Genomic DNA, 72,089 nt, shown 5'->3' on the forward strand with positions numbered 1-72,089 from the left:
GCCTTGCTATTGATGTCCATTCTCTTTCATTTGACGGAAACTGAAATAAAAAAAAATTGGTATCATATTTTCATCATATAATAAAATGTTTGTAATATTTAAAAAAAATATATTCAGTGTTTATTTATTTATTTATTTATTATTACAGGATCATGGTAGCGATGAGTCCCCACTTCTATCGCCTGTATCATTAGAGACACAAGCCACCGATGATTCGCTTGATGAAAGCAGAGATAGTTCATCTAAAACATATACCCCTAATACAAGGACTTTTAAAAAACCTAAACAAATAAATCTTTGCGATAGCGTTTTGCTTCGAGTGCAGCAGGAGTTGGACTCAAAGAAAGAAAAAGATGAATACGATATTGTTGAGAAAAATGTCGCAAACAAGCTTAGAGGCTTGTCTAAAGAAGTTAGCCTAGTAGCAGAAAAATTAATTACCGACATTCTGTTTGAGGCACAACTTGGTAATATAAATCGCAATACTCGTCTAAATTTGAATAATGCATCTTCTGTAGATCCATCAACATCTACAAACGTTCCTACGAGTAACTATTTCGAAATGTTGCCAGTTACGTCATTCAATTCTCAACAACAATCACAGCTACAAAATACTAGCGCCAGCACGTATTATAGTCAGTTCAACGAATTCTAATGTGTTTTTATTATACCTATTATGTTTGATAAAAAATTTTATATTTTATTTTAATGAAGAATTATCCGGAATAATTTGTCCCAGTGATTGAGGCGAAATTATAACTGAGAACTTTAGATCTTCATAACTTCTACCAGTAGCGATAAATCGCAAAGTAGCTGTAAGCCTTTCGTGAGGACTTATTGCTTCCCTTAAATGTGTATTTTGTTTGGCTATTAAAGGCGTTACAAGTTGCAACAGTTCCAAATAGGTTGCCTCGTCCATACGCAAATAGTTATGCCAATCTCCAGGTTCTAATAATAACTCGTTTAATAGATTGATATGAGAATAGGTCTTCCTTTTTAAAAGCCAATTCTTGCACCACTTTGTACGATTTTTCTTTTTTTTTTTACTGCCAGTACTGCCGCCACTGCTAGGACACACTTTCAAGATATCATTATTCGCGCGTTTTAATTCCACTGACTGAACCGTGCTAATTGTTCGTAGTGTGTGTGAGCTTTAAACTGTTCCACCCTAGTTTGCGCGATTTTGTACGTACGGGCCGATTCGCGCGAATTGAACGAAGTCTATGGGGCCCTTTAGCTTTGTTTTGGTTCCGATTTTGGGATTATTCTAGAACTGCGCGGAACTCGTTGCGCCGTAAAGTAAAATCTGGAATCGCTCCCGTTTCAATTCTGCATGGTATGGAACCCGAATGCTTGACGCACTGGCAGTAAACAGCTGATTCTGATTGTTTATTTACTAAACACAACTTTTTGAAATTTTGAATATTGCTAATTGCTTTGGTTTTGGACCTTTATATTTATTTTAAACATTAGGACTGGAATAAAAATAAATGTAACTGCATTAATAGTAGGTAATTAATTTTTTAAAGATTTTTTTTACACAATGTATTTTGGCTTATTAGGAGGAGCTTTTAACATCTAGCGATACATCAGCTTCTTCTGACGATTTAGAGGGTGTTTTGGAAGTTGTTATACCAGAAGTGTTGCAACATAGGCAGAAAAATGAAAACTATGCCGAGAGCATAATGCCCATGTATACAGAACAAGAATTCTTAGAGCATTTTAAAGTTCCGAGACTTGTGGTCATAGAGCTAGCTAGAGACTTCCAGGAGTCTGAATATTATCCTAAAAAAGACACCGGATTTTTAAGAATTGGTGCTGAAAAGTCAATATGTATTTTTATTTGGTACGCAAGTCATGAAGCTGCCTCATTTAGAGATGTTAGTGACAGATTTAATATTGCTATAAGTACGTTACATGTTTTAATACACAATGTAATTTACTTCTTAAGTAATAAGTCGAGAGAGGTAATATGCTGGCCAACAGAGAACGAAAAAGTTGTAATTGAACAACAATTTTTGGAAATGGGTTTTCCTGGTGTGCTTGGGGCTATGGATGGGTCACATGTTACTCTCACGAGATGTGTAAATGATCCAGAGAGCTATTTGAATAGAAAGAAGTTTTATTCCATTCAGGTAAGTTTTATGGTTGAATTTATACAAGGCATTAGATAGTTAAAATTATTTTTCATCCACTCGACCATCATTTCAACCTAAAATGACAGTCAAAAATGTGTGCATGTATTTTTTGACTTTGAGAATGTCATTTTGGGTTAAAATGATGATTGAGTAAACCCAAAATAATTTTGACTGTCCCATTCCTTTTTGGCGACAACAAGGTTTTATTTGACAATTAACTTAAATGTTTCCTTTTTTCAGTTTCAAGTAGTCTGTGATTCAAGCCGTAAAATTAGAGATGTGTTCATTGGCTTTCCTGGGTCGGTGCACGATGCAAGGGTGTTTAATAATTCTCCACTATTTCATAGTTTACCCGAAAGATGTGGAGAAAAAGTTATCCTAGCAGATAGTGCCTATCCTTGTCTACGCAATGTTTTGACACCATATAAGGACAATGGTAATTTGAGTGAAATTGAAAAAAATTTTAATATCAAATTAAGCCATTGTCGCATTGTCATCGAACATGTCTTTGGAATTCTAAAACAAAAATTTAGGCAGCTATACCATCTAAAACTTAGAGATGAGACATTGATATGTCATTTTATAAGAGCCTGTTGTGTTTTGCACAACTTAACTTTAAATCTAGAGCAGGAGTTGATTGAAGAGCCTCAAGGAGCTGATAATATTCCACATCCATATGTTGGAGAAAATATTGAGGAAAACATGGCTGGCAACGCTTATAGGAATTACGTAGCTGCCCTATTATTTAATCAGTAAAATAAATAAAAAACTGTTTATACTTTATTATGCCTTTTATTTTTGTCAATAAGTGTATTTTTGAGTTGTCTCACAAACAAATGGGTCACACTATTATATATACATACATATAAGTATTATGAAATAAGCAAAAGGAATAATTAACAAAAATTTACATTTCCTAAGTAATATTTTTAACAAAAAAGGAAACACACTTTGCTAATCTTAAGTCTATGGAAAATACAAATGTGTACTTAAAACTAATAAATTTCTCACAAAAAAAAAAGATTCTTATAAGTATAACTGCCGCATTGATATGGTCAACTGTATAAAAACTAGCTTCCCACCTGCATAAAAATTTAAATTCCATGTGCATAGTATTTTCTAAGGCATTGTTTGACATGTGGAATGCTGATGGTTTTTGACAGGTGACCAAATTATTGATTGAGGCAATTATAGCTACCTTAGAATTAAAAAAAAAACTTAAACTCATTCTGGAAAATAATCTTAAGAATTTTAAACAGCCTTTTTGCCTTACATAAGAATCACAGTTTTTTAAATTAAATCACAAAGCGTTCCGCCTTAAGATTATAGAGGTAATAACATAAATCTATATTATTAGGTTCAAAACAAATGCAGGTCTCATATAATGGGGTTACTAAGCACCTAGGGTTCAGAGAATACATTTCATGACTGCTTTATTTACACTATATTGATATTATTCTTGATGACAACACTTACTGTAGGTATTTTAAGATTGTTATTGTTTGAAAAGGGTGTTATGATGGAAATTATGCTTTTTACCCTATATGCAAAGGAACCCTATTTTATGGCACCTATTACTGGGTATCTTCAGTGTCTTGCCTTGCTTCCCAGGCCAGGGTATTAGTTGATTGTACCAATAACTGCAGAATATTTGTTCTACGAACCCTGTCTTCATGTTTTGCTGCTTCCAACTGTAACCTTCGTTCATCTCTAGCCGACTTCTCATTGTAAAATTTTTTTAGGTCATTCTTCATTTCTAATAAAATTTCATTTCTTTTTTTGTAGCTAGAGGTACTGCGTCTTACCGATTGTTTTCGCACTTGTTTTACAGATGGAGTAGATACAGTCGCTGAAATATTTTCCGTGATCTGCAATACTGGTATTTCAACAGGTTGTTCCATGTTAGGGGTATTCGATGGTGTACTACGAGGTGTATTACTTGGATTTATAATACTAAGCTGCTTTCTCTGACTGCTGAAAGAATCACCTCCTTGATTTTCTTTATTTACATGAATTTCCGAGTGAATTTCAGAACTACTAGAAAGTAAAATAGTAGGAGTAATGTTCTTCTTTTTTCCATAGATCTGGTCAAACTCTTCTTCATATTCAAAAATTTTGCGTGACCTGCTAGTTTTGTTATTGTTATCAATAACTTTTTTATAATTTCTTTCAAGTGTCTTCCATCGGTTCTCACATTTTGAAGCACTTATGGTCACTTTAAATGTGTTGAAAAGTTCCCTTGCAACAATTTCCCAAAGGCGTTTCATAGACTTTACTTCAAAGGAACCTAGTCTTGCCTTATATTTTCTATATATTTCAATTAATGCCAGTGTTTTCGGCCGTGAATTTAAAAATTGATCTGCTTCAGTACATTCACTTCCTTGCATTGAAGAATATTCAATTATTTCTTGATGGATCACTAAAATTGAAAAAAAAAGCAATCCGTTAAAGAGTTACACTTTATAATCTTGTGAAATTAAAATTACTTACTATCTTGATCCATTTGAGAATACATATTTCAACGTTTTATTTTAAAAAACTAAAACTTAAAAAAAATCAATTAGGTTAAGTGAAATCTATCTACAAGAAAAACAATAAACATTAACAAAGCATAAAAAATAACTTATTTACTTCTTCTTCTTCTCAAATTTGGTGAAGTCGGGTAAAATTGTAAGGATATATTTTTTGCGCATGTGCGAACTGCCTGATTCTGAATTAATCCCTACTCTCGAGCAGGGATTTTTGGACGATTCTAGGACAATTCTGAACCGGTCCAAAAAAAAAACCAAACTTTCAATTCTAATTTAACCAAAACGCATAAAACAATCTGCGCATGTGCAAAACAATTCTAGGACGATTCTAACAGGAACCAAAACAAAGCTATTAGCTTTGTTCGCGGGTCCGATTCCGAACCAGTTCAGGGACTATTCGCATGCGCATTGGGTAAAACTGCGTTCGCGGTGAAAAATTCTGAACTTTCGGTAACAGTTCTGCGTTCGCGAATAATCTTGAACGGGTTTGTTATTGATTCGGAATCGGTTCTAGCAGTCCCCAGATTTTGGCTGGTATTATTAGTTCGGTTCTCTCTATTCGAAATTAGTCAGATGTTTGTATGACATTTGAGTTTTTATACTGTTTATTTTTGTTGTATTGTAGTTGTGTTTATTATTGTTTTTGTATAAGACTTTGGTTTTAACTCGAGTTTTAAGCATTCTTTGAAAACTTTTTAGGGTTATAACACCTATTACCAGCATCTAAACAGCTTGTATAGCTTAAATAGTAAGTAGGTATAATATTTTTTTATATTTATAATTTCTTGAACTTTTAATGTTTTAGTTGGCTTTTCTATTACTTTCCTCATAATGTCTGACCATTTGTCCTCCAGCGATGAAGATATGGAGGAATTATTGGAACTTGTTCAGGTTCCTAAGAGCAAGGCTTATTTTGAAGAAATTGTGCCCCAGTTTAGTGAAGAACAATATGTTGAACATTTTCGCCCAACCCGAGAAATGTCTAATGAACTAACAAACTGTTTTGCTAACTCTCAGTACTACCACTGGCAAGAAGACGATTCTGATAAATTAACTCCTCTTAAAATCATAACTATTTTTTTGTGGTATGCTTCAAATGAGTCAGCTTCGTTTCGAGATGTTTCTGACAGATTTAACATAACTAAAAGCACATTATTTAAAATTATAAGGAGAGTTACTGTTTACGCGCTACGTACTTTAAAATCAATTATACATTGATACTTTCTGTTAAAAATAAACAATGGTTAGTTCAGCGCGCCCTAAAGGCACCTATTCACTACCAGGCCGCCCGCAGGCCGATGCCTGAAGGCATCTAGCCCTGAGGCGTGTTCTCTCCACATACACGCAAGTCGACTGCAAGTCGAGACCTGCCGCCGTTAGAAACCCTACTGTGAATGGTGATTTCTTGTCAGTTTATGTCCGAAGGCCAGAACTTTCATCAATTTTAAAAATTCGACTGAAGGTCAGCAATTTTTTTTGAAATTTTGTCGTTTTAAACAGGATAAATATGAGCGACAGGTGCAACCAACCTGAATTTATAGGGTTAGTTGGGGTAAATGTAAACAGGGGTAAATGTAAACGCCCCAAAAAATATAGAAATAAATATATTATGATTTGAAAAACTGCGCGAAATAGACGACGCCATTTCCCCACTCTTCATATCCGGTCGGCTCGTGATGATAGGTTAACGTGTTTCTGCATTTTCAGGCCAATATCGTCACGGTGTATTTATCGATGCTTGTAAGTTTGATAGTGTGGTGAAGTTTTTTCTTGTAAATGCTTATGTTTTGAGGTAAGTACTTTGCAAGGAGCAATAAGCATGGGCGTCGTTTGGGGGGGGGGGGCGAGGGGGGGGCACTTGCCCCCCCTGTATTTACATAAAATCGTTTTTAATAGGTTTATTTTCGAAACCGGTCATGGTTTTAAAGTTACATTTTCTAAAATCTGAAGTCAAATCCTTATTTTTTGTTAAGTCTGACAACAATGTGGTAAATTTTGCCCGATCACGAAGCGCAAGGCGCAGCCGTCGTTTGCGTCAGACCGATCCGATACGGCATGGTTCGTGGCGTGTGGCGGTGCCGGCGACGCGATAATTCTGGTATTCGTGTTCGTAAAGCATCAGTAAAATTGTATCTGTCGTAACTATAACAATTTTGAGAGCTAGCTGTTTTTTGTCGCCAATCCATCCCTTTTTGTGATAATGTTGGAATCTACATCTAGGCAAAATAATAGCACTAGTAGTCAATAGTGGAGAGTAAAATGTAAAAATATTTCTACCTAATTTCTAAGTTTGTGGCGGGAGGATGGTGCTTTAAAATTTAACGTAAGTAGCAAATTTTTAATATTATCTTATGTACGATGTAGGTATCTATTGTATTTTTAGTGCATATCCGTGGAACCGTTATTTGGTCTTTATTTTTATTTAATTAATTTTTAAGGTCTTATATAACACCGATATGAGTTTTTCCATGTATATAATTGCTCGTTTTTGCACTCTTTAATGTTGTTTAACGGTACTATTTTATACGAATTTTTGATGGATTATATCCGGGGTGTTTTGAGGTAAGGGACAAAATTTACCTACTTTTTCTTTAAATGGTAAATTGTCTTTCATAATGTCTCATGAACATAAGTCCGCAAATTATAGTTTCTTTACCAAGATATGATTTAAAAAATATATAATTTTATTGTGATAAATATAGTAGGAATATGGCAGCTACATTATAATAATGATTAACTAATTTAAATTTAAAAAAGATAAACCCGTTTTTTTGTTAAATTATTTATTAGGTGTACCTACTAAATTACTATCTATAGTTATTTTTAATTTATAGCTAACTTTTGTTCTTTAAATTTTATTGTTTTTTTTTCAGTTTTTTAGATTAATGATTAAATTAAATATTAAAAACATTTTTAAAAATATTTTATTATTTGCCAATGTGGATTTTCTAAACGCTAATTCGTCTTTAGATAATGGATATCAGAAACTTTTTTGCTAAAAAAGTTGACTCGGAACCTGAACCAGATCGTGACAATTCGACTTCCCCATCACGAAAAAAAAGGGAACAAGCAGACTTAGGCACTGAACCTGAACCATTACTTGGAAGTAGTGGGGCTTCCCGTCAAACACCTTCCAATAATGAATTTGATTTGGGCTTATATGTAAAAAGTTCATCGTTGACTGACGACCTAAAATACAAACTTTTAAAACACCCCTACGTTCCGGCTACTCAATATAATTTTAAAAATGATTCTGGCCCAAATTCTAATAGATTTTTTAAAATTTCATGGCTTAATGAATATGAGTGGATGGTGTACTCTTCATATTTAAAAGGAGCTTTGTGTAAGTTCTGTGTGCTCTTTAAACCTATTGTTAAAAGGGGAACTTTGGGATCGTTTATAATTAAAGAATTTTCCAACTATAAAAAACTCCATGAAAGCGCCAGATCGCCTCAAAATTGTACATGGCATAAGCAGGCAGTAAATCGTGCTACTGATTTTACTAAAATCGTTTCTGGAACAACGGCCAGTGTCTATGAACAGCTTAACACTCAAGAACGTGAGCAAATTGCAGAAAATAGAAAAAAACTGTATCCAATTCTTTCGACAATTTTTTTTTGTGGAACTCACGACATTGCATTAAGGGGTAAACAAAGTCAGGGGGGAAATTTTAATGGTTTGCTGAAGTTTAGGGTTGAAAGTGGTGATACAGTTCTGGACAATCACCTTAAAACTTGCCATGTTAAACAAAAGTATACCTCGGCACAAATTCAGAATAATTTAATTGAAATATCTGGAGATATTATTCGGCAAAGAATTATTTCAGAGGCAAATAACTCCGAAGCAATTTCTATATTAGCTGATGAAACTGCAGATATTTCCGGGCATGAACAGCTATCACTAGGAGTAAGATTTGTCGATGTCGAAAACAATATTCGGGAGGAATTTCTCGGTTTTGAAAAATTGACCACTATGGATGCCAAAACCATAGCTAGTAGTATAATAAATTTTCTAATAAAACATGGTGTTAATTTAAATAAGCTTGTAGGTCTTGGGTTTGACGGATGCTCCACGATGGCCGGTAAGGACAACGGGGTACAAAAACTTATAAAGGATGAATACCCTAGGGCGACATATTACCATTGTAGTGCCCATAAACTTAACCTTGTGGTTAATGATCTTAACAGCGTTCAACAGATACAAAATACAATTGGCACTATTAAAGAGATAATTAATTTTTTTCGCGAGAGTCCAAAAAGAAGAAGTAGAGTAACAAATATTCCTCTTTTGTCGGAAACTCGTTGGACCTCAAAATATAAGTCAATACGTATTTTTTCAGAAAATGTTGTTGCCATTAAATCTACTTTGGAAAGTATGTCGACAGATGCTGGATTCAATTTACAGACAAAAACAAAAGCAAATATTTTGCTTACTTCGGTTACCAATTGCACTTTTCTCGTTTGCCTTAAAATTATTTCTAAATATTCATCTCAACTCGAGCCGGTAACTAATAAATTTCAAGGTGTGTCTATAAATCTTTTATCTGCAAAACAGCATATTGACCAGCTGGTAAAAATTTTTAAAAATGACAGGGAAAATTCTGAAGACACATTTTCTCAAATTTTTAGTGAAATTGAAGAAATGGCGCAAATACTAGATTTTGATGTAAAAATGCCTAGAGTGGCAAAACGACAAACGCATCGACCAAATATTCCTTCTACTTCAGCAGAGCAGTATTTCAGACTAAGTATATTTAATCCATATTTAGATTCATTAATTACGTCCCTTAACTCGCGATTCTCTGAAGATTCTAGTATTGGTTTTTCTTTAAGCTTACTCCATCCAAAAAACATCAAAAATAATATTATTTTATCGTCGGATCCAATCATAAATGTTACTCGGCAGTTTGAATTGGAAAACTTTGTAGCTGAGTACAACACATGGGTAGCATCCTGGAAAACCAAGGCGGTTTACGAAAACTTGGATTTTGTTGAATTGCTTGTTAATGAATGCGAATTTTTTCCAAGTATTCAAAAAGCGCTAAAAATATTTTTGACACTTCCGCCAACTACTTGTACTATCGAACGTTCATTCAGTACACTTAGGCGTGTAAAAACATGGTTGCGGTCAACAATGACCGAAAATAGATTATCAGGTCTTTGCATGATAAGCGTACACCGGAAGATGGTAGAAAATGAAAAAGATGAAATTATTTCTTCAGTTATTGATGTTTTTGGTGCTGAAAAAAGGAATTTAAAATTTTTATTTTCCTAAAAACCGAAGGAATATTAAAAAATATTACTGTTATTCGCTAGAGTCATTTTTTGTTTATTATTACTCTCACGAGATGTGTGTTTAATTATTATCACCGTTAGAATATTTTTGTTTTTATGTTTCTAGAATGATGTTTTTATTTTGTTGCAAATGTTTAACTGGTAAAATGTTTTGTCGGTTTTCCTATTAGAAATCAAATAATGTGGTTTTGTTCCTATATTTGTACTGTGTTTTTGGTAGATTAATTTTTTATTTATTATTTATATATGGTAAATGTTTTATTATTATAACCTTAAAAATATATTTGTTTTTATGTTCCTAAAATAATGTTTTTAATTTGTTGCAAATGTTTAACTGTAAAATGTTCTTTAATAACTAATAAATTTTTTTATATACTTTTTATTCTAATACTTTTGCCCGAGACGTTTTGTTTTTTTCTTAACGATTTTAACGACTTTTGAAACAAAAATGGGCGTGGTACCTCAAACAATTTTCGTCTGCGGCGCCAATTTAGGAAAGGTGCCCCCCTCTGCATAAACACGTAACGACGCCCATGGCAATAAGGGTTAGGCTTAGTTTAAAGTTATGTTTTAAAAATAAATGAGTGAACAATAATGTTTGTTTACATTTTAATGTAGGTGTTTATATTTATCCCAAGGTTTTGTGCTCATGGGGGAAATGAAAACAAGCTTTTGGCGTAAATGTAAACAATATTTGGAAATTAATTTCACTATTAAAATAAGTTTAAACATTCATTAATAACCTATTTTTAAGAAGGAAGAAACCAATAGCAACAGTCGTTCTTTTAATTATTGACTTTGGTTAGTTTTGTTTGTTTTTGTTGATAAAATGAAAATAATTTCTCATTTTTACTAGTCAAGTAGTGTTATTGCGAATTTCGGATATTTATGGTAACATAATTTAATATATGTTTTTTTTTGCAGCACTTACCATGCCACGGAATTATGTTAAAAAAACAGGTGGACGGTCATATTCCTCAGAAGACCTTGCACACGCTGTTGATGATGTTATCAACAAAAATAAGAGCTACCGTCAAGCCGAAATATATTACAGAGTGCCAAAAGCTGTTATTTATAATCGAATATCAGGAAGAAAAACTTCGATGAACGTTACTGGACCAGGTCGTACACAAGTTTTATCACCAGAAATCGAAAATGAAATTGCAAAATGTTTATTGACAAGGGCAAAAATGGGTCTACCCTGTGATAAGGCCGAAATGCGGAAATTGGTTGGAGAATATGTAAATGCTAAAGCGTTGAAAACTCCTTTCAAAGACGGTATCCCTGGCGAAGATTGGTACTACTCTTTCATGAAAAGAAATCCAAACCTTTCTTTAAAAAAGCCAGAACACCTCCAAAAGTTAAGAAAGGACGCAAGGAAACCAGAAGTTATTTACAAGTTTTATAAAGATCTCAAAAATGTTATGGATGGAAATAATTTGACGGATAACAAAAGCAGTTTTATATTTAATGCTGACGAGTCAGGATTCAATTGTGATCCAAGTAGAATCAGAGCCATTGGTAGTAAAGGTAAAGCGCTCTGTCGTGTATCTGGTGGATCTGGCAGGGAATCCATTACAGTTCTGGCATGTGTTTCTGCAGATGGTAGGGCCATCCCCCCACTGATCGTTTTCAAAGGTGCTGGTGTCCAAGCACGGTGGACGTCACAAAATGCTTACCCCGGAACACTGTACGCTGCTTCTACGAATGGTTGGATGGAGGAACCTCAGTTTTACAACTGGTTTACTACTTCATTTATACCTTATGTTAAGAACCTGAGAATTTCTACAAATTTGCCAGAACAAGCTGCCCTATTATTATTTGATGGCCATTGCAGCCACATGAGTGTGAGGCTATGAAATACAATATCGAACTTATGAAGTTTACAAGTCATCTAACAGATAAGCTGAGCCCCTCGACAAATGTGTGTTTGGCCCAGTAAAGCTCAGTTGGAATAGGCAATTAATCAAGTACGGTAAGTAGCAGATGGGTCGTGGTTCAGGGCGATTATCTAAAACCGTGTTTTCTGAACTTCTCGGCTCAACATGGACAGAATCTATGCTGGCTAAGAATATAATATCAAGTTTTAAAAGTACCGGCATATACCCTGTTGACTCAACCATGTTTCCTGAAGAGGAGTTTTCCATAGAAGATTTGAAAAAATTCAGAGAGTCTTCACAAAATTCACAGAAAATACAACATGAAAATAAACCTGCAACTGTTAATATTTCATCCAACACAACAATCTCTAGAAGCGAGGGAGACCGGTGTGTTTCATGTCAAGATGCTCAAACAAGTTCAAGTGGAACTATACATTCTCCTCAGCCATCAACTTCGTTTGAAGCTTCCGAGAACTCCCAACCATTAACCTCATCTCACGCTTCCGAGAACCCCCAGCTATCAACTTCATTTCCACTTTCCAAGAACCCCCAGCCATCAACTTCATTTCAAGTTTCCGAGAACCCCCAGCCATCAACTTCATTTCAAGATTCCGAGAACCCCCAACCATCAATATCTGCTGCAACTAATATTACCCTTTCCCGTATTTTTATCCCTGATGAAGTCGTGCCCTTAAGAGATACAAGATAAGTTGGTAATTCCTAGATTAAAACAACAAACTTATGGAGAAGTTTTGACCTCAAGTGAAGTGCTCAAAAGACTAAGAGAAGCAGAAGAGAAAAAAAAACCCAAACCTAAGAAGGGTAAAAAACGAGAAACAACCACAGAAATAACAGCACCAAAAATAGGGACCCAAACCAAAAAGACAAAAAAACAGAAAATAGAAACAACGGATGATGAAAGTGAGATAAGTTTCCATAAGAGCGATGAAGATTCGTGCGATGAAACATTTAATATAGATATAGACATTGAAAAAGTAGAAAATATTTCTCAACTATCTAAAGGCCAATTTGTATTGGTTTCTTTCAAAGGAGGAAAAAGGAATAGCACCATATTCAATTATGTGTGTGTGATTGAAGAAAATGATTCAACAGAAATAAAAATCACAGGTCTAAAGTCCTGGTATTCTTCTAAAATGCTGTTTGCTGTTAACGAAAGCGATGTCAGCTACATTTCTATAGATCAGATTGTAGGAATACTTCCAGATCCCCGGATTCAGATGAAAGGGGAAAGAATTTTGTATAAATTTTTGGGACCTGTGCCAGTACAGGAGAGCAATTAGTTAAATATCTCGGCAATAAGTTGCGTTTGTATTAGTTATTTAGTGTACATTTTACTAATTTTTAGTTCATTTGTATAAGTTTATATGTATAAGTAAAAGTTTGAAAATAATGGTTGTCTGTAGCCACAGATTTTGAAATAAAATAATCAAAATACAGGTTTGTTTTTGTTAGTATGGGATAATATGGGGTAAATGTAAATATGCCTTTAAATTGTATATGTGTGTCACAAAAGATATGAAAACTACTTTGTTCACATTTGCCCCATGATTTTATGTGATGTAATGCTCAACTAAGCAGGAACGTGTTTACATTTACCCCGTCAGGTCTGGGGTAATTGTAAACACGACATATGTTAACAAATTATTTTTTTCCTAAAACACGTGTATATTAATATAAAAACACTTATAGCCCCCTTCAAGAGGAGGGTTTAGCTTATTTATATTCTAATTTTTGAGTTAAAAAGACGTCATTTAAACTCAAAAACTTACCTCAAATTTTAAAAGTGAGAAAACCGTTTCCAATTACCCCAATTGACCCTAACTGGATTGATAGATATTTATAGAAATCAACCGTGTTTATGGAAAATAAAATCAAAACATTATTCCAACCGACAAATGCGGGAACAAGCATATTCTGCATTATTGCAGTATTATAAAACTGTCGATGAAAAAGCTACAGTGGATACAGTAAAAAATAAAATAAATAATCTAAGAAGTTCATTTAGAAAAGAACTGAAAAAAGTAAATAAAAATAAAAAATCAGGTAGCGGTTCAGAACAAGTATATGTACCCAAACTTTGGTATTTCAAGTTACTTATCTTTACATCTGATCAGGAAACTCCGCTGAAACCAATTTCAAACGACAGTGATTACGAACATGACACAGAAGAAGAGATTTCTGATAACGAGGTAAGTGAAAAAACGTTTTTTTTCTTAGTTGATGTTGCAATCTTTGGCGTGTAGTGCATAACACTGTGTTGTGTGTTTTTTTGCACAAGGTGTTTTGTAATTTTATACATAATAATATATGTTATGGCTAATATAGATACTTGGGTAGTTTGCATCTGGCTAGTTTGCAATGTAGCTGGCTATATTGCAAACTACCCAAGTATCCATATTAGCCGTAACATTAATAATATAAAAACAAGACCATACCATACAGTATGGTATTTTATAAATATCTACAAAAATAAATACATAAAAAAAAATAGTTACATTACAAAAAATTATCTTGCCAGGACACTTTTCCTCTCTGCATAAAATACTGTTTGTAAGCATCGCGATTTTTTTTGCCATGTGTGATGGATTCCTACCATAACCTAGTTGTTATTTAAGGTGTTTTCGCTTCTCCAATCTCCCGGTATTATGTCCCCAGTATCAAGGAGTACACTATCAACGATGTTTTTAGATAAGTAGGCGTTTGTTGCATGGCGCCGTAAAAAGTTATGTAGGACACAAGATGCGAGGACAATGTAATTTATTTTTTCAGGCTTCATATTAATTGCAGTATGAAAAACGCGAAATCTGTTAACTAAAATGCCAAACGCGTTTTCTACAGTACGCCTGGCTCGACTACATCTATAGTTAAAGATTCGTTCATCCGCGTAACGTAATCGGCGTTAACCATTGCCATTAAAACGACACTGTCATAACATTTATAGTTATAAAAGTATGATCCACTATTACATGGCTTGACAATTCTAATATGCTTCCCATCAATGGCACCTCCACAGTTGGGAAAATTCCATCTACTCTCAAAGTTTCTTGCTATATCTTGCCATTCCTCACGGGTTTTGGGAAACTAAAAAAAAAATCTGCCATGAAAATACCTAAATTTCGCCTATTTTTATTTTAGAAGTTTAACATTATTCTAGATAATAATATACTCGTATTTTACAAATCTTGCTTTATTTTTTTAGGCCAAACATATTAACGAAGAATTTTCGAGTCCTGGTATTGGTTTACTGATGGATTAGTACTGGTATTGACGAATCTGAAGATACGAATACCGTACCAACGCCACTAACTTCCCCTCAACCGGCTGTTTTGGCAAGTAATAGCAGATGTTCCTCAAAACAGAGTATATTACTCAATACAGAGTATATTACTTATTAAGTCAATAATTAACATAATGGTCTTTCAAGTCGAATAATAATCAGTATTAAGTGCAAAAACAAGTATTTTTATCCGGATTTCTGGCAATTACGTGGTGTAATTTGCATACAATAACAGAGGCTGTCCTGTTTGGCGCGTGGTTTTGCTGGTTTAATGGCGGGATTGTTACACTGAAAACGTCGTTGTTACGTTTACGAGGAAAATGGTACAAAAAGGAAAGTGATGCAGTTAAGTAAAGTCCGCTAAGAGTGAGTATGTATCCTTTTGATTCCTAATTGTTTATTTCTTGATGCTGATTGCTGTTTCGATCTGTACTAAAGTGTTTTAAGCTTGATATGCTTAATTGTTACATTACTTAAATAGCTGCAGGCTTCAATTTCTTTTTATAAATAATAAATTTGCTAAAAAATTTTAAAAAAATTGCTACAGAAGAGCTTAAACGTAAAAGAGGTGCATTAAAAAGTAAGATTACAAATTTTTCTAAATTTATTACGCCGTTTTTGACAAAAAATATTGAGGATATTACAGAAGTTGAAGTTATAAATATTGAAAAACGATTGGAAATGTATGAAACGGTTATTCATGAATTTGACGGCTTGCAAATGGAAATCGAATGTTGTATTACAGGTGAGGATGTAGACGCACTGTTGGAAGTTGAATATAATGAAAGGGCAAATTTTGAGGGTAAATTTTATGAACTTTTAAGTTTAGTAAAAAGTTTAGTATTAAAATTAAATGTAAACAACAGTTCGTCTGCATCCCACAAAAGCGAAAGTGTTGCCAGTAAGCAAAGTGAACAAAATAACTTGACTAACTTGGTAAAATTGCCCAAAATTTCAATGCCTACATTTCGGGGAAAGAATCTAGAATGGTTAGAATATCGTGATACATATGAATCCTTGATCCATAACAATGAAAGTCTTTTAATTTTCACTTAAATTTCATTATTTACGCGCGTCCTTGGAAGGTGCTCCTGCCGAAATTCTCAAAACTATGGAATTTAGTGCTCAGAACTACGGTACGGCATGGAAATGCATAATAGAACGTGATAACTGTCCTAGATTATTAATCGATTACCATGTTAAGGCATTACTTAATATCGTACCGGTAACAAGGGATTGTTCTGCTGAATTGAGAGCTTTGAGTGATACCCTAATGAAAAACTTAAGAGCCTTAAAGCAGTTGGAACAGCCTACGGAAAATTGGGATGTATTAATAGTGGCCCTACCATCGGAAAAATTAGACAAATCAGCTAAATTTGAGTGGGAAAAACTTAAAACTCGTAAAAATACTGTTCCAACGTTTGAGGATTTTAAAGTTTTTCTAAGATCGAGAGCGTAATTACTAGAGTCACTTGAGCACAATATTTCTACAGGTGCAACTTATAAAGATAAACAATTAGAAAAGCGTAAGCCAAATATAACTCGCGGTTTTTTGGCCACTGATGGCAACGATAAAAATATTTCTAAGGTTCAGTCTTATACCCCTGTTTGTCAGTTGTGCAAAGGCGCACATTTTATTAAAAATTGCTCAGATTTTTTAAAGTTATCAAATGAGGAAAGGTGTAAAAAAGTTATATCTCTTAAAATGTGTTTAAATTGCTTACGTTTTGGACATCTTTCTAAAAATTGCAGAAATTCTACATGCAGAAAGTGCCACAGAAAACATCACACCTTACTGCATTTTGAGAATAGCTCCGCATTTAATCAAAATTTCTTGAATACTGAAAATATTACTCACGGTGATGACGAGGCAAGAAATATATGAGTAAACATTAATACAAATGAAAATACAGCTAGCACTAATGCTCTTTCAGCAAGTGGTTTGATTGATACTGTAATTTTGTCCACAGCATTTGTAGATTTATTAAATAAAAACGGAAAGTTGCATACTGTTAGAATTCTACTCGACAGCGGTTCTCAGTCGAGCTTCATTTTACGATCGTTATGTGATAAGTTGGGTTTAAGTTTGGAAAAAACTAATATATCGGTAAAAGGTCTAAATGGTACTCTATCAAGCATCGAGTTTAAATGCAATGTTTCACTAAAATCACAATATTACAATTTCTCAGAAAATATTTCTTGTTTTTTGTTAGATCAAATAACAGAAAATTTACCTAATATAAAAATTGATGTAAGTAAGTTAGATATTCTTGCCAATATAAAGCTGGCGGATCCGACATTTTAAGTACCTTCTAAAATTGATATGCTTATAGGTGCGGATCTATTTTGGAGTTTGATAAGTAACGGTCAACATATACTGGGAAAAAATAAACCTATATTGCAAAAATGATATGCTTATAGGTGCGGATCTATTTTGGAGTTTGATAAGTAACGGTCAACATATACTAGGAAAAAATAAACCTATATTGCAAAAAACTAGACTTGGGTGGATTCTCTCCGGCCCTGTGACCAATCTTCAAGGTCCATCTTATTCCTCTAGATCCATTTCATGCAACTTTTCGCAAAGCTTTGAAACAAGCATTCAAAATCAATTGTCACGGTTCTGGGAAATTGAGGAGTTGCCCAACGTAAAACCTTTATCTCAGGAAGAGGCTTTCTGTGAAAAAAATTTCGAAGATCATGTTAAGCGTTTACCTAATGGTCGCTTTGTGGTTTCACTACCCTTGAAGGATTCTGTTTCAAAACTTGGTGACTCATACACTCAAGCTAAAAATCGTTTTTTTAAATCTAGAAAAGAATAAATTACAAAAGGACCCTATTTTTAAAAAATTATATTGCGATTTTATGGAAGAATATATTACACTAGGGCACATGAAAAAGGTGACAGATAATGAACAAAATAATAAAATTACATATTATATGCCCCACCATGGTGTCCTTCGGTAAAATAGTCTAACGACGAAATTACGTACGGTTTTTGATGCATCTGCACCTTCTTCATCCGGTTATTCGTTGAATCATTTACAACCTACTGGCCCTACATTACAAGATACTTTGTTTTCAATTTTAGTACGCTTTCGAAAGCATAAGATTGTGATATCTGCGGATATTGAAAAGATGTACAGAAACGTGAATATTTCTAGTGAGTGCTTGCCTCTACAACGAATTTTGTGGAGATTTAATCCTAATGATAAACTTGAAGTTTATGAACTTCAAACAGTTACTTACGGTACAACTACTGGGTCTTTTTTGTCAATTCATTGTCTTTTTCAAATTGCATTGAAGAATGAAAATTCAGAAGCCGAGCTTTCAGAAATTATAAGGTCGGATTTTTACGTGGATGATTTGCTGACTGGCGGTGAGTCAGTTAAAAACGTAGTTCGCATATGCGTTGGAGTCTCTAATATTTTGAGTCAAGGTTGCTTTAACCTTCGAAAATTCATGTCAAATAGTTCGGAAGTTTTGAAACAGATTCCTGGTAACAATGAAAATATAAAAATAGTTGATTTAAGTGAAAATGAAAATGCAAAAACATTAGGTTTAATTTGGAACCCATCTTCGGATAAGTTAATGTATAAAATAAGTAAATAAGAAAGTAATTCCCCTGTAACAAAACAAGAAATCTTGTCGCGAATATCTCAAGTCTTTGATCCTTTGGGATTATTGAGACCCTGCATAATCATTGGGAAAATTCTAATGCAAAAGTTATGGTTAGAAAAACTCTCTTGGGATGAGGGTATTCCATTACATCTGCATACAGCTTGGATGGTTTTCAGAGAGGAACTTCCTTTACTTAACAGTCTAAAGATTGATAGACATGTTATTTGTGATAATCCTAATTGGATAGAATTACACGGTTTTGCAGATTCTAGCGAGCGTGCTTATGGCGGCTGTTTATATATCCGATCAATCGATAAACTTGACAGTGTAACCGTAAAATTACTTTGTGCAAAAACAAAAGTTGCACCTCTGAAAACAATCACAATGCCTAAATTGGAGTTGTGTGGGTGTTTGGTGGCCTCAAGATTAGCGGAGCAGGTGGTTAAGTCTTTTAAGTTATCATTTGATGCTAAATTCCTATGGACCGACTCAACGGTTGTGTTGGGTTGGTTAAAAACCGAGGCTGGTAGGCTAAAATCTTTTGTAAGCAATCGTATAGCTGAAATTCAAAATATTACTTCCACGTATTATTGGAATCATATTTCTGGAGATGTTAATCCGGCAGATATTTTGACGCGCGGGGTCAAACCAAGTGAAATAAGAAATATGAATCTTTGGTGGTTTGGTCCAAAATTTTTAATTCTTGAAAAATCGTCTTGGCCCATCAATACTGTTAAGCCTGACGATCTTCCAGACATGCGTAAGCCTGATTCTTTTTCTTTTCGACAAACAGTTGCATGTAATTTCATAAATGATTTCTCTTCATTAAATAAATTAAAAAGAGTCGTTGCATATATATGAAGATGGAAAAATAACCATAAAATATTAAAGGAAAATCGGGAAACAGGCTTTCTTAGTGTTTCAGAATTAAATAGAGCATTTATTGTCATTTTAAAAATTTCTCAAAATGAAACGTTTTTTGAAAAATAAAAAACTTAAGGATAATAAATCAATTCCTTATGATAGTAAGATTCTTTCTTTAAATCCTTTTTTGGATAAAGATGGCATATTGAGGGTTGGGGGTCGTCTAGGATCCTCCAATTTTAAGTATGAGAAAAAGCACCCTATTATGTTGTCGGAAAAGCATCATTTAACAAAACTGATTTTAAAAAATGAACATATATGTTTATTACACTGAATATATAATAGCAAGCGTTCGTAATAAGTTTTGGCCAATCAATGGCAGATCATTATGTAGAAAGATTGTGCACAAGTGTATTCGATGCTTTAGATATAACGCAAAGCCTTTTGCACCTGTAATGGGTGATTTACCTCGTGAGCGTTTAGAATCAAGACAACCATTTGAGGTCGTTGGCGTAGATTACGCGGGTCCAGTTTTAATCAAAAATAAAATTGGTCGTTCTTCTCGATCCTCAAAAGCATATTGCATTTGTTCGTCTGCTTTATCACCAAAGCGATCCATTTAGAGTTAGTGTTAGACCTCTCCAAAGAATCCTTTTTAATGTCATTCCGTAGGTTTTGTGGACGACGCGGAAGGCCTTCCATGGTATTCTCCGACAATGGAAAAAATTTTGTAGCAGCTTGTTCCGAGCTGCGCGAATTGGGTAATTTTTTCAAGTTAAATCAAGAATGTATTGAAAAGGAAATGACGAATGATAATATAACATGGAAATTTATTCCACCGTACTCCCCTCATTTTGGTGGGTTGTGGGAGTCGGGCGTACGTTGCACCAAACATCACTTGAAAAGAGTAATCGGTGAAACTTCTTTAACATTTGAATGCTTGTATACGCTTTTGATCAGACGACTACTTACCTTTGACACCAGCTCACGGCTTAGTCGGCAAACCACTAAATTCTGTACCCGAATATGATACTAGTAATATTCCCGTTAATCGCCTCTCCGTATTCCAACACATACAACAAATGAAATGTCACTTTTGGAAGAGATGAAGCAAAGAGTTCGTCTCGGAGCTTCAAACACGAGTGAAATGGAAACTTAATCAAAGTTCATTAAAAGAAAACACTCTCGTCTTGGTCAAGGAAGACAATTTGCCTCCTGGTCAATGGAAGAGTCCTAGAAGCCCACCGTGGAAGGGATGGAATATCGCGAATGGCAACCATCAAGACTTCTAGTGGAGTAATAAAGCGCGGATTTCAAAAACTGTGGCCGTTACCTTTAGAATAGACTGTTGAACTCATTACTTAGTGTTAGTTTGTGTTGAAGCTGAGAGACTTCAAGTCGGGGGGTATGTTTACGCGCTACGTACTTTAAAATCAATTATACATTGATACTTTCTGTTAAAAATAAACAATGGTTAGTTCAGCACGCCCTAAGCAGGCGAATGCCGTCCCCACCTAATGTTTATTCTCGATTCCCTTTTGTGCGGCTGTTCGTCGCCTGCCTTTTGCCGCGAGAGATGGAGAGAAGAGACGGACCAATAACACCTCTACAAAAGGACAAAGCGCTCCAAAAAATTTTGCTCGTGACGTCACACGTTTGGGCCATGCACTTACCGGGTTGATTTTCGCGTGAATTCAGCTGTTGACGCTGCCGGTGTTCGTCCACGGAAGGCTGCCTGCAACGCTGCCAGACGTTGCAGATTGCCGTGAATGTTAGGATGATCTATTACTATCTTAAAATAATTAAATCTATATCTTTAACTGCTTTTACTTTACAATTTAGTTAAAAAAAAGAGTGCATCCTTATTTCTCTTTTTATAATTTAAACTTCCATTTTTTCAAATTTTATCATTTATCTAATACCTTGTTAGTTGCCAATAGGAGTTCTTTCTATATAAATCTGACAACTGCGCATCACTAGTTGTGCGACCTGATGAAACGAGAGGTTAGGTTGTTTATATTTATGTTCTGTGGTTGCCGGTATTTCTGACGAGATCCGCAGTAAATATTAGCCCATTTTTGTGTTTTTTTCTAAAATCGGAACTGTTTATTTCCGCGAAACGTGTATGTTATATTTATGTAAACTCTTCGCGTACTTTTAAATCGCAAAATCGTAATTTCGGACTAGAAAGATCCTCGGAAAAACCGGTTCTCGGTCGCGGTTTTATTTGTTTATATCAGACTTTAATACTTTAGTTCGTGTTTAATTTAATGTTTTTCTCCTCGTTCAGCTTGTAGTTTATACCAGAGTGTAAATATGCCTCAAAAGTGTTGTGTTCCGGGTTGTAACGGAAACTATAAAAACGGACCTAAAGTGCATGTCTTCGGTTTTCCTAAGGATATACCTAAATCTAATGGGAAAATGGGTAAAAGCCAAACACAGAGATGACTTTGAGCCCACAAACAACACCAAAGTATGTGAAGCTCATTTTCCTGAAGGTAGTATAATAAAGAGTACTTTATTATACGTTTTATTATACATATTAAGTTCAAGATTCCAACACAGGTAAAATTTTTACAATAGAATTACTAAAACCATGACTGAAACTTTTGAAACTTTTTTATATAGCGAGCCAGTTTGTGTTTTAACATCAAAATTTAAAACTCCATACACTTCCCATAGTTTAGATGATTTATATGCAATACTTGAAGCAATAGACCTTACTATTATTACCCTGCCTTTGGAGGAAAATGTTACCAATAATGACAAACCCGACTGTGACTTAAATCTGCCACCCACAAATACTGCTACCGAGACTGCTACCAATACCCTTGGCAATACTATTCTCGATCATGCCAAACCATCAAAACACATAAATAAAATGAAACGTGTGTTCGATTTTGTGTCAAACATACTAAAAAGTTTTAAAAACATTGAAGACAACAAAATAGTGCATTCTTTAGATTTTATTTGTGAACAATTAGCTTTGCTTACAACTGCAAAAGAAAGGTACAGATATTCGAGTAGTACAATAATTTTGACTTCTATAATCTATACTATTAGTCCTCATGCATACAAGTATTTAAGAGATTATGGATCCCTAATTTTACCACATCCTCAAACTATAATGGGTATTTGTAACAAACACATGACCGATCCCCACATAGATGAAAAAAAAATGTTTTTAACTTATGCCCAAAATGTGTTTAGTTTACTAAAGGATCATGGGAGATTTGTGACACTACTTTTTGATGAAATTCATATTGACCCTTACATGGACTATAAAGGCGGTAATATCACTGGAACATCAGTCAATAATAAGTCTCTAGCTTCCTCGGCATTTACTTTTATGATTACAAGTGTGTGTTCCAGCTTTAAGAGTAGTTCACATAGCTCCCATCTCCAAAATTACATCAGACATACTTTATAATTTTATTAAGACAATTATTGAAAATTTAGAGATTGGGTACATAGTTTTTTAATAGTGTGATAATAATGCCATTAGTCATTTTTCAACTGCAGACCAACTTAGCATTGTTTATCCTCATCCCATAGATAATCAGAGACCATTATTTTTCTGATTTTGACACCTCGAAGAAAAAATGTGCTTCTTTTTCTGCAACTAAAAAATTACATGAACTGGAGTATACCTAAGCTTTTTAAGCTTTTAAAGTCAATATATGTATTTATGTGTATATAATAACATTTTTTACTCCTTAATGGTATAAAAAAAAATAAAAAAATACCTAAATATGTATGTTGAATTTTGGCGCAGATTTAGAGGAGTTGGGAGTCTGCATTTAATATTACACCATAATATTTAACCTGACATTCAACCAGAACTAAAACATACCTTTGAATGTTTCCTGAACTCTATTCTGTTCCTAGCATTTTTTAAAATAAGCCAAATATTGAGATATTAGCATATGAAATCCCTTGGTTTTTAAAAATCGGTGGCCCACATCGATGACGTCACGCGCCAAGCACTAAGGCCTTGTCTTTGAGTGGGTGTTGGACGGACTCAGGGTTGCCAGGTGTGGCGCATTTGCGCCAAAGTGGCGCTTTTAAATTTCAAATGGCGTGTAAAATTTTGGTACATGCGCCGGGCGCCTAAAGTGGCGCTTTTGTATTTTGTATCGTGCACCTTGATTGTAAACTAGTCAAAAGAAGCATTGGTTTTGGTTGGTTCTTAATACTATTAATTTCATAAACAAATCCAACTACCAAAAGGGATCGTCTGCCATTCGCCTTTGAATGAGCGTGAGCGTAAACTGGACTTTAGCACTACAGATGCTTATGACAACTTTGCTCGTCAACCGTCAAACCGTGACAGTTGTCATGTTGACAGTTGACATGGCGGCAACATTATTGTTTGTGGTTTATGTTTTGAATTGAAATTGATTGATTTTGCTTTATATATAGAATGTTTTTTTTTTGTTAAATATTTTAGAATATTTAATTTAGAAATATGTAATATTTTTGTTGTCATTATTTTTATGAAAAAAGTTATTTTGTAGAATTCCCATTTATTTTATTCCTATATTTTTTTAAAATAAAGTATATGAGTATTTAAACACATTATTTTACATTTAGCTGGGAAATTATCTTCTGGATGTTTCGCAGTAAGAATGGCAAAACAAGAGCTGGGAGGGGTGGTTGCACGTTCAGTGTACTTTTCACTTATTGAATCTCATATTCGGTATGGCTTGCCTTTTTGGGGTTTAACCAATAAGGGGCTACTTAACATTATCTTTGTTATTCAAAAAAAAGCAGTTAGATACCTGTGTTCTGCTAAGTTAAGAGATTCTTGCAAACCCCTCTTCATTTCTGAAAAAATCCTAACTCTTTTTTCACTCTTTATCTTAGAAACAGCTGCTCTTATTCACAAAATTCCCAAACTACCCTCTGACACTGGCCATTTGACTCGTCGTGTAAATGATGTTCCCCTACCTATTCCTACGTCTTCCCTTACCAAAAACTCATTAATTTACATAAGTAAAAAAATTTACAATCATGTTCCTCTGTGTGTTAGACATATATCGGATGTTAAGAAATTTAAAAGAGAATTAAAGTCGCTTTTATTGGCTAAGGCATATTATAACCTGGATGACTTTTTTAATGATAGGTTTTAACCTTGGACATGTTGAAAAGTTTTCTTTTTTTCCTTTTTTCTTCTCTAGTTTTGTCAACAAGTTTACCTTTATTTAGTAATTGATTGTTTTATTTAGTTATCTTTAATTTAAGTATGTTTAAAAAGTTTTGTCTTCTTGTGTTTAATTTTGTTCATTGTTTTGTCAATTTTTGAAATTGTATTTGTGTTTTGTTTTTTTAGCTTGTAGGATGCTTGTACACAAGATTATTCTTACGTAATATAGCACATTTTCTTTCTTTCTTTCTTTCATTTGTTTCTGATTACAAAAAAAAAACAAATTAAAATTAGGTAATTACTATTATATTTAATAAAATAATAAATATGTATATCTATACCGGGTGCTGCATCTCATTACGCACCATAGGAATTACAATGCAAAAATAAAGAAATAGAAATTCCTGTTTCCCTAATTGCTTTAGCTAAAAAGTTTATAGGACCTTTTTTGTAGCAAATTAATTTTGTTATTAGAAGGTATTTTTATAAAACAAAATATTTGAATCGTGGAGGCAAAATTGTCGAAAATGTTCTTTCCCTTTTCTCTTTCCATCACCTGTTTGCTAATTAAGAAACAAACATTACCTTTTTTGAAACTTCAAAAATCTGGTCCTATAGACTTTTTAGCTAAAACAATTAGGGAAGCAGGAATTTTTATTTCTTTATTTTTGCATTGTAATTCCTATGGTGCGTAATGAGATGCAGCACCCGGTATAGGAAACTGTGAATAAAAGGAAATCCACATTTGTCCAATATTTGAAACTCCCGCTAATTTTTTAATAGTTTTTGCGTCCTGTCAAAAGGTGGCACTTTGGTGGCGCATTTTAGTGTCAAAACTGGCGCGTGACAGTTAGTAGTACCTGGCAACACTGGACGGACTGATCAGTGTGTGTTTTTATATATTACGATAGACATATTACTTTGAATCAATTTTTATTTTTGTTTGTAAACCATATCAATTTTGTTCATTAAAGTTTTAAATAACACATCTCTCTTGTTTAAAATTACAGAGTATATTACTTATAAAGTCAATAATTAACAGTTACATATTTTTTAAGCAATTTGTCACCTGATGTCATAAAATGGCCTACTGTCATAGAGAGAGAAGAAATAGAGGCACATTTTGCAGCTAATAATTTTCCTGGTGTCATTGGAGTGATAGATGGAACACATATAAGGATTGACAAACCATCAGAAGATCCGGATTCCTATTTAAACCGGAAACAATTTTTTTTAATTCAGGTAATGCCTTTTGACATATAGTTGACTCCATCGATATTTTATTTTGGTCACCTGTTAAAAAACTTGTAAAACAATCCTCAACAATAACATTGTTTGACAAGTGGAAAAATTGTTTTTTGACAGCTGGCCAAAATAAAATATTGATGGCGGCAACTATACTTTACCCTAGGTTACAGTAATTTTATTGTGTTTTAGGCTCAAGTTGTGTGTGACCATAAAAGAAGAATTCGGGATATATTTGTCGGTTATCCAGGATCAGTACATGACAGCCGTGTTCTGAGAAGCTCACCTTTGTACAGGTCCATGCAGGAAAAATGTGGAGAATCATATATTCTTGGTGACAATGGGTACCCTTGCCTAAAAAATTTATTAACCCCTTTTAAAGACAATGGTCGTTTGACTAGACGACAAAGAAATTATAATTATGTTCTATCAACAAATAGATATGTTACTGAACATTGTTTTGGTATCCTTAAACAAAAATTTAGGCAACTCTACCATATTAAGCTACGGGATACAGAATTTATTGTGCATTTTATAAGAGCCTGCTCTGTCTTGCATAATATATCTCTAGATGTCGATTTCAACTTAGATGTACAAGCCTTAGGTTTACTTGCTAATGACAATAGAGATAACTTATTTAATGAAGAAGTTCAGCAGGATAGGGATGACGTGGCTGGTGCAGTCGTTTGAGAACAGGTCATGAATAACTTAAGGTTTATTCTTGAATAATAAAGAAATATACAAAAACAAAATTTGGTGTTTTTATTTTTATTTGTAAGTAAAGAAAATATTCTTCAAAAATTAAATTATAACAAAGAAAATTGGTCAGAAAAACAGATAAGTTAAACCCTAAACAACAACTTATACAACAAAAACAACTTATCTAACAAAATCAATTTATACAAGTACAACACTTTGTATTTATACCAAAAATAAGCCGAAAAAAAAACTTTGCATATTCATATAAATCTGTAGGGTTGGGGTTTCTTCCTTCACATTAGACAACAGTCATTATTTGGTATAGGTTATGGAAAAAAAAACAAAATAAATATTCTTTAGAAACTAAACAAGAAAATCACAAAAAAACAGGTTGGTTATACTACTCGGTAATGAGTATTAAAAATATTGTATTAGACATTAATATTTTCTCTGTTTAAAAAGTGTTCTGCTTAAACAAATACAAACATCCAAATAGATATTATGTCTACTTGTTGAAAACAGCTGTGGCAAAAATTGACAAGTTGACAAGAGACCGGCTAGGACTGGGTCGTTCGCGGTTAATTTATAATCCCGAACCGATAACAGACCGCGCATGCGCTCTCAAACAATCCTTGACTGTTCAAGTTCAGAATCAGTTCATTTTGCGACCCGCGAACAAAGCTATTATCTGGTTAGGTTTATTACAAGAGCGAGGGAATAAATTTATGGTTAAATATAAAAGAAACTAAACAGCTATTATTATAAAGTGAACGCTGTACTCGCTGTATTTGAATTAAGTATTTCAACAATGGCTAAGTCAACCGTGGTACCCCTTATTCCAGAAATTACTAATTTGCGAACCACTATATTTTGGTGGACAGAAAAATCAAAGATTTTTTCCAAATTCTGTAATAAACCCATACTACCAAACGATTCTGATTTTACAAAGAGTTTCTTAAAAGGGTCAGATATTAAATAATCCTTTTACACTAAAAATATAATTAGTATTTAGTATTAGTAATTATTGTAAGTTAAACTATACGGTACGATTAATAATTATCATTATTATACTCGTACGTTATAATAGTATTATTTTTCTGATAGTTTACTCGATATACTTAATTATTCGTAGTTGTATGTATAAGTCTGTATGACATTTATGATTTATTATTATTTTAGTCAGTGGCGGCGCCTGACTTTAAGGAATGGGAGTGCACAATTGGGAGGGGAAAAATAGCGAAAAATTTTTGGGTGCTACGCCCTATATTTCCTTTTGAGAGCGTAAAAAATGCCAATAAACCAACTCTAATTTCCCTATATATGTTTTATTGAATATAATACTGTTTCACAAAATTAAACTTAAAACTAATTAAACTAAAACTAATATTTTTTTAAATTTAAACATAAGTTTTGTACTGAAAATGAAGTCGTCTGTCCTTTTTTGAAATATACTCTTCACCAATTCGTTGAAATTTGGAATTTCTCGAATCATATCTTTTTCAATGGATAACATTGCGAGTGCAGTTAGTCTATCCTGGCCCATAGTACTTCTAAGAAAAGTTTTAATTCGTTTTAGTGTAGAAAAACATCGTTCGGCTTCTGCGGTTTTCATTGGCATCGTAACAATTATTTGCAAAATTAGAATGGTTTCAGAAAAATCTTCTTGTAAATTGTTTTCAATTAAGAATTTTAGCAAATGAGCTGCTCCAGAAAGTTCTCTAAAATCTGACCGTCTATATATTATTTCCAATTCTGTTCTTAATTTGTTTTTGTTTAAAAAGGGGTAATTGCGAATCGCTGATTCTAAAGGTAATATAGGAAAATTTAAGGTGTAAATTTCAAAATTTTCAACTAAAAACAAGTTAGCAATTTCCAAGTGACCTGTAAACAAAAACCTTCTTTTGGTTTCCGATATAATGGTATCACAAACTTCATAAGCTTGAACGGTAGTGGAGACATACGAATTTCTGTCATCCAATCTTCTTCTTTTTCTTGTTTGACTTTCGTCAATATCTGCCAACTCGATTTCTCTAATAGTGTGTATATTGTCCCTCTCTTTTTGAATATTTTTTTCAAATTCGGACATGTATCGTTTTATGGTTACAGAGTCAGTACTCCGTTTTTGCAGTTGAGCTTAGAACATTGAAAGGCTAGAAGTAGCATGCCGTGGAACTATGGGCAGGTTTGTTTGCTTGCAACATCTCTGATGCAATGATGCCAAATGCTTATAGAGAAATGGCAAGAATCACTTTATAATATCATAAAAATTTTCAGTTGTTTCCGAAGGCTCAAAACAATACTACTGCTCCCCTTTAATAAAATATCAAGCATTTTTTTAAATAAATTTGATAAGATACTCTATATCGAAGTCAATATACGTTAAATAAATGAAAATAAAGTACGAAGCAACGAGAAAACGGTAATGGCACCGCAACGCCGCTCGATCGCATTGTTGATGCCACCGATACAAGCACTCTCTACCAGTGACGTCGTCAACAAATATTTACCTGATAATTTTTTATTAATTATTATAGAGTTTGAGTATAAGTAATATTACCATTTACGAGCTATTTAGAGATTTACGAGCTGTGTTTTTTTAACGGACTTCGTTAGAGGAAGATCCTAATAAAAGGCAGCATTTTTGTGAAAGCATTTTTATGGAAATTAAATATTTTATTAATATCATATTATAGATTTCTTAATAAATCATATTTTAAGACACAATTTTGCATAACTTTATTGTTATTGTTATATTGGACAAAACTCAGTTTTATTTTACAATACAAGCCTTACAGGTAAATAAATACCCATCTACAAGGCAGGAAAGACCTTCAAATACATAAATATAACTTATGCTAACTAAGAAAAATGTATATATAACTTGTTACAAAAATCTTCTAAGCTAACTAAAACTAACTAAAAAATTACATAAAAAGTAATAAGAGGCATAGAAAATAAGTAACAAAAACGATCAAAACCTAATGTGCTGACTATAAACCTCAATTTTTATTAACGGAAATGGCTATATTATTTACAAAAAATAGCTTAATACAAACTCGTATTGGATTTGTGCGTATTAATGTAGTCGTATTTAAAGCGTAGTTAAATAATAACGGTTTTAATTTGTTGGCATATGTCATAACATTACATTTAGAAACATTCAACTTTAGACTATTTTCTACACACCAAGCATTTACCAAGTCAAGATTATACTGCAATCTATGACAATCTGCGAGATTTCTTATTTTATTATATAACTTGATATCGTCTGCATAAAGTAAAAAATCGCAATCCAATTTATCACCAATATCGTTAATAAAATAGTTAAACAGTAGCGGTCCAAGCACAGATCCCTGCGGGACACCAGAAACTACATCATAGGAGCTTGACCTTTCGCCGTATAACTCCACGTACTGACTTCTACCACATAGATATGAGCGAAACAATTGAAGAGAGACAGCTGAAAATCCAAAATTACTAAGCTTATCAACAATTAAACTATGATTCAATTGATCGAAAGCCTTGCTAAAATCCAGGTATATAACATCCATCTGTTCCCCATTATCAACTGCCTCAGCAATATTCTGAGTTATAAGCAAAAGGTTTGTGTTCGTAGACCTTCCTTTAAAAAATCCGTGCTGTTGGGGAATAATAATATTTTTGGTTAACGGAAAAACTCTATCGTGAATTAAAAATTCAAAAACTTTACAAAAATTGCAAATTATAGATATAGGTCTATAATTACATATATCGGACTTATTACCTTTTTTAAATACAGGACAAACCTTGGAAACTTTCCATAATGCGGGAATAGACCCCGATAAAAGACAGTTGTTAAACAAAACAAGTAAAGGCTTTACAAGTATATGCCTACAGTCCTTAATAATAAATGCAGGAATAAGATCCGGTCCTGTTGTAAATTTAGGTTTTAATTTGTTTAAAGCATTGAGTACTTCGCGTTCTGAAAAACAAGAAATATTTATATTAAGAGAGTTATTTGGGGTATGATGAGAATTAGGGTGTAAATTATTATTTAAAAAAGATCGTTTAAAGTAGTCAGCGAAGGAATTAACTATTTCAAGGGTGCCCTTTATAGGAGTGTCTTTGTAAAACATATCTTTAGGAATATCTCTTGTATTTTTTTTATTCTTTATAAAACTCCAAAATTTGTTAGGATTATTTATGATACTGCTTTCCACATTTGAAACGTATTGATAGTAAGATTTAGATATATCTCTTTTAGATTAATTGCGTAACAATTTAAACGTGTTTATATCATCGGTTCTTCCATATTTTTTAAATTTGTTGTAATGAAAACTCTTAAGCTTTATATCCCTTATAATACTATTTGTGAACCAAGGTGGAAAATTTCTCCTAGGTATATTAGGATATTTTGGTACAAAACTGTCCAATTCCTTTAATATTAAATCATAAAAGACCTTAAACTGATGCTCCACAGAAACCGTAGCTTCCATAAATGACCAATCAGTCTTTGAAAAGGCATCATATAAATTAGGAAAATTAGCTTTTTTAAAGTTAAATGCATTTTGTAGGTTAAAAAGTGTCTTATGCTTAAAATTCATAGAGTGGCAATATTTTAACGAAATATCAAGAGCAGGATGGTGAGTATCTTCGGTTAACAACGGATCCAAAGATTTTTCCACTATGCAATTTTCATTATTGTTTATGACCAAATCAAGAATTCTGTTATTTGAATTTTGTATAGAGTTGCTTTGATTGCAATTAAGAAAAGTTATAAAGTTTTGCAGTATTAAAATATGCTTATCTTGAGAATTGTTACAGTTAACGTAATTAGGTAGATTAAAATCACCCAATATGCAAATATTATTACCAAAAATGCAGTCAAGGGATGTTAGACACTCAAACAGATTTTCCAAAGTTTCAGGAGATACTGGAGGAGGAAGATATACAGCAAAAACTAAAATTGACGAGAAATCTAATACAATCTTAACACCAACAATATCTATACCGGGCTCAAGATCAACACTTTGATTTACATCTATTTTAAAAGCATTAAACTTTTTATTAACGGCTATCAGACAGCCCCCACCTCGTGATTTTCCCTTATTTAGAAAATCTCTATCGGCTCGAAAGACATTGTACACAGCCGCAACCACCCCACCATCAGATATTGACGAATCGAGCCATGTCTCAGTAAGCGCCATTAGATCATACCAACACGCAGAGGTGCTATTAATAAATCTGCAGTCTTTGTTCTTAAGCCACGTACGTTCTGATAATAGATCAAAAAGCGCTTACTAAGTCCGGTACTCGGTGCAGTATAATAATTTTGGTTGCTCGCAGTAGGCGCCATCAATACGGGCGGGGTCAATGCAGGAGCATAGTTCAAAATCGTTAGATGGGCAGGTACTTTATATCATTTACATCACTTACTTTATATCACATAATATATACTTCTATGGTGCTGACTTTTTCAAAGGGACAGTATTGCTTCAGCGGAAAGAGTTAAAACTACAAGGATGTTCAAATTGTGAAGGAGTTGCAGGTTTTTTATAGGTTATAAGATTTTTATTATGAGTATTTAGCCTGTACAATGGTTTTCAGACATTTAACAGTGACCTATATAATACCTAATACCATTTATATCATATTAATTTATACTAAAAAACAAAGCTTACCTAAGAATAAAGACTATGTACAATAGATTAGATTAGATAGTTTATTAGTAGTAATATACAGACAAGTACTTTTACAAGTCAAATAAAATATGTAGTATGTTGGGCTTTTTCGAAAATCATGTTATTATTTCTTAAGTATTTTAATAATGACCTGAGAAATCTAATTCAATTTCTTTGGCGCAAATTTCTTTGTTGCAATCTTCGAATTAACATTTTTTGTTCTTTATTTTTTTTCCCATAATTTGATGAATCATCAGTGCTTAGGTCCTCAGGATATCATTTTGATTTTACCCTAGAATAATATACATAAAAATATAGTATTACCAAAATTAAAAAGAAAAAATTTTAAAAATTTATTATGATAATCCAATTGATCAATAAAATGTATGTTATAAAGAATCTTTGTAATATCATACATTTGATTAATTGCATTTATTTAAACAAATATAACATAATAGAATACTATATCACTTGTAAATAAGATATATAGAATAGGATGATACATGGCATAAAACTAGTAGTCTATTTTGAGTGTATTTTTACCTTTTCCTTGGCAGATACAGGGAATGTGTAGCAGTTAAACAAAAACGGCTTGGATGAGAAATAGTAATTGTTGACCTAGACCTCACGGTAACTATTAATCTCAGATGCAGTTATTGTTGATGATGAATAATCAGATCTGTAATTATACAAAATTTGGAGTATCAAGAATATTAATCTATTTTAATTATCCATACTTGTCTATATTAGCTTCACTGTTTGTACTATATACTATTTTGGAAGCTAAAGAATTTTTTGCACTCTTCTGGAAAACTACCCCTGCAGCTTTGAAGGGTAAATCACTTAAATTAACTGAATTATCGGCTGCTGTGTTTTTAACCAGTGCATCAGAAATCCTAGTAAAAAAATAGTTTTACACACATACCTACCTAATTTAATAAGTATTAGGTGTAAATAAAGCTTATATGAGTAACACTAATACTTTTTGTGACGATTTTTTTATACTAGAAAAATATATTTAAAAAAAAATTACCTTTGAGGTAGAGCTGATTTTTTTAATAAAGTCTGGCTACTGATAATATTATCTTCCTTATGTAAGAAATCACTTCTAAGGATGTGATCTGAACAAACAAATATGTTCTTTTTAATTATGTTGATTTCCATTAATGAAATCCATTGTTCCCTTTGGGCATATATTAGGCAATCTATAATAAGTATTTGATATTTAATCAAAAAGCAAAAAAAATTACAGTAATAAATTAATATGTGGTGCCAATTATTATGAAAATGTAAATACGTTAGTTATTCTTCTAGTTTTTGTACAATTTTATTAGTATTCTGTAGTTAAAGTTGATTCGTAGGGTTTCTTTAGGGTTCTACTTACGTTTGGTTTATTATTTTCATCTATAGTGTTTAGTTTTTAAGTAGTTCATCTTGTTCGAGAGCCCCATTTTGGCCCCAATGTAGGTTATTTAGGTTATATTATTGTAAATCCCTGTAGTTCTAATTTTCTAGAATTTGTATACTTGCTTGCTTTGACTGTCAGTATTCTCCTAAAATTATTGGACTCTTTGGGCAAAAACAATGAAGATAATTCTAAATATTTCGAAACTGTTCCATCGGCTTTTAAAAAGGACGCGCTTCGTGACAATTCATTCAGTTTTAATTGTTTAGTCAGTTTTTACCTTGGAAACAATTAAACGACAGTCAAGGCGAGTTAGTGTCTTTGTTGTCTTAGTTAGTGTTTTTGAAGTTGACAATAAAAGTGTGTTCCCGAATTTCGTTACAATTGGTATCAGAAGTAAAGGATATTTGGAAGCTCATTTTAGTGGATGCCTATAACAAGAAGTCAGGCCAAGATGGAGACCGAGAAATTGATGGAGCTGCTATTAAGGAAGTTTGACGAGCAAAAAGTAGAACAAGAAGAACAAGACCGTAAACAAAAGGAAGAACAAGAAGAACGAGACCGCAAACAAGAAGAACGAGACCGCAAACAGAAGGAAGAACAAGAAGAACGAGACCGCAAACAGAAGGAAGAACAAGAAGAACGAGACCGCAAACAAAGGAAAGAACAAGAAGAGCGAGACAAGAAACAGGAAGATTTACTAAAGACAATTAAATCTGACCTGAAGAAGGAAAATGAAGACCTAATAAGGACCATGAAAGATGACCTAAAGAAAGAAAATGAAGACCTGATTCGAACCATGAAAGATGACTTACTTAATTTAAAAGATAATCTTAAAAAGGAGCAGGAAGAACGAGTTCTACAACTGAAAGAAGATCTGGAGAACAGTCAGAAACAATTAATGACTAACTTTGAAGCAACGGTAGAAGAAGAATTGGGGCAAGTACAAAAAAAGATCCAAGAACTAGAGTTGAAAGTAAAACGGACTCCTCTTCATCTCGATCCTGGAATGCAAATAATAATGAAAGTAAAGCCACCAAAATTCGACGGCAAAGAAGCATGGAGTACCTATTTGAATCAATTTGAGGCCGCTGCAAGGGGAAATCGCTGGGATAACGAAGAAAAGGCAATCAATCTTTAGCTAAGCCTTAGAGGAGAAGCTACAAAAATATTAAGAATGGTGCCATCTGAGTATCAGCTCAATTTCGACGTACTGGTGCGTACCTTAGAGATGAGATACGGTGAAGCTCATCTACAACAAGTGTACCAGGCTCAATTGAAATCTAGAAGACAACAACCCAAGGAAGGACTCCAACAGTTTGAGGCCAATGTTGCTCGATTAGTAAATCTGGCTTACCCTTCAGCCCCAACAGAGTTCCGAGAACAAATTTCTATAAATTGTTTTATTGACGGAGTTCGAGATCCAGATACTAACCACGCTCTAAGGATGGCTCATCATGAAAGTATATCAGAAGCTTTGGCCCATGGACTAGAGTATGAGGCAGCTTTTCAAGCAACTAGAAGGCAGACACGAATAAGGCAAATCAGAACTTCGGAAAGTGATCTCGAAGACCGCCTAAAGAAGATTGAATCATTATTAGCGAGGAAACCTAAAAGACCATTGCAATGCTGGAATTGCAATGAGAAGGGGCACCTTAAACGTCAATGCCCCAAGCCTTTAAGAGATCCAAGGAACCAGGAAAACTTTAACTAGTCAGCTTTATGGCGCGCAGGCTGGCTGGGTGCTACCAAGCCCCACGTATAAGACTAAACCGGCTGCCACATCCTGGAGAGAGCTTGGTAGTACCGGGAAAAATATGCGGCCGTAAATGTGGGATAATAGTCGATACAGGATCAAGTCATACTATCGTGAAACCAAACATCGTAGCACACTGCAGGCTTTCAGCGGGGTGCAAAGGGGGGGAAGATGGAGCACACGAGAAATGGCCTGTAGAGTGGGGCGCAAAAGTGCGTGAGTGAGGCACCGAAGCGAGACGGGCCTGACGAAATCAGGACGGGGCTGGGAAAAGGGGGGAGGGGGGAGAAGCCTTTCGCGTCGGGTCACTACTGTGAGCTGGTCCTGGAGCCAGCCGGGTCACTACCCGACACCCATCAGTCCCAGGTGGGAGGAAGGCTTCGAAAAACAGGTGACAAGCGAAGAATTAGAACACCAATAAAACTGTAAACAATGAATAATAAAAAATGTAAGATAAAACCATTGTTGCGTTTTTATACATTTATTTTTGCCATTAACTAAAGATACAAGAATTTTAAACTCGTGCGCATTTTTAAAAAAATCCCTACGGCATCGAGGCTGAAGCGTGAGTGCGCGGAGTATGGTATTTGTACTGAATCAATCGCCCGGTCAAGTCGATTGTGACCGCAACAAAGTTTTCTCGTTGATTGACACGTACTTCGGCGTGTCGCCGCAGAGCCCTTTTGGGCATTTATATTACCGGACAAACGGTGCAAGGCCTTGCAGGACATCCATTCGAGCCAGTCAGGTAAGCCCTTTGTTCTGGGATTTTTTCCGCGAAATTTATTTTTCTTTACCCGCAAAATTTAAGTAAAATTTTATATTCAAATTTTTGAACCAGCTTAAAGCTACAAAACATTTTTTTTTGGTCCATTCGTAGCCGGATTGTTTATTCAGCTTTATTCTATTTATTGAACTTTGTTTGAATTAAATTGATGGCAAAATTAATTAAAAAGTTACTTTAATTATTTGTCTTTTAATTAAACATCAAAACTGTGTATTTTCCATTCCATAAAGCATACATTTCGCAATTTTTGACAAAACACCAAAGTCATTTGTAATTTTTTGAAAATATTATTTACTAGTAAACCTAATTATTAAACCAAAAATAGCCAAGTTACCGAGCATTGTTCGTGGCCTTGAAGGTGCTTCGCATTCTTCCAACTACGTTTTCAGTTTTTTATTGTTTTGGAATTTAGGCTTTGTAGTGCTTGTTTATTTTTATTTTTTTTTAAAGATTTAATTAAAATTAAAATTTTTTTTTGAAGGTTGAAACTAGTACTGACAACTGGCTGTTCTCCTTATTGACATAAAAATAATTTGCTTAATTTAGCAGCATTAATTAAGTCATTTTTTTCTTATTTAAATAAGCAAAATGAGTAATAAACAAGAAAAACTTGAAGTTTTAAAGACTAAACGTTCTGTTGTTGTAAATCGATTAAGGGTAAGTTTATGAACTTGCAATAAATTGTATGGGGGATGAAAAATTAGAAAGAAATTTGCAAGTGCGTTGCGATGATTTGCAAAAATATTTTGATTATTTCGAAAATTACCATTTTGCTATAATAAGTCATAAAGATATGGAAGAAGAGCAGTTAGAAGTAGAGGAGAATGTTAGAAAAGAGTTCGATGACCAATATTATTCTATAAAGACTGTTCAAAAAGAGTTATTAATCAAATTGGAAGTTAAACCTAATAATTTAAATGTCTCTAACTTTGTTGGTCAAGCTCAGACTCTTAATGCAAAATTGCCTAAACTAACTTTGCCCATTTTTGATGGCAACTTTAAGCAATGGCCCGCCTTTTTTGATTTATATAAAAGTCTTATACATAATCAAGCCAGTATTTCAAATACCGAAAAATTTCAGTATCTATTAACCTTTTTACGAGGTGAACCATTAAATTCCATAAAAAATATACCACTAACTAGTGACAATTATGAAATCGCACTTGATACTTTGGTAAATAGGTATCAAAATAAAAGAATTCTTGCCAATACTTATTGGAATGAAATAACAAACGTCGTTTCCTTAACAAAATCTCAAAGGCCATCTCATGCGGCTTTGAGATATATTTTAGACATTTTTTCAGAAAATCTCGAAGCTCTTAAATTGTTGGGGTTTCCAGTAGGAAGTTGGGACTTTGTCTTATTTAATTTACTTTTGCAAAAGTTAGATTCAGAACTTATACAAAAATTTGAGCTTGCTCATGGCCATTTAGAGATACCCACATATAGTCATTTGCGAATATTCTTAAACAATCATTGTAAAGTTTTGGAAACACTAGCAAATTCTTCATTTGATATGCAAAAAAATAATAATTTCTTAAAAAGTAAGAATAAAACTTATGTTAATGCTTACTCGACCGCAATTCAGCCTAATTTAAAATGTAAAATATGTAAATCGGCTCATACATTATCAAACTGTTCACATTTTCTTCAAAAGAATCCAAAAGAGCGCTATCATATGTGCAAACAAAATAAAATTTGTATAAATTGTTTAAGTACTTTCCATACTTTTTCGAAATGCAATTCAAAATCTGTCTGCCGTACATGTCAATCACGCCACCATACACTTTTACATTTTGACAACTCTTTTACTTCTGTAGAACAAGAGCCCTCTTCTAGTACCTCGCACCATGCGACCCTAGACTCTGCGCCAAATTTTAGACATAATTTGCAAAATACGCACATGTCCAACCCTTTTCCAGGTGTTAAACCTAGTACATCCACTGCTAATTATTTAAAAGGCTCATCTGATCAAGAGGCTTCTCAAAATCATGCCTGTAATTCAGCCCCTAATTTATCCTCAAAACAAGATATTAATAGCTTTTTTAGCTCAATGCATAACGACTCATTCGTTTTATTGGCAACCGCAATTATTGCAGTTTTGGATGCTCAGAATAATCCACACCGTATTCGGGTGTTGTTGGATAGTGCCAGCCAAGCAAATTTTATTTCCGAGCGATGTTTTAAACGGTTAGGATTGAGAAGATCATTTTGTAATATTACTATAAAAGGCGTAGATCAAATGAATAGTATGTCGTCAAAAGGTTGTACCTCTCTTACCATTAACCGCTAGATAAGCCACAAATTTCAATGTCTATTGATGCTATTGTTCTGCCTCAAATTTGTGCAGATTTACCGCATACATTTTTTAAAATTCCGTGGGACCATCTTAAAAATCTCCAGTTAGCTGACCCTAAATTTAATATTCCCAGTGGAATTGATGTTCTCTTAGGTGGGGATATATGTCCTTTAATTATTCAGCCTGGAAAAGTTTTAGGCAACGCAAATGAGCCTATTGCTTTAAAAACTATTTTTGGATGGGTTTTAATGGGTAAAATTAACTTGTCACCTAAGGAACCAATGTATTCCTTTTGTACATCAGCTCTCGATAATTCCTTAGATTGCCTTCAAAGGTTTTGGGAGTTGGAGGAAATTCCAAAAGTTGTTCCTTGGACCGCAGATGAGCGTGCGGCAGAGGAAAACTTTCAAAACACTCATAGACGTACTCCATCAGGTCGTTTTATTGTAAATCTACCCTTCAAACAGGGAGAACCCTATTTCTCTGAATCTCGTGCTTTAGCTGAAAGGCGTTTTTATAATTTAGAAAAACGCTTAATTCAGAATCCCATTTTGCATGAGGCTTATAACAGTTTTATGAGAGAATATTTGGATCTTAAACATATGGAACCTGTTTCTTATGACCCTAATTCAGAAAAGATGTACTATATCCCGCATCATTGTGTACAAAATTTAAATAGTTCTACCACCAAATTACGTGTGGTGTTTGACGCTTCCGCTAAATCTCCTAAACAAGATTGTTTAAATGATGCCCTTCACATCGGTCCTAAATTACAAAAGGATATATTTAATATTTTATTGGCTTTTAGGCAACATCCTATTGTCTTTACGGCGGATATAAAAATGATGTATCGTCAAATTCTTGTTAATCCTGCACATACGGATTACCAGCGAATCTTGTTTCGCTTCTCCCCTAACGAAGAACTTCAGGATTTTCGTTTAAAAACTGTTACATACGGTGTTTCTTCTGCCCCTTTTCTTGCTCTACGATGTGTTCAGCAGCTAGCCATCGAGGGTAAAAATCAGTTTTCTAAAGCTTCTAATGTTTTATTTAATCATGTTTTTGTTGAAGATATCGCCTACAGTTGTAGTACGCTCGAGGAGGCTTTAGAGACCAAACAGGAGTTGATTACACTTTTGGCCCAGGGTAATTTTGAGCTCAGAAAATGGTCAAGCAATAATATTGAATTTTTAAAAACTATTCCTGAAGATGTTCATCAGTCTCGCTTCTTATTGGAAGGTGAGCACCATACGTATTTAAAAGTATTAGGACTTCATTGGTGCCCTACTGAAGATATTTTTTCATATAAGATTAAAGTTTTTAGTACTCAATGTACAAAGCGAGCAATACTTTCTGAAGTAGCCCGCATTTGTTTTCTTTGTGGCTATACGTCAGTGCACCTTCATGGGTTCGGAGATGCCTCAAGTATTGGGTATGCTGCCTGTATTTATTTTCGGCTTGAATCTGTTCAGGGAATTTCGACCTTTCTTGTGTGTGGAAAAAAGTTTAAAATCCATTACTCTTCCAAGATTGGAACTATGTGCCGCTTTACTATTGGCCAAACTTATTGAGTCAGTTTTAAAGTCTTTCCCCGGGGTACATTTTCAAATTTTCGCTTGGTCAGATTCGTCAGTAGCCTTATCGTGGATTAAAGCACCCCCTTATAAATGGAAAAATTTTGTTGCCAACCGCGTATCCCAAATTCAGCAAATAGTTGCCCCAGAATATTGGTATCACGTTTCGTCAGAGGACAATCCTGCTGATTGCGCCTCTAGAGGATTGCTGCCCTCGAAACTTCATGATTTTCATTTGTGGTGGAAGGGTCCTCATTGGCTTTCCAAGCCAGAAAATGCTTGGCCACAATCAAAATTTGTTTATATGGCTGGCGAAGCTCCATCCAAAGAGGAAAAGAAATTAGTCTTTTGTCTTATAAAGGATGACCATCCTTTAAAGGGTTTATTGCAAAAATTTTCATCTTTACAGAAAATTCTAAGAATTGTGACTTATTGTTTAAGGTTTTTTAAGGCTTTAAAATTTAAAAACAAAGAATTTAATAGGTATCCCCTTGACCAACCTGAACTTTTTGATAGTCTTCTTATTATTGTGAAATATGCACAAATAGAATGTTTAAATGAGGATATTTCGAGTTTGATAAAAAATGGTCGTTGCTCAAAACCCTTGCAAAAACTTTCTCCCTTTCTTGATAATCAGGGTCTCCTCAGGGTGGGCGATCGACTAAGTTATTCTTAATTAAGTTTTGATCAAAGACATCCGTTGCTATTACCGCGACAACATCGATTAACAACCCTGTTAAGTGAAGACTTTCATAAAAAATACTTACATTGTGGAGTGCAAAATCTTCACTTTCTTATTTCTCAAAATTTTTGGATTATAGGTGGGAAAAGGGCTATAAGGAGCATTATTTGTAAATGCTTAAAATGCTTTAGGGTTAAACCAACCCCTATATTTCCCAAAATGGGAGACTTACCCTCGTATAGAGTCACGCAAATCAAACCGTTTTTGTGCACGTCTGTTGACTTTGCAGGCCCGTTTTCTATAACTCTTGCAAGAGCCCGAGGTGCTAAATCTCAGAAAGCCTACATTTCCTTATTTGTCTGTTGTTCTACTAAGGCCATTCATATGGAGTTAGTTTCGGATCTCTCCACGCAAGCATTTCTTGCTGCCCTTCGGCGATTTATGGCACGTCGTGGCAGAGTAAGATATTTACATTCAGACTGTGGCACAAATTTTGTTGGTGCCTCGAAATACCTTCTGGAAATTTGTGAAAAGGCTAGTGCTGAAGAAAAAATAGCTTGGCGCTTTAACCCCCCGTCTTCTCCCCATTTTGGTGGATTACATCAAGCAGGTGTAAAAGCAGCAAAATCGCATTTAGTTCGTATTGTAGGCGAGCAAATACTTTCCTATGAGGAGTTCTACACATTTTTAGTACAAATTGAAGCTGTGCTGAATTCTAGGCCTCTAGGACCGTTAAGTTCCGATCCCAATGATTTTTTGCCGCTTACTCCCGGACATTTTCTCACTTTATCTCCCTTATCAACTATTCCAGACCCAGACTTAAGTACCCAAAATATTAAAAGACTTAATCGCTGGCAACTTTTAATTCACTTTCATCAGGTTTTCTGGAAACGTTGGCATTTGGAGTATCTTAATACTCTCCAGCAACGCCAAAAATGGCAAAAAACTGTCCGTGATATAACCCCAGGTACTATGGTGGTAATTAAGGACGAATTGAGTCCTCCCTTAAAATGGAAGCTCGGACGAATAGAAAGTACTTTTTCTGGCAAAGATGGCGTGTCGCGTCAGTAAAGACTAATAAGGGTGTCTTTACTAGGCCAGTGGTAAAGTTATGTCCCCTTCCCATTTATGAAGATTAATTTTTTTTCTTCACTTTTCTTAATTAAAAATTATTATAGTTTAAAGTGGTGGTATAATTTGGTGGTATTGGTTTACATTGTGAATTTTTTTTTGGAATGCGATGCAAAGTATTATGATCTGACTTGCTTATGTTATAAATGATTTTGTTTTATTTTATTTAGATGGTTATATTGTTTTTTATTTTTTTTGATTTTCAAGATTTTCAAAAAAATGCTATACATTTTGGTGGGCGGTTTATGTTGCGTTTTTATACATTTATTTTTGCCATTAACTAAAATTACAAGAATTTTAAACTTGTGCGCATTTTTAAAAAAAATCCCTACGGCATCGAGGCTGAAGCGTGAGTGCGCGGAGTATGGTCTTCGTACTGAATCAATCGCCCGGTCAAGTCGATTGTGACCGCAACAAAGTTTTCTCGTTGATTGACACGTACTTCGGCGTGTCGACGCAGAGCCCTTTTGGGCATTTATATTACCGGACAAACGGTGCAAGGCCTTGCAGGACATCCATTCGAGCCAGTTAGGTAAGCCCTTTGTTCTGGGATTTTTTCCGCGAAATTTATTTTTTTTTACCCGCAAAATTTAAGTAAAATTTTATATTCAAATTTTTGAACCAGCTTAAAGCTACAAAACAACCATAATTATTAACAATAAAATAAACCACATAGAAAATAACATAAAAAATAAGACATACTAACCACATAATCATATAAATTATCATCACCATTGTAACTTAACAAGAATAGAAAAATGTACTCACCTCTCTTAAACCCCTATCACTTTCTTTTAACAAATTCTAACTAAACTGCTTATATAAACTAAAATAATTAATGTATTAAGGACGCTCATAAAAACGCTTTAACTCGCACGATTTATAATAGCGAAAATAATAATAACAACCACGCGGTAATGCTTACGCTTATTAACCGAATCACGCTTTCCAACAACATAACTCACTATCATACATTCAGGCATCGTAACAAATCATCATTAAACTCTGTAAATTTAAATAAACTACCAAACTAAAAAGTATTTAATCTAACTTAACTGTCTCACTTAACTTAACCTCTAATCATAAAAGTAATAAAAATAAAAATAATAATAATAAAACAAACACACAAGTAACTGAAAAACCAACCAAAGCGGAGATGGAGCTAAAATGGGAACTTAAACAAACATCTGGATAAAAATATATCGACCTCGGCAAAGAAATAAGGAACGTTTTTACCACTTTTTGGTTCAAAAAGGGAAAATAAAAATTTATGATGGAACAAAACTGCGGAATTAATACTACTGCACAGAGGGACTCGGACACCTCAGTGCCGGTCGGAAAGGTTGGTAAGCAAGAGGGCCACCACCGACCGTCAGCCAGCTACCTCAAGAGTAACGATATTATAGAAAGTGACGACCAGAAACAAACAGAAAGAAAAATGGGGAGGCAAGAGGACGACCCCAGTTTCAGCCCATTCGCCAGAAGGGCAAAAATCAATAGATCGCCCCAAAGACGAGCGAACTATCAACAGCTCTTAATAAACAGAGCCCAAAGAAAAACTGAAATAGGGGCAGAACAAACAACAGACACGGAGGGAGAAGTTTACAAAACACCAGAAAGACAAGAGACACCAAAAAACAGAGACAGACGAAATAATGACACAGAGAATAGAAACAAGGACGACACAATAAGAAGACGAGAGGATACAGAGGAAGAAGAGGAAGAGGAACAATACGCGACAAACACAGATTCAGAAATAATTGTAAGCACGGACATAGACACTAAATCAATAGACTTAGATACCATAGACTTAGAAAGGGGCGGGGTCATTGAATTAGTAAATTTGGCCATAGAAAATAAAAACAATATCCTAAAAGCGACATCCAGATACTCCGGAACAAAGCTATCTTTCAACAAGGAAGATCAGACTACGGTCCGGAGTCACCTGGAAAGTCTGACAGATATCTTGATTAGACTATCGGTTAAAGCGGGGGAAAATAACAAAATACAAAGATTAGAAAAACAGATAAATGAACAGAACCAAATCATAAAACAATTACAAAAAGATATGATACAAGTAGTTAAAAACACGACGAAAACAACGACACATAAAAGAAAAGACACAGACTTAAGCATCCAACAAAAAAGTATAACAAACAAAAATGCAGAGGAAAAAGAAATGCCATCCACATCCTACCAGAAAAATACAAAGACAAATAAAAAACAAAAAGAGATAATCTCGCAAACATATACACAATCACAAGTAAAAACACAAACAAGAACTAAACCACAAAACCAAATAGATAGTGACAAAGACAGTGAATGGGAGATAGTCTCAAGAAAAAATAACAATAAAATAAATAACAATCATGAAAAAGGAATAACAACAAAAAAGACATACGCAGAAATAATTAGCAAAAACAAACAAGTACAAAAAGAGCCCGATAAATGGAAAAGCCCAACAAAAAGAGTAATTACAAACGAGACAAAAACAATAATCACACAAATCGAAGGACAAAAAGACGGGAAAGAAACCTTAAAGAAATTTAAGCAAGACTTCAAACAATACAAGAGGGGTATAGTTGATGTAATAATTCTTAGGGAGGGAAAAATATAAATTATAATGACACAAGACATATACGAATAAATAGCTTAAGAACTAAAAGAAAAGAACTACATTCCAGAACAGAAAAGAACAAGAAAACCAAAAATAAAAATAACGGGGGTAGAATAGAAAGGATATACAGATGATGAAATTATACAAGTAATACAAGAAGACAACGAATTATTAAACAACCTATACCCAGAGAAAATAAAGGAGTGGAAAGTAATGGCCAGAAAACCATTCATGAACCCACACAAAGAAAACATAATAATCGAAATTGACCCTGACACAGCGAAACATGTACTAAGACGAGGACAACTAACAATGGACTATAGACGATACTACGTAAAGGAAGACATAAGCGTAGCCTTGTGTTACAAATGCCAAGAATTGGGACATACGGTAAAGTACTGCACAAAAGCAGAAAATACATGCTATAAATGCGGAAAAACAGGTCATGAACCGGTCAGTTGTAGAAACCTCTTTGACTGTAAAAACTGTAAGTTGGCCGGGGTACACAGGGACAACAAAAAAAAGCAATAAGACGAAACATAGACTACGGACAGACAGATGAAGAGACAAGAACAATAGACATGGAATAAAAATGGCTCTAGTAATAGTGCAATTCAATGTGGACAAGGGTAGAGAAGCGATGATACTTCTAGAAAACAAGATAAGAACAGAGAAACCGGGAATTGTGCTATTGCAGGAACCATATAACAAAGGACACAACAGGATATACGAGACACAGACTGGACATAAAAGACAAGGTAGAAATTTGGGTGGACAAAAACATAACAGCAACAACTAGACAAGACTTATCTACAAACAACTGTCATACAATACAAATAAAAACAAAACAAAACAAACACATACTTTTTTCTTTAATCTACGATAAACCGGGAGGCAGAAAAAACAAAAGACTAGACGAAATAGACAAACGTATAAAAAATATAAAAGAACAACACATAATTGGAGGAGACTTTAACGCACATAACGAAGCGTGGGGAGGGACAATAACAGACGAAAGGGGAACAAAAATAATAGACTGGGCAGCCGAACGAAATTATAACATAGTAAATAATAAAAGGGAAGGGCCAACTTTCAGAAGTTCAAGAGGTAACAGCTACATAGATCTGACCATGACGAAAAACATAAATATAGAAAACTGGCGCGTGTCACAAGAGGAAACTCTGAGTGGGCACGCGTATATTTCTTTCACAGTAAAGACAGAATGTAACACAAGGCGGCAAAGACAAGAACTAGACTTTGAAAATACAAACTGGAATACGATAAAAAGAGAATTGAACCTAGAAATAGAAAAACACACATGGGTAATGAACAACACAAGAGAATTAGAAACAAATGCAAAAAGACTCCAAGACATATGTAGCCACGCATGTAGAAATATAGCAAAAAAATGGGTAACAGAAGAGCAAAATGAGTGGTGGACCGCGGAATTAGAAATGAAAAGAAAGCAATTAAGAAGACAAAGACTGATTATGCAAAGAATAAGAAACGAACATAACAGAAAAATATAAAAAAGACAGAAACGACTACAAAAAATTAATAAAAATCGCAAAATTAAGATCGATACAAGATAAAATCGGAAATACGACAGAAACAGACCCGTGGGAAAAAGTATGGAAGTTCCTGAGAAGAACATCCAGACCGCCAAACATGAACATACAAAGAGAAGATGGAACTTACACCATAACGGAAGATGAAAAAAAATGACTATTTAATAAAGAAATATTTCCCGAAAGACGACATAGAAAATGATACAACTGAAATGAAACAGATAAGAAATAAAAACAGACAATACAGAGAAAGAAAAGAGCCGAAAATAGGCAAACGAGAAATTGAAGTAATAATTAGTGAATTAAAAAACAATAAAGCAACAGCGGAAGACAAAATCCCTAATGAGGCTATAAAACAAATATGGACAGAAATAATAGATAAGCTGGTAGCAATATATAACAAATGCCTAGACATGGGCGTTTTTCCCCAATGTTGGAAAAAAGCAAATATATGCTGGCTCCCAAAAAGTGATAGCGGAGCAAGACCAATAAGCCTGTTACCCACACTAGGAAAAATACTAGATAAGATAATAAACAAAAGACTGCAAACACACTTAGAAAGATTCAATAAACTAGATGAAAGACAATTCGGATTCCGGGAAGGACGAGGGACCATAGACGCACTGCACAAAATAACACAAAAATTAAACAAAAAGACAAGTAGACACTTTTTGATGGTGGCCCTGGATCTCAGCAATGCTTTTAATAGCGCCTGGGAGCCTTTCCTGAGCAAGGAAATGGAAGGGGCTGAGATCTGCGGGTCACTAAGAAGGGTATGTGAAAGTTTTATGACGGACAGAAAGATAAAGACGGGACGAGAAACAAGACAAATAGAAAGAGTACGTCCACAAGGATCTAGTTTGGGACCAACCCTGTGGTTATTGGTTATGCAGGGTTGGTTCAGAGACCTGGACGAAGCAAGACAAGACTGGAATAGACAATACGAACAACAACATATAATAAACGAAAACTGGGAAGACGATCTAGTACACGCACAAGCATACGCAGACGACCAACTACTACTTATTCCTGGTAAATCGGCAAAAGAAATAGAAAGAAAATGGAAAATAGTATGGAAAGCGTGCAAGAAATGGGAGCAACAATCAAAGGTGAAATATAATGATAGGAAAACTGAAATAATGTTCTTACCCAAGGGAGGAAACATAAGACCACCAGTAATAAAGACAGACGGCACAAACATAGAACAGAAAGAAAGCTTGAAATACTTAGGGTTAATAATAGATAAAAAACAAAATTATATAGAACACATAAAAAATATAAGGACAAAGACACAAAAGGTATCAATGAGAATAATGGGGCAAATTACAAAAAAATACGATTATAAAAAAATTCTAAAGCAATTCTACCAGCCATACTGTATGCATCAGAAATATGGGGAACAAAAGCAGAAAGTGTCTTTGCAAAAAGACACTTAGAGGCTGCAATGAGACCATTATTAATAATTTGTACCGGGACATACAGAACGACGTCAAACGCCGCTCTACAAGTATTAGCTGGGGTGGCACCAGTGTGGATAGAATCAAAAGAGAGGTTCAATTCATATGAGCTAAGTAAAGAAGACATAGAAAAAGCTAAAATCAGAACAATAGACAAACCACACCCAAGTTACCTAGACAAAATAAACTATATCAATCAAAATACAGCGGTCCACATATACGTAGATGGCAGTCAAGGAGAAAATGGAAACGGAATTGGTTTAATAATATTAGACAATGAACAAATAGTAACAGGGGAAACAATAACAAATTTAACTCAATACAAGTAGAAAAAATAGCGGTCTGGAAAGCAATAAAAATAGCACTAGATAGTGAACTTTATCAAAAAGTAATTATAAATACAGATTGTAAAGTTATTATAGAAAACTGGGATAGCAAAAAAATAAAAACAAGATTGGACGGACACATAAGAAAAGATATAGAGAAGCTAAGAGAAAAGAATATAGACATAGATATAAAATGGAAAAGCAGAAAAGACAGATATATAAAACGAACAAATTAAAGAAAAATGGCAAAGTTACTGGGAGAGTGTCGACAAAGGCCGATCAACATTTAAAATCTGTGAGCAAGTGGGCGATGAGCTAATCCAGCTTACGCACAAAGCGGTACAATTGGCGACAGGACACGGTAACTTTGAACATTACTTACAAAGATTCAACCTGAAAGACACAGACGGACGATGCACATGCGGACAAGGACAAGAAACTAACGAACATATAATGCAGGACTGTACAGAAATAAACAGACACGAAACGAGACAACGAATAATATTAAAATACGGGGATTTAGAATTAAAATTAAGGGGGGAAACAAGGAAAACAAATAAAACACATATCGAAAAATTAAATGAATGGGCAAATGACGTAATCAATGACCCAGAAAGTGAGGTGCAGTAAGACCATAACTAGGATAAGATTCGGACAAAAATGATAAATGAAACGACAAAATGTAAAATAATAGTAGATAAGATAAGATAAGAAACAAATAAGAACAAATCCAAAATTGTACAATAATAAAAGCTGACGAACTATAATTAGAGCATAAGAAGTTAATGTAAGATATGATGTTATGAAAAATAAAGAAAAAAATAGAAAAAAGAAAAAAGGAGCTTTCCCCGCTGTTTTTAGGGGGGCCAGTATTCGTTGACACCGCAGGCAGACTTGTACTGTCGGCGTGGTCGCGATGATGGCTCCAGGCGGAGGTTGGTGGGTTCCCTTGACGGTGGCTTCGACGGGATGGTGGGTGGCATTTTAGCCATAAATGGGACAATTTTTCAGATTCATACCGGAAGGTGGGAAATTCAAGTTGCATGTAGGCTTTCAGCAGCACCCAATTTAATTCTGGAGTCTGCAAATTGAAAAAGGATCCCGATTCTTGGATTGCATGAAGCTACAGTCACCATTGGCTTAACAACATTCCAACAGCCAGGATTAGATGTTATGAATGCTCAGCAGTTTAAAATGGATGCATATAACCGGATATTGACGACGAGAAATGAAGAGATTTGTATGCACCACCTATATGAAGATAAAGTAAATACCAGAGTCGTTAAGTTATTCAAGGATATTACCATACCAGCAAATTCAGAGGTGGTGGTTAATGCTACAACTGGAGAAAAAGAGGGAGAAACTGTTTTGATTGAGCCCATGGAAAACGGCAAACTATATGGTCAAGGAATTTTTCCAGCCAAGACGTTATCTACGCAGAAGAAATATACTGTTTTGATTCGAATGGTCAATTTAAAAGGATATGATCAACACCTGAAACAAGGAGAGAACATTGGCGTATGCTCTGAAGTAGTGGCAGTCATGAAAAATGCTGATAGAAGTCGTTATTCAAACAGACCTTTTCCTGTATGTTTACAAAACCTATTTAAAGAATCTTCTGCCAATTTAACCATAGACCAGTGTAGTAAATTGCGACGTCTTCTTGAAGAAAATCAAGATGTGTTTTCCTTGCACGATAATGACCTGGAAAAAACTGATTTGGTGCAGCATCGAATAAACACTGGAGACAATGCTCCGATTAAACAAGCACCTCGAAGAATTCCGATAGCTAAACAAGGAGAAGTTTCCTCAATGCTTCAAGAAATGAGGACACAAGGAGTGATAAAACCTTCTCAGAGTCCTTGGACATCTCCAGTTGTGCTAGTGAAGAAAAAGGATGGATCCACTAGATTTTGTGTAGACTATCGGCGACTGAATGACATTACCAAGAAAGACAGTTATCCCCTACCAAGAATTGACAACACCCTGGACACGCTATCAGGTTCACAATGGTTCTCAACACTCGATCTAAAGAGTGGATACTGGCAGGTAAAGATGTACCCAGAAGATAAAGAAAAGACCGCATTCTCGAGTGGAACAGGACTTTGGCAGTTTACAGTAATGCCCTTTGGACTCTGCAATGCTCCAGCTACCTTTGAGAGACTTATGGAAACAGTTTTACGTGGAATGACTTGGGAATCATGTTTAGTTTATCTGGATTACGTCATCATACTGGGAAAAACATTTGAAGATCATTTAAAGAATATTCAAGAGGTATTTGTTAAACTGCGAGGGGCCAACCTGAAGCCTAAGTCGTAAAAAATGTTGCTTATTTCAAAAAGAAGTTCGATACCTTAGCCATGTAATATCAGAAAAAGGTGTCAAGACTGATCCAGATAAAGTAGGGGCAATCGAAAATTGGCCACGACCCACTCACAAACACCAGTTAAGAAGCTTTCTGGGCCTTTGTACCTATTACAGAAGATTTGTAAGAAATTTCGCTAATCTTGCAAAGCCTCTACATAAGCTCACGGAGGACAAAATGGTATTTAGTTGGTCAACAGACTGTGAAGAAGCATTTCAACGGTTAAAAAGAGCACTATGCACATCTCCGATTTTAACACATCCGATTCCTGGACAAACTTTTATTTTGGATACCGATGCAAGTAATGTTGGTGTAATAATAAATAATAATGTGTGGGGCCGTTCTATCACAAAAATATGAAGATGGCGAGCAAGTGATAGCTTATTTCAGTAAAACGTTATCAAAACCAGAAAGAAACTATTGTGTCACCAGACGAGAGCTATTGGCAGCAGTAAAAGCTATTGAACATTTCTGATTACTTTAGTAAGTGGCCCGAGGTTTATCCGATTCCAAACCAAGAAGCAACGACAGTAGCTGAAGTGCTGTTCCAGAACTGGATTTGTCGATTTGGTGTACCCAGAGAGATACATTCAGACCAAGGAAGGAACTTTGAGTCACAAATATTCCAACAAGTATGCCAGTTGCTGGGAATCAATAAGACCCGTACAACCCCACTACACCCTCAGTCTGATGGAATGGTTGAAAGATTTAACCGCACATTTGAAACCTATTTGAGGATGGTGGTAAACTCTAAGCAAACCGACTGGGATACCTGTATACAACCATTCCTATTGGCATATCGTTCTTCTATCCACAAGTCAACTGGAAAAAGCCCGGCAAAAGTTGTCTACGGTGATGAACTTCGTTTACCTTTGGACATTATTACTGGAAGACCCCATAAGTCTGAAGCAAGGGATAAGCACGGGATAAACTTCATCTAGAAAGTAACAGAATGAAATCGCGTTATGACATAAAGGCAAATTCTACCGGTTTTAATCCTGGGGATAAAGTCTGGTTATACAATCCACGGAGGATGAAGGGCAAGTCACCAAACCTCCAGAGGGATTGGGAAGGTCCATTCAATGTGGTCACCAGAATCAACGACGTGGTGTATCGTATCCAGCGACATCCGACAATGAAGATGAAAATTGTAAACATCGTCCGGCTAGCGCCCTATCATGACTCAGGTGGTCCCATGTTTGATCGGGACGATCAAACTTGAGAGGAGAACAGTATTATGAAAATGTAAATACGTTAGTTATTCTTCTAGTTTTTGTACAATTTTATTAGTATTCTGTAGTTAAAGTTGATTCGTAGGGTTTCTTTAGGGTTCTACTTACGTTTGGTTTATTATTTTCATCTATAGTGTTTAGTTTTTAAATAGTTCATCTTGTTCGAGAGCCCCATTTTGACCCCAATTTAGGTTATATTATTGTAAATCCCTGTAGTTCTAATTTTCTAGAATTTGTATACTTGCTTGCTTTGACTGTCAGTATTCTCCTAAAATTATTGGTCTCTTTGGGCAAAAACAATGAAGATAATTCTAAATATTTCGAAACTGTTCCATCGGGTTTTAAAAAGGACGCGCTTCGTGACAATTCATTCAGTTTTAATTGTTGAGTCAGTTTTTATCTTGGAAAAAATTAAACGACAGTCAAGGCGAGTTAGGTTAGTGCTTTTGACGTTGACAATAAAAGTGTGTTCCCGAATTTCGTTACAATATGCATTATTGTAAGTTGCAATATGGTAAAACAAACAAAAAATTATCGACCAAATTTTAGGGAAAGACAAAATTAACTTTATACATAGATATCAATATCTAAATAAATTTCAAAATTCTTTAAAGGCAATAAAAAATTAGTAATTTCATATATCTACCTAATGTATATATTAAAAAAACATAACTATATAGATAGGTACATTTAAAAATATAAATATTTTGGTATTTTACGCACACTTTCACATTCAAGTTTTTATTAGGTTTATATCTATAAGATCCCCTATTCTACGTTTATGATGATGGTAACCCTATGATGTGATGTTATGAAAGTATCGGTACTTACTTGTGCAAAGATCGGCTTGAATCACCTTTTTATCATGATGCGGCACAAACGACACAAGTTTTTGCCATCCTAGCAATTTAAAAAAACACTAAAATGTGGCGTTTTTCGTTTTTAAACCAAAAATTAATGAAAATACACGAATCCCGAAAATAAACAAAGAGACCGTTTGACAGATGACACTACGCGTATGGCTCAGGCACTTAAGCTCCGGTGTTGTCGCTTCAAATTTTTTAGAAGCAGTTTTAGGGATAAGAATGTTAATAATTTTGTTTTTTTTTCTTAAGGATATTATATTTATTCTTAAAATAGGTTAATTGTAGTATTTATACTTTTTATTTTAAATTTTCCTATAAAATACAACACAAATAAGTTAAATTAACGTTATAATGGTTGTTAAAATATAGCTAAAAATTTCCTTCGTTGGAAATTTGCGTCGACTTGACAACAGAGAATCGGCAAATATGTTCGTAAACAAAACACTCCTCTTGCCCCTGCGCACATGTTGGACTCAAACAAAATTGTTGTTTACTAATTCTAGCCTTTCAATGTTCTAAGCAGTTGAGAGTACAATATGTCAACATGGGGCATAACTCGATGAAATACATTCAACCAAAAAATAAATTTAATGTCCTTTAATAATCTTGAAAGTGCACCTGCTTTTCGGATGGTATCTGATTGTCTGGATGTAGATTGTATTTGTTCCATACACTCTATTAAGGCTTCTTTATTTTCAAAAACCATGTTAACGGTTCTAATTTTAAAATTCCACCTTGTAGCAGATGCTCTAGGAATTCAGACATTAATAAATTTAACTGATGCGCATAACAATGTATATAATAGGCGTATTGAAATTTATCTTGAATAAGTTTTTGCACACCACGATGAGCACCACTCATGACACTTGCTCCATCATAACTTTGGGAAATTAATTGATCTGGACTTGTTAAAACGGAATTTAATGATTTTTCTATACAATCAGCTAAGCAGATAGCATTGTGGTCAGTGGGTTTAAAAAAATTGCAAAATCTTTCAACGGGGGTCCCATTTGGTAAATTATATCGATAAACTATTACCATTTGAAAAATATTTGAAATGTCACTTGTTTCATCACTTATTACAGATACAAACTTTGAAGCGGCGATTTCTTTTTTAATGTGTGCTTGACAAACGGAAAGCATACAATCTAGTAAATCATTTTGGATATCTTTAGACGTATCTTTAAGCACAGTAGCTTGCTGCAAATGATCCTTTAGTGCCAAGTCCAATTCGGCAGAAAAATTTACGAGGCCTCTAAATATTCCAGGATTTAATGAGTCCTGTTTTTCATCATGCCCACGAAGGGCAAGTTCAAAGGCGCCACAGAACTTAACACAATTTATAATTTTCGATAATACATATCTATTATTCTTTACTTGTTGGTTATGCTTTTCAATATTTAATCGGTATGCACTATTTAATTGTTGCCGGATATCTTGTTTACCTAATAAATTAAATCCTAATTTAGCGGATATGTGTAACTTTGAACATTGATGCTTTTTAAGTTTTTCGGATAAATGAACCAAGTCCACACCACATTTTGATGCCTCATCCCCATATAATAAACACGGAAAACAATAACGAGTGTTAGTAACTGAACTCCGCACAACCAGTCTGTTTTCTCGTAAATGTCCATTTTAAAAGACCGTTTATAGTCCCGATTTTTGCCTTTGGTTACGTTGCTTATAACTATATTTGGCTTTAGACGACCAATATTTTTTATTTTTATCCTCTCCTCTAACGAAAGTAATGAAAATTTAATTGTTTTTAAATATTCCACGGTGACGCTGCTCACCGGTCCCGCCATTCTTCATCAAAAAATAAGAAAAACAAAAAGTCAAAAAACCAAACAACGCAAGTACTTTCCAATAAATAAGTTAAGTATTAAATAGCAATACTGCCACCGATTTAAAAACAAAACATCAAAAATTTCGCGCCAACACTCCCAATCATACAGTAAGATCACAACCAAACTGTGCACACGGGCGAGGTAATTATCGCAGCCTGTCGCGGGGCAGCAGGCATGCAGGGACCAACGGCTCTACCAATCAGAACTCGGGGCGCGATGAGCACGATCGAGCAGTGAACGACAAGATGTGGTGAGTCGTTACCGCGCGTTGTGCGGAGTTTTCGCGTGTCGCGGTAGGTATTGAGATGGATTAGAATTTAAAATAAATACTTAATTGCGGTTCTGCTATTTCCTATTTAAATTCTTTTTTAGATCGAATAGAAATAATATTAATTTAAGAATGATATAGAATGTTTGTTGTATGTTTTCTGTTTGTTTAAAAAAAATATTATGGGAGTGCACGTGCACATGTGCACTTATTGAGGAACCGCCACTGATTTTAGTTTACATATGCATAATTGTTATCGTATAATTATATTACTAAACTTATATTGCACACAAAATTTAATTTAAATGTTATGTAATTTTTGTTATTATTTTGTTCTATGAATAAACGCATAATGCATATTATTTAAATTAACCCATACATATTTTTTTTTTCTCTGTCATGAGATTACGTCTGTCCAGATTGCAAATTCTTTCAACATCTACAGGGCGTTTATAATCTGAGACGAGGCTGCGAAGTATAATTAGAAAATCAATCGACTTACCTGTAAGGAAAAGTGATCCTAATTATACGAGCAGCCTCGTCGAAAGATTATAAACAACCTAGCTCACAAGAATATTCCTTTTTACCCACCCCTAGCAATCTGGACTCTTTAACGCGTCGTCCTGCGTGAGCGACTAGTTCCGTCCGATGCGGGCGGTGCGGCCGATCCGAATTTATCAAAGTATAAATAACTATAGCGCTGTCCTACGTGCAGTCGCATTGGTAATAAAAATGTTTCGTACGAAATTCGCGCGGTATGTCCGATCAAATTATTTGATTTTCCTTCGCTTGTCTTCCGATATGATTACGTTGTAGTTTCTGGTTTACCCTATCCATCGATACGCGTACAAAGCATAACAATTTTTATCGCCATTCCGGCCAGACTCACACATCGTCATTCTGTTTTGCGTATCCGTCGAGTTAGCGAGAAAATAAAATTGTGTCGTACCGTATCTCCGGGAGTGAAATAAATTGTTTTTACTGTTTGTGAATTTAACAAATAATGTCGAAACGTAGTGCCTCACCAGCAAAAATTAGGAGTAAAAGGCAAAAAATTAGCAAATTACTTCAAGAGTTGGAAATATTTAAGGAAAAATTTCAAAGCTTATCGTCAACCTCGGGTAAGTTATGATGGTATTTAAATCATCGGCTCTTTCTCTAAGGCCTTTTATGTTATATAGTTGTACTATATAATTAAGAATTTAATTTAGTCTACCGTGGGTAGACTGAAAATTATAGAACCGTGGGTTCGAATTGTTGAATTATAGAACCGTGGGTTCAAATGTGTTTTAAAATTGGTCGTGGACCATACAATTTTCATTAAGAAGACATCTCTATTGTTTTAGAGTCTTCTTCGTCTGAAGATGAGAGTGATCACCAGTCGCCAGTACATTCAGGACTGGAAGACATGCCAATTGAATTAACTGATAATCAAGTAGATCTCCCCTCTCGTCCGCCTACACCTCAACCTAACATTATTCCTCCTCCTACCTTGGAGGTAACACCGTCAACGCCATCAACCACTGATTTTTCAGTGGCGTTAGGGGCGAAACCGTCTGACATTCAGATTCAGGGCCAAGATCTACATGATGAGATTGTATCAAGGTGGGAATTTTATCTCAAAAAAGGTGTTAAGAAAGAAGAAAGGCAGAAAATATTAGGTAAGCATCCAATACCTAAGAATTGTCAAGCACTCAATCCTCCTAAAGTCAATGAGGAGATTTTAGACTGCTTAAGTGAGTCCGTTAACAAAAAAGATTATTTTTTAAAATCGTTACAACATCAAATAGGTCAGGGGTTGACGGCGCTAGGGGAAGTTATGAAGGACTTTATAAAAGAAAATCAATCTATGCCTCAATTGTCAGGCTTTGCTGATGCTACATTACTATTCTCTAACGTACATAATGCTTTATCAATGCTCCGTAGACAGAATATTATGCCTTCTTTAAATATGGAGTCTCGAAAAGTGGCATCATCTAGCCAATTAGACACTGTTTGGTGAAAAGTTTGGGGAAGCAGTGAAGAAGAAACAAAATTTAAAAAAGACCAGCGAAGAATTGAAAAATCAGTTTACCAATTTTGGCCGACCAGGACCAGCTGTACCGAGTACATCTCCATCTAAGCACCCTCCTGCGAACACCTCTTCTATACGTTATTTAAACTATCGGCGAGGGAAGAGGCACGTCAGAATGAAAATGGACAGGACCATTTACAAGCCAAAGAAACAATCAGGGAATCGGGAACAATCCAGGAAACATTAGCACCGGTAAATACAAAATATGCAGCTTGTTTATCACGTTATATTCTTACGTGGCAAGAATTAACTAGTGATAAAATTGTCCTACAATGGATTCAGGGTATTAAATTGCCATTTAATCGTGAACCCCGCCAAAAGTTTTTTGCTTCAAGAGAATACTCTGAAAAAGACTTAGATCTTTTTAAAAAATCATTAAGTGAGCTATTAGAAATTGGTGCAATTTCAAAAAGCTCTTATACCAAAGGCGAATTTCTATCGCCGTTTTTTCTTGCCACGAAGCCCAATGAAAAAAAGAGATTTATTTTAAATTTAAAAATGTTAAATAGTTATATTTTGGCTCCATATTTTAAACTCGAAGACTCAAGAACAGTTCAAAAACTCCTCACGAAAAATTGTTACGTAACAAAAATAGACTTAAAGGACGCTTATTTCCTGTTACCTATTCATAAAAAGTATAAAAAATATTTGAGATTTATATTGGAGGGTCATAGATATGAGTTTAATTGCCTTCCGTTTGGGCTTAATATTGCTCCTTATATTTTTACTAAAACTATGAAACAAGTAGCAACATTTCTACGCCTTCAAAATGTTTTATTAATAATATATTTAGATGATATTCTAATTATATCCAAAAATAACATTGAATAATAAATTAATACCAAGCTCACAATTAATGTTTTAACTAGACTTGGTTTCATCATTAACAAAGAAAAAAGTCAATTAGTACCTTCAAAAGAAATAACCTATTTGGGGTTCACATATAACCTTAATAGAATGACACTTTCCTTGCCTATAAAGAAAACAAGGTTAGTAGAAAAATTGATTTCAAAAAACTTAATGAAGTCAAGAATTAAAATCAGGGAATTTGCAAAAATTATTGGACTTCTGGTAGCAGCAGCTCCAATCATACCTCATTGTCGCCATCATATAAAAATATTAGAGCGAATAAAATTTAAAGCTCTAAAAGGGAAAACATATAACGATATAATGCCTGTATCTAATGAAATTATAAAAACTTTAAATTGGTTGTTACATAATTTAAATGGCTCTGCGGAGATTAAACCTAAAAAATTCTCTCTAGAAATCTTTTCAGATGCGTCTCTTTCGGGTTGGGGTGCCAATTGTAATGGTAAAAATTGTCAAGGGTTCTGGAACAAATCAGATAGGCGAAAACATATTAACTACCTTGAAATAAAAGCTTCCCTTTATGGATTAAAATCTTTTACTCAATTAAAAGAAAATATTAGAGTTTTACTTAGAATTGACAATAAAACTGCAATAGCTTGCATAAATAGGGGAGGTAGCGTTAAATATCGTAATCTAAGTAAAATAACTTACAATCTTTTAAACTGGTGCGAACAAAAACAAATAACAGTTTTTGCTTCCTATGTTTCTTCTAAAGAAAATAAGGAAGCTGACAAGGGTTCACGACAAACTTTTGTCGGAACAGAATATGAGTTAAATAGCCAGGCATTTCTAAAAATAGTCAAGATATTCGGGCAACCAGAAATAGACCTTTTTGCAACAAAATTAAATACAAAATGCAAAAGATATATCTCATGGTTCCCTGATCCAAATTCCATATCAGTAGATGCTTTTACATGTTCTTGGAAAGAAGAATATTTTTACGCCTTCCCTCCTTTCTCTATGATATCTAAAACTTTGGATAAGATTATTCAAGACCAGGCTACAGGAATTTTGGTTGTTCCTGCGTGGCCCTCACAACCCTGGTACCCCTTGTTTGTAACCCTGTTACTTGACAAACCTTTAATTTTTAAACCTAATAAAAAATTATTACTTTCCCCTTTTAGAGAACCGCATCCTCTTCACACGAAAATTTCCCTGGTGGCAGGGGAATTGTCTGTGTAAATATCATAAATTTATTTTATTACTTATAATATTATTAATTTACGGTATTTTTCTTCGGTGTTTAATACGGTGTTTTTGTTAAACATGGAAAACGAAGAACCTTCGACAAGTTGTGTCCCGCCGCCTGCCAAAAAAGCAAAAAGACATTATTTCACTTCTGCGGAATACCAACTAGTTAAAACTGTATATGAAAGTGTTCGTGCTAAAAATCCCGATTTGTCGGTTGAGGACGCGGCAGAATTATGCGGAAATTTGACAAAAGTTAGTTCCAGAACAGTTTTCAGGTCTCTTAAAGTTAATGAAAACAAAAAAAAGTAGAAAAAAGGGGCAGGAAAAAAATTGTTCTAGATGAGGACATAAAATATATCATTAGGCGAAAAGTGCACAGATTTTTTTTAGAAATGAGATTCCAACTATTAAGAAAATTAAGGCCGAACTTGATAGTGACAATTATTATATACCTAAAGTTTCCGTTGGTGTTTTAAAGCGAACATTACGCGACCTAAATTTTCGTTATTTAAAAAGGAACCGGAAAAGTTTTTTGATTGACAAAAAAGAGATTGTTTTGTAGTGAAGGAAATACTTAGATGAAATTCGTAAACATCGGCGCGAAGGAAGAAAAATCATGAAGACATGAACGCTGAGGTTTTTGAAAAATGGTTTTCGTCCGTGTTGAAGTGTATGCAGCCCGGTTCAGTTATAGTGATAGACAATGCACCTTATCATAGTCGGCGAGTGGAAAAAATACCCACGACTGCTTGGCGAAAAAATGATATAAAAGATTGGTTAAAATCAAAAGGCGATATAAAATTTGACGAAGACATGCTTAAGGCACAATTGCTTGATATTGTTCGTGTCCACAAAGCACAATATATTAAATATGTGGTTGATGAAATGGCGCGAAACAGTGGGGTTACAATATTGCGGTTACCGCCGTATCATTGTGAACTTAACCCGATAGAACTTATATGGGCACAAATAAAAGGCAAAGTGGCCAGCAAGAATACAACATTTAAATTAAATGACCTTAAAGTGTTATTAAATGAAGCTATCGGTAATGTAACACCCACCAACTGGCAAAAGTGCATCGAACATGTGGTGAAAGAGGAGCAAAAAATGTGGGATTTGGATAATCACATTGAAGTTGTTGTGGAACCACTTATTATCACTCCTGGCTCTGGAAATAGTGATAGCGATGATTCTTCTTCAAGTTCTTCTGATGAAACCTCTGATAGCAATTAGCGCGTTTTAACCATTATAGAGGTACAATATTTATTATTTAAAACTTGTTTATTGCAACAAAGTTTCCTTCATATCGACGGTTAAATGGCAAAAGGCCCTAAGCCGCAAATTTTGTTTTTATAGGAAACGAAAAAAACGTGCAAAAATTTTATTTTATAAAATGTATCTAAAATTATTTTTTAGGTTTTAGAAGCATATTGTCAGATATTATTATACACTGTCGTTAGTCCTTGAATGCAGACCCATCTATTTTAAAATAATTAAAATGTTGATTAGGCCTTTGTAACTTACACAGGTTTATAAACCTCATAAAGTTATGTGGGTTAGGCCCATAACTAAAGTACCATTTTAAATACCTACCTTTACTAATAGGTTTAATAAAATTAACTAATTTAGACATTAACGTCTATATTTTTGGTTTAAAAACCAATAGCATTTAAGTATTTATTAGAATGTAACAAAAGTAATGAAGTAATAAATCAGAATTTTTTGTTCTTTACATTTTTTAAAACTCTTCAGTAGGATTGTCTTTTTCATCGGACTCAGGTAGAGTTAACATCATTTCTCCTTTTCCAGTAAGGTCCTTATACTCTTTTTGATATGCCATAGGTATAATATTTTTTTCACACATTTCGAGGATGCTATTTAATTTCTTTGCTGCTATTGACAGCGAAGCATTGTAAAGTGGAGGTAATTGCATATTTCTGGATCCACGTGTATCCAAGAAAATGAAATTGGGGGCATCCTTAAGAGAATATTTAAATTGGACTTCATTAGATTCTTTAAGAAAAGTCATTTGTCTAATGTCTAGATATTTAATTATGCTTCCACTGGTGTCTTTTTTTATTTTGTCGGGCCAAAATCTTTTTTGTATGGCTTTAAAATCATGAAAATCACTGTAAGTTAGTGTTATAACTTCATACGGGCGAGGATTTACTCTGGAATTCCTTATCACTGTTGGCCATTCACTAGGCGCCCATACTAGCATTTTTTTGGTATATAATTCAATAGACCCATAAACACTGTTCACCTGCATGTAAGTGTGACCAGGAATTAAAAAAGTTATCTTTATTGATATTATTACATTCTTAGAAAGCTTTAAGAAAAATGGGAGGAGCGCCATTACAGCTCTATTCTTATTTTGTCCACTGCATGAGTCACAGTACAAAGCTATCTCTTTTGTTCCCCCGGCTTCATCGACAAATAAAAGGTATTGATATAAAACAGAACATACTTCATTGCAACCCCTTTTAGCATCACTTTCTCCGCATAAGAAACAGTAAGCATTCCGTGTCCCTGCTTCGTAAATGGTTTCATTATAAACTGCGTATCGATTATAATAGTAAATTCGCATATCTAGTTGACCGTGTGGTGTGCTCAAAACTTTCTGCATATCAAAACTGGCACACAAAAATCCCTCATGGTTGGATTTTTTTTGATCGACAAGGTAGTGCTTCTTGGCTAGTTCTTTTTCTTCAATGTGGGCTTTGTATTTTTGTTTTTTTTCGTCTGATGCTTCCTGCTCCTTATATTCAATGCAAGTATTGCATTTATCTTTTCTAGGAGCATGAAAATCTATATTAAACTCAAGCGTGAATATTTTTCTAAAAACATGGAATTGTGTTTTTACCTCTTCTATCGTTTTGGGGAGTTCCATAGTCGTTTTATGGGTACAAAGCCTGCGAACTCGTTTTTCGTTTATACACAATGTATAAAGAAGAAACTGCCTGCACACTTTCTCTTTGGTATTATTTTTAGGTAAATTATAGTTTTTGTTACAGTTCGTCGACTTTCGATGTTTTTTGTGTATTTTCTTTTAATTTTTTCAATGCTAACACAGGATATTAAAAATGAATTTTGCTCTTGTGCCCAGCTTCCAAAATTGGTTAAAAATTTCTTCTCGTTCTTCTGCTGAAAATTTTATTGTGCAATTATGTTGACATGATTTGCACGGAATCGGCTTAAGATGTCTCGCAGGAATAATTTTTTTCTTTGAAGACCAGTACTCTTTGTCTTCTGCACGTAACTGTTTGGCAACCTTTCTTTTATTTGTTTTTTTTGTTTTCTTTTTCCATCGTCGCCAATAACATTTATCTCTTCTTCGTTATTATTTATTTCTTCTTCATTATGAGCTTCCATTTTGTTAGCCACCCTTTCGATATTATTTTCACAATCATTTTTTTCACTTCGATCATGATGAATAAACACTTCAAGTGCTTTTGGATCATTCTTTTTCTCAGTATTATTTTTAGTTGGTATTTTCCTTTTAGTATGTATTTCTTCATATTCTTCTAAGTCTGATGATTCTGATTCTTCTGTTGTATTGTAACTACTGTCATGCATATCATCGTTGGATTGAAAATTATGTTTTTGAACATGAATAATATCAGCTTCGTTTTGATTCATCTCAATCTCAATAACATTTTGTTCTAAGTTAAACTGCGGCTGCTCGAATGCTGCCACCACTTGGTCGGCGAGAGTTAGCAATTCATCATCGTCAATATTCATAAGATTTTCAATTTCTTTTACATCTCCTATATTATTTTCCTTGGTAACCTCAGTTATCAGTAGTAATTCATCTTTGTTTGCCTTGTCTTCATTCTCATTTTCTATTATATTTTGATCTTTAACCATCAGTACCATTTTCTTAGTTCTGCTTTTTAGGTTTGCCATTATGATCACAAATTCTGTAAAAAAAAGCCATGCTAAGTAAGTATAATAATTTCAAAATACAAAATTAAAGAAAATTTGTTACAAGAAGGCCTATCCCTCAAATATTTTAAAGCAAATGGCCCTAAGCCTCGGTCATACAAAGCAAAAAGCTCTAAGCCACATAACCTCAAATTATTCTATTTTGAAATAATTATTATTGCAACATGCTAAATATACGAGGGGCAAGTAAAAAGTAAGGTTCCCAACGCTGTAGCTCCGCCGCGCGTGTTGCTAGGCGAAATCCGGCAACACCGCCGTGTGCGTCTGTTCCCCCTGTTCATTCCTAGCGGCCGGGGAAGTCGCTACGACGCTCAGTGTCGGCCTGACAGCCGTTCGAGATGGAGCCCGCAATCGCCGTCACCGCCAGGTGCGAGATCCGGGCAGTGATCCGTTTTCTCAACGCCAAGAAGTTACCGCCTGTTGAAATTCATCGGCAGTTAACAGAAATTTATGGGAAAGCTTGCATCAGTGTGCAACACGTCCGTAAATGGTGCAGGGAGTTTTCCGGAGGACGAACAGACATTCACGACGAGCCAAGAAGTGGAAGGACATCGGTGTCCGACGACGTCGTGGCAAAAATCGAGCGTCTTCTCCAGGAGGATCGGCGAGCAACGCTTCGGGAACTGGCTGAAAAAGTGCCTGAGGTTTCAGAGAAAACAATCGACAACATTTTGACTGAAAAACTCGGTTATCGCAAGGTGTGTGCGCGGTGGGTACCGCATATGCTCTCAGAAACCCACAAAGAGAACCGCGTCAAGTGTGCTCGGGAGTTTCTTCAGCAATGTGCCGAGAATACCGAAGAATTTTTGGACTCTATTGTAACGGGAGATGAAACGTGGTGCCATTACGTCACGCCGGAAACCAAACAACAGTCAAAACAATGGCGCCATTCCGATTCGCCCAGACCGAAGAAATTCAAGCAGACGCTCTCCGCAGGAAAAGTGATGGCTACGGTTTTTTGGGACCGTAAAGGCGTCCTTCTCGTGGATTTCATGCCTACTGGAACCACCATAAATTCGGAAAAATACTGCAAGACACTAAAGAAACTCAGAAGAGCCATCCAAAATCGCCGGAGAGGAAGACTCACGAAGGGCGTTAGGCTCCATCACGACAATGCGCGCCCACACGTCTCTCGCAACACCAAAGCCTTAATCGAACAATTTGGCTGGGAAATCGTGGAGCCTGCCTATAGCCCTGATCTTGCACCGAGCGATTTCCACTTGTTCCCGAAATTGAAGCAACACCGGGGTGGACAACGCTTCGCTACGGACGAAGAGGTCCAGAATGCAGTCACCACGTACCTCAACGGGTTGGCGGCGGAGGTTTTAGAGGCAGGTTTTCAAAAGTGGATTTCTCGACAGCAAAAATGTGTAGAAAAATTTGGCGACTATGTAGAAAAGTAGCTAAGAGACCAAGCTTTCAGATAGTGTAATTCGCAATTTCAATTAAAAATGTCTTACACCTGAAAAAATGTGGGAACCTTACTTTTTACTTGACCCTCGTAGTTCAAAGTATCATGCAAATACTACATACCATAGACTTAGTAAAACGTAAAAACCAAGTTGTACTTATCCTAAACTTGCTTTTCTCACAAGAACTAAATAGTTTATTAAAACTTTGACGACGCTTCAGCAGGGTATAGCAGAGAGCCGGATTAAATGATTTCGACTGTCAATGTCATGTGGCTAACATAGTTGCCAACTGAAAATATTAATTTTCCCTATAATTTGAAAATATTTTGTTCGTTAAAGAATAGTCTGTGGCTTGGGCCTTTTTTCATGGATTTCTCCAAAAAAAACTGCGGGTAAGGCCTTTTTCACTCAAAATTTTTTTTGAATAGGTTTTTTGTTTTTTTTTTCACTTTTTTATGTGATTTTTTTTTGTTGTGGCATAGGTTTGATTTTTGTTATTGTAGCCGGTATATATATTTTACAGAGGCTTAGGGCGTTAGTTTAATAAACTCTTTTTTTCCGCTATTATTTTGAAAGAGAAATGGCATTTTCGGGAAAATGTGGGCTAGGGCCTTTTGCCGTTTAACAGTCGATATATTGAACTACATACATTTATAATTTCATTATACCTATTATAAATTAATTATTATTTATTATTTTATTATAAATTACACTAAATATTTTCATTACAATAATATTGAAATCATAATAAAATTATTATGTGCTTAAATAAATAATAATTTATATATTATACGAAAATCACTTTTTAAAAATGTCTACGCCGCTGCTAGCTACGTCTCTCACCGCGCAACCGTCTCGGTGGCCCTAATGCTAACGATGAGTCACTGACTATTATAAACGACTTCGACTATAGAATTAGATATTTATTTATGTAGAACTATTAATCTATGATGAATTAATAGATAATTGCCCCTATATTTTATTAGTAGTATTCGTTTTGTTTGTATTTAATTGATTAAATTGAATTAAATAATTAATTAATTAATTAATAACCACAATATTTATTGTATTGGTAATTAGTTATTGCAAAATTGCATCCTCTAGCTTTTAACAACTACAACGTAATCATATCGGAAGACAAGCGAAGGAAAATTTAAAGATTAATCGAATACCATACTTACCTGTATGAAGATTAATCGTAATTTTCCGAGCTTGTCTTCCGATATGATTACAACCCACCCACTTAACTTAACCACCCTTTATTGAGGGCAATTTTGCATAAAAACAGAATGACGATGTGTGAGTCTGGCCGGAATGGCGATAAAAAATTGTTTTGCTTTGTACGCGTATCGATGGATAGGGTAAACCAGAAACTACAACGTAATCATATCGGAAGACAAGCTCGGAAAATTACGATTAATCTTCATACAGGTAAGTATGGTATTCGATTAATCTTTAAATTTTTCCACACGAATCGCATCAGTAGTAGTTCAGTAGTAGACCTGTCTCAATACGTGTTTTTTCGATGGCCGACACATTTTCAGAATTGTTAATAGAGGCGGTTAGAAATTCTAAGTTCCTATGGGACATGACTCATAAAAGGTACCATAATCGACTGTTGGTGGATAGGGAGTGGACGAAAATAGCTAAAGAATTAGGGGAAACAAGTAAGATAAAAAAATATTGCTTTTTTATGTTTAATTACGAATTTAAATATAATGTACATATTTATTAAGTTTAAAATACTCAGTGGCGTTTGGTGTAAGTTTTATGCTAGGTTAGTATTGGAAAACTGAAGCATTTTTTTTTGCGGTGGTACGTATGCTCGGGGATAAACCTTAGCATTTTTCATGTCACTTGTGTCACAATCTGATATTCCCTCAAAGTCTATAATAATGTTATGCAACAATGTGATAGCTTTCACGATATGCACAGCATTTTCTACTTTAGTTTCTATAGCTTTTCCTAAAATCCGGAATTTACTAACTATGCTACCAAATGAACATTCCACAACCATCCTTGCCCTTGATAATCGGTAGTTAAACGTATCATTTTCGGTTCCCTCTTGCAATTGGGATCGCGGGAAATGGCGCATAAGGTATTCCGTAAGAGGAAAAGCTTCATCCCCAAGAAAAACAAAGGGTGTTGTAATTGTTGAATCTGGTAGTGTTGTTTCTTCAGGTAATGGAATTGTTCCTGATTCTATTCCACGTCGTATTGGACAAGAATCAAAAACCCCAGCATCACTGTCTTTTCCGTATGAGCCAATATTTACCATAACAAATTTATAGGTAGCATCTGTGACAGCAAGGAAACCAATAGAGAAAAAATTCTTGTAACAGTAGTACATAGAACCAGAATTAGCAGGTTTTTTTATTCTGATATGTTTTCCGTCTAAACACCCTAGACAATTAGGATATCTCAGGATAGAAGTACTGCCGAACAGGAGTTTCAAGAATATGAATCCCAAGAATATGAACAGGATGAACGTGAGTCACAACAACATGAATCGCAAGCTAGGGATAGGGATACAGAAGAAGATATTGTTACTGAATCACAAATTCAACTGCAGTTATTAAATAAGGAAAAGTCTCAAACCAAGAGGTTACAAAAGGCAATACAGGATCTAGAAACATCATTACCTGCCGCAAATACCCCAATAAACCCCATTCAAGTACCGTCTTCACGAAAACGTAAAGCTAAAACACTACAAAATCAAGAGTACAACTTTGAAAGAGGCATGTTGCAGCTTGAGACAAGAAAACTTGATGCTTTAATAAGAGCAGATGATGCGATGAGGACATAAGTTTTTTTAAATCGCTTTTACCGCATGTCCAAAAGCTTCCCTCGCTGAATAAGTTAAACTTTCGAACTCAAGTGCAAAATTTGCTGGTACAAGAATTAACTAGCTTCAAACGCCGCCTATTTTCCAAGATTCAAATAATGAATCGCACTCAAGCACTACAGTATCTACACCACTCTGTTCGCCTCACTCTTCAGCCTATAATAGTGGTCAAGAAACCGGTTCAGGAAATTATTTAGGATACGAATATCTACCTTAATTAACATGTATGTACCTATTATGCTTTACTGATATCTAATATTAACCTTTATGTCTTAAATTAGTGTTTAGTTAATTACGTTAAAGAAAAGAAATGTGAAATATTTCTGTTACATACCTTAAAGTAAACATGAGTCTTTCTTCTACAGAAATTGGTCGCTGGAAATTAGTTGCCTTGTACCGTATTTCTGGCCCTATAGCGTTCACGATATAATTAAAAGTTGAGGGTAGCATTCTACTATAGTAATGGAATAAATTAGGAAAACTTCTTAAACGTTCATATAAATGGTGAAACTCTCCAAATATTGTTCTTTCCAAAAAAATAATGTCTGTTGAATTCCTTTTTTTTATTTTCTTTCTTCGTCTGACACTTCACACCTTAAGTACCACATTCTCACACAGTAAAATTTTACGTCTGTTCGACCAACCCATTTTTGCAAGACTGATCAAGTCTAGTCGCCATATCTTGTGCCTAGACGCACGAACAAACGCAACGCAGAGGACACAACACTCGCCGCCCGAATTGGCCGCACCGCACCGCCCGCATCTGAACGGAACTACTCGCTCACGCAGGACAGTGCTTAAGCAATGAATATTGATGCCGTCGCAGTAACCGATATGAATCAATTTTGCTGCCGAATCAATTCAAAATTAAAAATCAGATATGCTGCCGAATCATTTTTTTAAATTCTTTGAACGTCGTATGTAGGTACGTCGCGCTGCTACTACAGGGTGTTTATAATCTTTCGACGAGGTTGTTCGTATAATTAGGATCACTCTTCATTATAGGTAAGTCGATTGATCTTCTAATTTTAACCGCATAGGCTGGGTAATCGTGCGCACGGCAAGATTTCATTTAATCTTGTTCTTAATTTTACAATATATTTTTTGGTACTAATTGATTCGCTCGCCTTATAGTACACAAAATGAAGAACATCTGAGCCAAATTGCACATTTTTATATGACATTTACTAAAATACCAAGGTTTTTTCATAGGTGCGCACAATTCACCGACTCTCTGCCCCTAAATAAGCAAATTATAGAGTATCATCACTGTTTTTTCCATAGTATTAGTTGTAAACTCACATAAAGTCCTTACTTAATTCGGTCCGGTTATGACTATCTACGGAATTCGAAGTTAAATTCTTTATCGTGAACATTTAACGAGTTTAACGTCAATCCTGTTAGAGGAGGGTAAGTTAATTTAATAAGAATTAACTTCTGTACTGTAACTTATATAGTTAATACACTTCAAGTCTAGATTCAGCTCAACATTTAAGAGAAGTGGCTGTACGAATTTAATTTTTCGTACTGGACCTCTTAAGTTTAGTGATGGGACTGGCAGGTTATAGTAAGTAAATGGTTCTGTGAAATTTCTGTAGAATTATCCTGCAGATGAGATCTTGAATCTCTCTCTATATCTAATTCCCATTAGGGTGGTTTTTTTTCACTCTACCAGATATTGTTTTATTTAATATCACAAATTGCAGTTTATATCAAAACGGAATCGACAATTTATATTAATATTCCATCCTGGTAAGGTCAATTACAGCATCAAATTACCTTATTTGTTTTATCAGAAAACATCATAGGACTGTGAGATGAATGAATCTCAAAAAATATACTACAACACGTCCTACAAAGTGTTACTTCACAGATGCCCTACTCAATTCAGGCTCTACACTTTAAAGGCTGGTGTTCATGGTTATTTCATACTGTCTGGAAAAATACAAAATAATATCAAATGGTTGACAATTGTTATTCAATTACCGAACGTTTTAAATGTAGTTTTTCACTTCGGCAATAACCAAAAAGAAAGTCATCACCTATTATAATACCTAATAACACATCTTACAAAGTGCTTCTGCAAAGATGCCTTACTCAATTCAGGACCTTGCACTTTGAAAGCTGGTGTTTTGGCATTGTATAAACTAATAAACATAATACAGCAGTGATGACCTTATTGATGAAATCAGGCTTATGATTTCAAGTTGGTTTAAATTTTTAAGAGCGTGCATTTTAGATAGGAAGGCGTAAGAGACAAACAATCATTCTTTAACCTTTCGGAATAGATACTTTTTAAAATTTGTCACGCTTCATAAATTCGTCACAAAGATAGTGACAAAGTACAAAATTAAAACACAATAAAAATTAAAATGGGAAAATCCTGCAACCGAAGCATTTGATTTTCTGTTATATCCGATTGGTTCCTAGGTGTCGGTGTAGAAAATTATCGTGAATACCATTTATATGTATATCGTCCCTATTGATTATTTCCTCACTTATATTTCCTCAATTAGTAATCAAAAAGTAGTAGCCAAGTATTGAACCTATAAGGGTTGAAAAATTAAAACACAAAATGCAGTAGTAACCTTTTATTAGTTTATCCCATTAATAATAAATAAGCGGCAGAAAGTTGAATGAACTTTCACAAGCCGAAAATGATACCTGCGTTTGCGGAGAATAATTATTAATAGAAGAGAATAATAATTAATAGTTCAGACGGGACGAAAATATGGTCGCTTCATTGGTGTGCGCTATTCTTTATTTTTTTCGAAGGCAATAAAAAAAAACTTTATTATAAATCCTAAATATTGCATAAAAATAAAATGCTTAAAAAACTACGAAAGTGAATTTGGGTGTTTAATAGAATGAAAACAATTTACGATACTAGTTTTAGTAACAGTTTATAAAACGGTTTTCTGCTATTTTTTTGTATCTCTTTTACCCTAGAAGCTTACGGGACCCGGGAGTGAATAGAGGTGCTGGGTAAGGTAAATTAACTATAAAATAGTGAAACAGCATCTGTACTGCATACCTAAATACAGCACGCAGCTACAGGGTCTTTTTGAACAAAGTAAAGGTCAAAAAACCCTAAAAAAAAACGTTCTTGGTTTACTGCTTATCCACTGAGCTAGGGCGATGTTGCCATGTTGACCTACAAATATAAACAAACTACTGAAATTTATTTTTATATGGGAAAAAAGGGTTGAAGCTATCCAGGTATATTTCTTTAAATCTTAGATAGCTATTTTATTAAAATATACTTCAACGTAAGTAATAAGAAACAAATACGTCTAAAAAGTGTATCCTATATAAGAAGAGAAATCCCAGAAGACATCTATATTTATCTGCCAAAATGATAACAGTGTTTTCACGTTAAAATAGTGAACGGGTTTCACTATTTCTACACAAGCTATTACCCAGCGATGAAACATTCATCGCTTAGGCAAAGGTTCGTAACCTTCATATTTTCTAACATTTTGAGATTCTATTCGTATGAAAAAGTATATAGAAGGCTCGTAAATGTTGAACACATGGAGGGAGCTTAGGTCGTGTTGGTTGATTCAGGTGTTACAGTTCGTAGATCTTAACACACCATAGTTCACTAAACAATCCACCAGTATTCGGCGATTGAAACTCATCACTAAAAATTCGCTGATTCTAAAAGCACAACTGTCACAAGCCACGTTTTTGTTTTGAAAAGCACTCAGCAAATTTAAACATTTAACAATAACAATTGAAATATTTAACCATGTTATCTAAGACATGCGTAATTACACCTTTATAATAAGAAGACAAGAGACAGAAGGTTTTACAAAATTTAGGCGATTTTATTGGAATTTTTGTTTTGTCTAAATTTTTCTCGAGTATTTATGAAAGTAAGACCTAATATTTTGGGAAAAATCGAGAAATATGTAGTCATTTAGTGAACTGGTTCCCAGAAATGTGATTTTAAGCGACTAAACAATGTCATTTACTTTAAATGCCGTAAGTATGGTTGTTTTTTGTATTAAAAAAAAAGGCTGTCATTTACAAAAAAAGGCAAATTCGTATTTTCGCCAGCGTACAACATGTAAATACCTACATTATGAAATGTATTATGATGCCATAATTTTAACCTTTTCGAAATTGCTGGCTCATAAATGTCCCAAGAATTTTTTCAAGAACACGAAACCAGCGCTTTGTAATGCATTGGGATGGGATAATTCAGTATTGGGGATGTCTCAAACGGGATTCCCGAGCTACGACGTACGTTCTCGACATTTGTAGAGAAGGTTGGTGGCTCTCGAGACGTGCGCATTTTTCTCAATTCGCTACGCTTTCAGTGAATATTAATAATAGTTGTGCCTTTATTTTGGACGCGGTAGTGATGGATTTGGATAGACCAGGTAAGAATCCACTAATTTCGATATAATTTAAATTGTTCTAAAATATTTTTATTTAGTTAATAAAATTTAAACCGTAACAAGTATTATGAAAATTTTTTTGGGTATTATTTTTGCTTACTAATGGATTTGATATACTTTCCACCTAGATCCAGCTATTATTTCTATTACGATTAAAGGTTTTAGTCCTGTAGAAGTAAATGTTTTTATAATTAGTCGCGGAAAAGCGCGGATAAGTACTACTAGGGCACATTGAATTGATTTGTTTTTATCTGAATAAAAATAAAATAAAAACATTGTTATTGTAAGAGTAATAACAGGCGAACATTTTTTTGTTATAGATTGCCAAGGTCCCTCGGGAGTAAAACTAGTGACCCGTAGAAACATGTTCGACCGTATGCAGGCCCTGGGTCTACCAAGTTTGGAAGAAAAACTAAATGCTTTGAAGGATTAAATTTTGTCCTGTGACAATTTTACAGAAGATCAAATTGAAAGTTTTAAAGCCAATTTTGCACGTTTTAAATCACAAACGAAGCAAAGGTGGGTAAAGGCCCATAAGAAGGAAGACGTGTTTTTAAAATACAATCAATCATGGTTAGAAGGAACTATTGAAATTCCCGTGGTTATTCAAAAAAGGCCTAAAATGTTTGAAGAATCAAGTGAAAGGACTAAAAGAAGAAAAACCGAAGAAATACGGGCTTCATTAGCCAAGGAAGTTATCATTCATGCTGCTCAGGTTGAGTTGCGAAAAAGCGGAAAACGCGATGCTTCCGACATACTAAAGGAAATAACCACAAGTAGCCCGTTA

The sequence above is a fragment of the Anthonomus grandis genome, chromosome 24 (genome assembly GCF_022605725.1).
Source record: "Anthonomus grandis grandis chromosome 24, icAntGran1.3, whole genome shotgun sequence".
In the NCBI taxonomy this organism is placed as follows: Eukaryota; Metazoa; Arthropoda; class Insecta; order Coleoptera; family Curculionidae; genus Anthonomus; species Anthonomus grandis.